The 72,089-nt window shown below is 40.5% G+C and overlaps 4 protein-coding genes across 4 annotated transcripts in view; all 4 read right to left on the bottom strand.

Annotated features, from left to right (window-relative positions):
• LOC131446196 (inactive tyrosine-protein kinase PRAG1) overlaps nt 1-12,444 on the bottom strand; it is an 18,141-nt gene extending 5,697 nt beyond the window's left edge. The window contains exons 1-4 of the mRNA XM_058617288.1: nt 12,175-12,444; nt 8,632-8,970; nt 6,787-8,528; nt 235-380 (exon numbers count right to left, since the gene is read on the bottom strand). Coding sequence (XP_058473271.1) covers nt 235-380; nt 6,787-8,528; nt 8,632-8,895 — 2,152 coding nt within the window. The 5' untranslated portion in view covers nt 8,896-8,970; nt 12,175-12,444. The remainder of the gene's footprint in view (nt 1-234; nt 381-6,786; nt 8,529-8,631; nt 8,971-12,174) is intronic.
• A 27,400-nt stretch (nt 12,445-39,844) lies between these two features.
• LOC131446332 (O-acyltransferase like protein-like) lies at nt 39,845-47,210 on the bottom strand. The gene is made up of 15 exons (XM_058617489.1): nt 47,054-47,210; nt 44,912-45,045; nt 44,728-44,806; nt 44,500-44,638; nt 44,169-44,365; nt 43,713-43,919; nt 43,522-43,621; nt 43,315-43,416; nt 42,798-42,960; nt 42,631-42,710; nt 42,402-42,512; nt 42,100-42,232; nt 41,790-41,976; nt 41,293-41,435; nt 39,845-41,194 (listed from the first exon to the last, which is right to left on the bottom strand). The coding sequence occupies exons 1-15, from the start codon at nt 47,208-47,210 to the stop codon at nt 41,093-41,095; spliced, it is 2,034 nt and encodes a 677-aa protein (XP_058473472.1). The 3' UTR covers nt 39,845-41,092.
• Nucleotides 47,211-50,973: 3,763 nt separating this feature from the next.
• LOC131446334 (O-acyltransferase like protein-like) lies at nt 50,974-56,952 on the bottom strand. Its single transcript, XM_058617491.1, has 15 exons — nt 56,796-56,952; nt 55,039-55,172; nt 54,855-54,933; nt 54,627-54,765; nt 54,296-54,492; nt 53,809-54,015; nt 53,618-53,717; nt 53,405-53,506; nt 52,989-53,151; nt 52,822-52,901; nt 52,593-52,703; nt 52,306-52,438; nt 51,996-52,182; nt 51,499-51,641; nt 50,974-51,400 (listed from the first exon to the last, which is right to left on the bottom strand). The coding sequence occupies exons 1-15, from the start codon at nt 56,950-56,952 to the stop codon at nt 51,299-51,301; spliced, it is 2,034 nt and encodes a 677-aa protein (XP_058473474.1). The 3' UTR covers nt 50,974-51,298.
• Nucleotides 56,953-63,672: 6,720 nt separating this feature from the next.
• On the bottom strand, nt 63,673-71,413 carry LOC131446658 (O-acyltransferase like protein-like). The gene is made up of 15 exons (XM_058618044.1): nt 71,257-71,413; nt 69,110-69,243; nt 68,926-69,004; nt 68,698-68,836; nt 68,232-68,563; nt 67,910-68,116; nt 67,719-67,818; nt 67,509-67,610; nt 66,154-66,316; nt 65,987-66,066; nt 65,758-65,868; nt 65,467-65,599; nt 65,157-65,343; nt 64,660-64,802; nt 63,673-64,561 (listed from the first exon to the last, which is right to left on the bottom strand). Exons 1-15 carry the CDS (start codon nt 71,411-71,413, stop codon nt 64,463-64,465), a joined length of 2,166 nt encoding a protein of 721 aa, XP_058474027.1. The 3' UTR covers nt 63,673-64,462.
• Between the last annotated feature and the right edge of the window lie 676 nt (nt 71,414-72,089).

Genomic DNA, 72,089 nt, shown 5'->3' with positions numbered 1-72,089 from the left:
CAGTTTTAAAGCAAGATAAATCAATATAAATCTTTCATATCGGGACATATACTGAAAGAAACACATAAGCTATATCACCCGACTCTACATCTGTAGGTTCCACAGTGACTCAGATAAATAGACCTGTTGCCCTGATTTCCCAACGTATACATAGGCCATTAAAAGCGTAGACGTACAGTGCGAGTGTTTTGAATGAACCTGGCCAACAAATACCACAATGTGAGCTGTACTTACCAGAGTCGGCAGTCAGGTTGTCAGTGGACGCAGTGGGGAGGCTGGAACTGCCCAGGCCCCACAGAGAAGAAGTAGTACTGTCTTCTGACTTGTGTTGGCTGCAGCGATCTAGCTCTATGTTGCTGCCACTCATCTTACCGGACACCCTGTGAGAGACAGAAGATAAATAATTAACCCTCTGTGTGCAGTATATTTCTTCAGTCTGCCCGCCCGAGTGCGTGTCTCAACTTTAGTGTCGGTTCGTTGCAGCTTCACGTCATATATAAATGTTCACATGTTTATAAATGTGGAAGCGCTTCACTTCCCCTCGATGTTGTCTTATCTGCGCCACCATGCTTCGCTAATAAGTCCACGAGACTCAGCATGTTGTTTGATTTACAATGACAAACAAGTGCAGCTGGGATTATTTTCACTTCCTTATTAGATTGCACACAACGTGATTCACTGATTCACTGACTTATAACTGCAACAAACCCTGGTAAGACACCAAGAGTCCAACAGTCTTGCTTAGTTTTCCTTTTCTGTTGACAGTTACGTGCCTCAAGTACACCACAGGTGGTTTCTAAGCCTTTGAGTAAGACGTTACAAGTTCATGTCGTATGGAATTTTCCTACATTTCCAAAGATTCCCCGGAGTTGAATGCTTTAAAGACACACAACAACCTTGAATGAGAGCAATGGGAAACATGTCTCTAGTCTAAATTAACAGCAGTAGAGGGAAAACAAAATGACTCCATTGTAGTCAGACATGCAGTAATAATCGTGTCAGGTCACTGCAGCAAAAATCCTCTGTATGATACGAATGAGGAAAAGTTGCATTTTTATTCCTAGGAAAGACAATCTTTTATTTTCTATGATGCAAATCATGTTCATTGTTTTCTCAAGAGTTATACAATCCATCTTTATCAAAAAAAATTCCTTTTCATTCACTAGACAGACGCTCTGCTCCACCGAAATGGCCACTTAAACCAATGAATGCTGTGCATGAGTAGACTATCTAATCAAGGTGACCAATTAGGCTGAGTGACAGCCGTTCACTTGTCTCATTATACCTGCTAATGGCTCGGCGAAACATGCTCCCATCCCATCCCTTCATCTCCCTTTCCCTTCTTCCAGCACAAAATGACTCCTCTGTCCATTTATCTGCTGGCCCCTGACTTCAATTCCACCATAAATCAGCAGAACAAACAGATAAGGAGGAGAAAGGAGAGAAGCAAAGGAAGGAGAAAAAAAAGGTTAGGGTATTCCCTGCGGACACTCAGGGGAAGGATCCGCTATCATTAACAGACAAAAGAGACGTGATGAAAGGCAGTGGAAATGCTGAGGCAGAGGAGAAATTGTAAAGGCTGCAGGGATTATTATGAGCCTGTGAACATGAACGCGCACCTGTGCAAGTCTCACAGTCTCTACGTGATTTGTGTCCAAAACATGAGATTATTTTCCGTGGTGAAATAATGGCGTCACTGCACATGTCCTTTGGGAGGATGTGCGCGCGGCAAAATATGCATTTCGATTACACGGCACACGAGACAATCCTCTTTTCACTGAATAGGGTTACGTCTGTGAACGTAGAAACATGAAAGAACCTCAAATAATCCTGCACACAAAGTGATTTGTTTTATAACACGACAGATGGAAGACCAAGAATGAAAAACATCAATAAATGCCTACGAAAAATGTCAGAAGTAAATTCGACTGCTCAGAATATCCAGTTTTGATGGAATAAATACCTGTTGCCCCTCCCCAACACTGCGCTGCTGCTGCTGTATACACACAGATCAGTTGGGCCTGAATAGTATTGCCCGACACGACCCCACAGAGGTCCAACAGAGGCTGAACAATAACTTCAACAACAAAATCAGCATACGTTATGGACTGCAGCTTTATAATAACCATCTCAAACAGTAAACTGATTCATCGCTTGATAGTTGCATGAATACAAGCGTAAACGTTATCTTGACAGTCACTATCAAAACTAAAGATTTCGCCTTCACACAGTAAGAAGATCATCACCTCATCATCACCCGCGCTCAGTTCTAGCCTAAACACCTCTTCATAAACATCTTGATTGCCCGTCTCCGTCGACGAAATGATTTCCTTTTCCTTTGAAACAAAGGCTACGTGAGACGCCACGTTTACCCCAGTAAACACCGTCCTGCCAGACGAGGTTGTGTCCTGCGTTCAGCCCGGCAACAAGGGCCGGACAGATTTAGAATGTAAACAATCATGCGACAGCAAGTAACACACATGGATCGCGTTTGCCATCCTAAGCGTGTGTGTGTGTGTGTGTGGTATTAATAAAGCTGTGTCAGAGGAGCTGGGCAGTTTTTAAAGCGAGGAATCGTACTGGGGTTACAGCTTACGAGCAAACCGTGTCAAATGAGACACAAACTGAACTGCAGTTGTTGTTGTTGTCGTTGTCGTTGACCAGGCTCACACAACTGGTTTCAATTATGTAAGTATATATACATACATACATATATGTGTATACATATATAGGTATATATAAGTATAAGTATAAGTATCATGAACACATCATGTACAATGTAATGCAATCCACTTCAAGAGTCAAGCAACTAATATACAGTACACAGTTGTGTTTAAAATGATTTAAATGAGACTGAGAGAAACTGATTTAATGTAGTGCACTTGCACTGGAAAAGGACAACATCCTAAGTGGCATCTTTTAAGCCTCACAAAGATTATTTATTGCATTAAACTACATTTTACCATGCATGATATCCAACATAATATTTGTTACAGTTTAGTGCAGAGAAGAAAAATAGAATAGAAAGAAAAATTTGTGCAGTCATATAAATCAAAGATCCATGAATGTTTGACGGGTTTTTTTTCATCTCTTGCCTCCTGCTCCAGCCTTGTTCTGCTATCTTCTTCTTCTGTCATCCCATAGTCATAGCAACTCATTTTCATTTTGAACCCCTTTTTGTCAAAGCCAGTAAATCACGTCTGCAAATCCCTTCTCATCCTCTCATCATGCACGGCAGCGCTTACATTTCTATTCACAGGTATACTCATCAATGTCTCCTCCTCTGCTCATATATTTCCTCTCTATAGCTTTTGTGCCAAAGACAGCATAAGAAAAGAAAGTTGCCACGCGTGCCTACCTCATGCTGGACAGGCAGAGGTCCTTGTCGGGCTGGCGGGCACACATTGCCCCTGGATCACACCGGTGGCTCTCTAAAGCCTCGCCGTGTGTAGTAACACAACCCTGGTTATATGCGAGTCATACGTGTATTTAAAGTCTGTCTCAGCAGGAAAAAGCAACAGCACCCATTAGAGATGCACGAAATGAAAGCACCCACACCTCGTACCAAGCAATCACTCATTGACCTGGCAGTTCAATTTAGAGCAGTGTGAGGTCTGTCAGATGGCAACAAGATGCTGTGTGTTCTGCTGCACAGAGGGAGTCGGGGGGGGGCTCTGTGGAGGGAGGGGCGGCACTATTGTCTTGGAACCGTCATTTGGAAAGAAAAGAGAAAGGAACGACAGTTCACACCCAAACGGTACTTGATGGACTTGGATCGACATGGCCGATCTATAAATTCTACTTCTACTGGTGGCAGCTGACTGCCAGACTGGGACAGTTTGGGAGTTGCCGGGGGCAACAATCTGTTGTAAAGCCCCTCTCTTTGGCAAACTCCACTGACCAATTGACATGCCTTTCCTGTTTAAGGGGAGATAACTCACACATGCACAAATAAACACATCCACATTAATACAATCTATTTCAACTAAGGTTTTTCACAACGTGTGTAATAATTTGTCTAATAATCTAATAGTGACAGAGCAGCATTACAACTAACAGTGGACTCCTCCACTCACCCCTCTCTTCTCCCAAGTGTGTCAGAGAGCTACGGATGCCTTTGCATACCAAAAAGGAGGCCATTGTTATGCATTGCTCAGTAAGCTTCAGCTCCAAAACACAAATTGCACACTGGCTGTTTTGTCAATTTGGGCTGCTGTAGAAACATGTCGGGAGACACTTGTCTAAAGTAAATATAAAAGGTTTATTCTTAAAAAAAAACAAAACCTAATTATTTTAATTTGAAATCTATACAAAAATACTTTTTTTCCCCGTATATTACCTTACCTCTTCGATTTGTATCACATATAATCATCCATACCAAAGGTCAAATGACCATTTCCATACACTGGCTATAAACATACACAACCGGAAGCTGCTTTAAAAAAGGAACAGGGCTGCTGGCAGTTCAAGTAGGTACTAACAAGACCACGTCAGGAAGCAAATGTTGATGTCTGGATCTGTGTTGACAAAAGTCTCCGTTTCTGCATGCCCTTTTCTAACTAAAACAGGATCATCAGCATAAAGTCTCAGTTCAAAAGGTTAGGAAACTATACAGCGGTATGGATGCCACATGTAAATAAAGCAAGCAGCATGTGTGTAGTTTAGCCTTAGGCTGATCCAGCACACAATAATGTATGTTGACCTGTTGGTATTTTTCACTGTGATCAAAGGCTTTGAACGTCACATTTTAAGCCATCTGTTGCTGTTAAATGACTAAGCACTGCTTCTAAGAGAGCACGTAACACGTTTACATGTGGTGTTTTGTCTTAGGACGTTTCGGTTCGGCTCTGCAGGCCATTTTTAGATTTGGTTTTCCTTCGGCACGATAGCGCATGCTTGGTGCCCGGAGACACTTGCTGATTTAACACTCTGAACCCACTGATAAACTTGGAACACCAGAAAGCCACAACTGTCGCCGACTGGCCTGAGGCGTGTTCCCACATGTGTCTCAACAAGGTGTATTTTTATCAGAGTAGAATGTTGGCAATGTCATAACAGGAGAGATGGTTTCCTTACTAGAATTACCACAAACATACGGGCCCGGGAAATGTGATCAGCGCAATCTGTGTTTTTGACGGTAAAACAGTCACACTTGGCCTTTGCTGACTCCACAGAGTGACGACTGCGCCGAAGAACATATGCTTGTCCTGAGGAAGCGACAGTTGTGTATTACGCCTCATCCTGCCGCCCCAGACAAAGCAAAGTTTATTCTGAGAGATCATTTGATGCTCTAATAACTGCAACACAAGGCCTCTTCTCTGTTTCTACTTTGGGTAGCTGACTCAGACGGTGTGTGTGTGTGTGTGTGTGTGTATTCTTAGCCTCCTGCAGACTCAGGTTAAGGCATGTGTGCAAATTCTGCTTATTCGACATGTAGGCTGTGTCGACTGGAAGCCGTATGTACAGTAGGTCACGATAGTGAAAGTCTTGAACAAAGGTGAATCTTTATCATCCTGCATAATCTCTAAGTGGTCGCATGATTTACTCAGCCTTGAACGTCCATGTAACGCAACTATATGTAAACATAAAGATCATACAGCACAAAGGCAACTGTCCATATGCGTCCAAACTCTAATAGCAGTTTAGTCCCAGTGTAACAATATCAATAAACAAATCTGTCCATTGTGCTGCAGCCATAACAAATTTACAGTAACACAGAGGGCAGCTATTTAATGGACCCATTTTACGTGTTAATTAGAATTGAAAAAAGTCACATTACAAGCATGAATGGAACAAGGCCCGCATTGAGAAATACGTCTGAGCAGTTTGAATGATCACAAGGCGCAAGAATGGAGGCTGATTCAAGGCTTAATAATGATGCTCTGAAAGGAGAAGGCACAGTAAGAGTCACACAAATGGCTGCAGTAAAACGCATGTGTGTGCAGCACTGGAGGCCATACACTGTTGGTTAAAGAGTATTTATTTTTTATACATAGCTATATGCATTTATATATAGGTCCCACCAGAGAAGAAAATCCATACATGCTTTTAGTCTTAGTGTGTCGTGTAAGTGGTAAATTATGTAATATACTGAAACCACAGTGTCATGACTGAATTACAGATCCCTTAGTTTTAATGCAAGTCCAAGTTAGACGTATGTGATAGTGTACTGATAGTGGATGTGGATGTGAAGATAGTGCATGTGCTATAATTGTACGCTCAAGTTTGATACGCTCATACAATTCATCCTACAGCAACAACAATGCATACTGGTGTGTAATTAAACCTGCACTAAACCTTTTTTTTTTTAACATCGCTGCCCAACTGTAAACAATATTTAAGACCAACTCTTCATCAGGGTGACTGCTGTATTCTCTGTCCTCTGCCCATTGAGCATAAACGGTTTCATGAATAATGTATAATAGGGTGGAAAATAACATATGAACAGAGGGGTTTTTTTTGTGACTGATAGTTTTTGTCTGCACTTACAGTAAAACAGTATTTATAATCTACCTGAAATTTTTGAAACACAAAGAAGCAACATTTTGACCGTTAGTTGTGAATGTGAGCTAAATACTGAATGACTTGGTGTGTATTGGTCCATTGGTGTTACAGCACAACACCTTGGGCTCTGCTTACATTCAGTTGACATTCTGTCAATTCTTCTGACAGCTCACTGACACCATAATCAAGTCAAATAATAAAGTAGTACTGGTGTTTTGGTCTGATGACGGGATAATAAATGAATGTTTAAATGCAAGACAAAAAGTACTTTGTTGTTCTTACCTGTGCAGTTTCTTTGGTGGGGGAGGCGGTGGATTGGCCTCATTATTCACAGTCCCTTTCCCTGCTGTCAGCAACTCTGATGAGCCACCATGCAATGGTTGCTTGGCTGGCATGCTCCCGTTATGCTTGTCTTCTTCCTCTGCACCGATGCCTTCAGTTTCCCCTTGGCAGGCACCATTGTTGGGGGCAGACGGGGGGGCCGTGCCTGGCTCCGTCATCGGAGGGGGGCTGCTGTGGGCCTTCCAGTCCCTGGCCTCTTTCCAGACAGTGGCACCATTGACCAGGCCTGTCACCCGAGTTGTCCTTGGATTGCCGGTTAGCTTCTTCTTCTCAACTTTTTTCTGCTCTCTCTCCTCATCTTCCTCCTCTTCCTCAATACGGCATTTCCATGCAGAACTGTGGTGGTTTGACTTGTGCCAGCGTTCAGATGCCGCACTCTGGTGTTCTGTATGAACCTTGAAGTGGCCCTCTTGAGCAGAAACAAGGAAAAGCATGGGGAGCTCCGGCAGAGGGACAGGAGATGAGAAAGATGATGAGAGGCTGGAGGTGCCCAGTTTGGGGAGTTCAGGAAGAGGGACTGGAGAAGACATGGATGGTGTGAGGCTGGAGGTGCCCAGTTTGGGGGAGCGGATGTTCCTCTTTGGTGGAATTGGTGGACTAGACTGAGGCTTGGGGTGGAGGGATGAGGTTGGGCTGGCATCTGTGTTTAGAGAGGGTGAACTGTGGCTGGGACTAGGCCAGCAGAAGGCTGGGCTACTGGTGTCCTTACGTGCTGGAGGGCTAAAATGGCACTGGGTGCTGACAGCCGAGTCTGGGCTGCTCAGGTAGAAAGTCCTGTTGTTTTTTTCTGTATGAGCAGCCATTACAGTGATAGTGGCCCGTTGACTCTCTGCTGAGAGCTCAGGCTCAGAGCAGGACGAGTTGTTATTCTGGTTTGGGGACTCGGGATGGAGTTGCACTTTATTTCCTTGCGGCCTGCGCTTTTTCTTGGTGCTCTCTGCGTAAATGGGTTCTGAGTCTGGCCGTCCATTGGGTGAACTGGGAGATGACTGTGGGCTACCTGTGGCTGGGGGGCTTTGTGGGCTCTCTGACCTGATATGTTTTCCTCCTGACCCCTCTGCCCCAGGAAGTGAATCTGTACTACTACGATAAGAACAAGAGGAGTCTGATAGGCTGGTCTGTTTTGACAGGATGGGAGCAGACTGTAGGGCTGGAGGGGGGCTGTGTCTACTGGTCTCCACACTCAAAGTTGTTTTGGGGAAAGTGGTACAAGGGCTGGAGGTCTTATTGATAAGAGTAGCAGTACTCCCACTGCTCATACCATTACAATGACGTGTGGCAGGGCCAGAAGGAACAGCGTTCACCAAAGGTATCTCCGCAGATACCTGATGGGCTTCCTGATAGTTTGTCTTGGTGGTCATACTAATTCCATTGTAAGTGCTCTTGTTTCTGATAGCAGTCATGCTACTCTGGTGTCTTTGGTTATCTCCATTGGCATTTTTCTTAAAACCTCTACCCTCCTCCTGGGTTACAAAGATATTGCCAATGATCATGGAGTCTTTGGGCAGGATATTGGGGGACAAGGGACTTAACGAAAAGGATTTGTTGTAGTCCATCTTGGTTTCAGGACTCTGAGGGAGAGCATCTCTATGGGCCTTGTTGCAGCCATTGCAGCCATTATTATCAATATACAAGGAGAGCTTCTTCAGGCCCAAACATTCAACTGGGCTCTTTGTGTTTTCCTGTGACATATAAACATGAGCAAACATTAAAAACAGATAGAGATATCAGACAAAAAGACATGCAAATGTTTGATACAGGATAGACAAAATTTCAGAAACTCACCTGCTCTATGTTCATGTTGACATCAGTCGACTCATTGGTGTCAAGACTCATCATAGTGGGTTTGACAGCGATGGTTGGCTTGCTGTAGGGTGAAGGTGTTGTTACTCCAGCATCTTCATCACCTCCCGGATTGCTCTTCAAACAAGCGACTGGCACGCTGCCACCCAGGCCGCTGCCAGTCTTGTGCGCACTAAGTGGGTGGAAGCAATTCTTACAAGAGCCGGGTTTCCACACGTGTTCTGCAAAGTCGCCACACGCTGACATCTTTAGTTTGCTAAATCTGGTTTGGTCAGAAGTGGTTGAGGAAGGATCTGGCAGATATGGGATGAACTCTCATGGCTGAGCCACAGACAGTTGCAACGTCACAAGGTGTTGGTCACATGGCAATATGCAAAACAAAGGAAAAAGAAGAATGAGGTACATTGTTAAGAGAATAGAGCTTCTGAATCTCATAATCACACTATGATTAATGCAAATGTCCCAATTATCTAGTTTTTTTTCCCTTTACAACTAACTGTTCTATTAACTATACCTATTAACTATTCCGATTAGAAAGAAACCACACTTCCTAGAGGTGAAGCAAATGTATGTACCAGATTGGTATCAAGCCTGATACTGACCATATTTGTGGATTTGATTTAAACTGGATTTTAATACAGGTTCCTTGCCAGTTTCTCATGGAAGTTCGTGTTTTCACAATTTATTCAGTCACTCCAAGCTGCTTACAGTTTATTACTTCAGCAAACTCAAGTCCAAGCTGACAAGTGTCTCTAAGCTCAAAGAAAGCCTATTTAAGTGTCATTTGTGGATGTAACTTAAGAAGAGCTGGTGTGTGCTGTGCTACTTGTTCCCATGGCCTCCTAAATTAGAGGGTATGTGGTTTCTGTTCAACCAAAGGCTCAGCCGGTGTGAGCCTGGTGACATAAAAGCCCTTAAGGGTCCACTGCAGCCCCCGACACACTGGAAGAAGAGAGAGGAGCCTCAAGCATCCTGGAGGTCGGAATGTTAGGAATGTCTTCAGTCTCACCAGGGTGAATCTCACACCAACAACAACCTCCCTTCCCCCTTCCACACACACACACACACACACACACACACACACACACAGGCACATGCATGCACACACCTCCTTTTTCTGCCTTTTCGTCTGCTGTTTAACTGGACTGATGGTGAGAAGATCAACAACATTTCAGAGGGATCATTTGTTTCCTTACATCTGGGTGTCCCTCCCTGTGTTCTTTACACAGCTTTAATTGCCTCTCAACAAGGTGCTGCATTGACACACAGCAACATTAGCTCACTATCTAGACCCATTATCTTGGAAAAGAAATGAGGACGTAGGGGAGACCAATTACTCCCCTAAGACAATGAGTGGTCTGTAAATATATGCAGCAGTAATATTAATATGACACCAGACATTCTTTTGGTCCTGGTAATTTCTCATATGTATTTATTGGCTAAAGATGCCAGTGCAACAGATAAGGAATGCTTGAGACTTCAATGGTTTGTAATTCATGGCTCCAGTGTAACAACCTTGCCATCTACTAATCCTATAGGAATGAGGAGGTTTCCTGTCGGTGGAGATAATGTATGTTTACATATTTCTTTGTTCTGTCTGACTCAGTTTGGGCAGGAAAGCACCCACAAGTTCACTGTTTGTTTAACCGTTCCTGCGACAACAGAGGAAGCTGAGCCTTGCCTAACGTCTCATGGCATTGTGCGTGAGTCACATGAAGTGATGACTGAGCAGATGCACTGATCACTCGGCTAATAGGACTACTACTTGAGACACAACTACCAGTCAAGGACATGTCTGGGTGGGGGGGGGGATATCTGGGAAGATAAAGTAATAACAAAGGACTGTTTAGTAGTTACTGAATGGCCAGTTTAGTCCCTGGTGTTCCACTTTCCCTGCAGGGAATCACTGACAGAAACAGGAGGAGGCTCATGTGAGACATCCAACATTTTTGCACTCCGTCTGTATCCTTCAGACTGTACTGTCTCACGTTTAGGTTACCCCCAGCTTCTTGTTGACATGTTCAGCCCTGCTTGTTTGAACAGAGATAGACCCTTCTGTCTACATTCCCCACACCTTCTCAAGCTCAAGGTCCAATATTTCTCACCTGCCCTGGCAAAAACACCCACAGCCACCAAAAGTTCAACCATATGAAACTATTCAATCGCTGCCCTCGATATAAAACTCGATTATGAGAAACATCTCGTGTGAAGTCTCTAGGAAAAGCGCAAAATGGAAAACAGTTGAGGGCTGTAGATGTTTTTCTGATCTCACTTCCCATATGTAGACATTATGATTTTTGAAGCAAATTCTTCCCATGACCTCTGTACACATTCATAGTTCATTGACCACTAGATGTCTCAAAAACACACACAGGAATGATAACCCACTGTCATAAATTCTAGGGTGGCTTGCTTACCTTTAAAAAAAAACAAAACCCTGAGAGACTTGCCTTGAGCTAACATGTTGTAAGGAATGCAGTCAGGATGTAATGGTAGACTGGATGGCATTAGACTGAATATCACATACGTAGATAAAGTGAATGAGAGGAGTATTGTAGTTTAAGGTTTGAGGGCTTATCAACACTCAACAGCTGCCAAAACTGCACTTTGTCTTAAGTTTTTCTGCAGGCACAAGCTACCACCACCACCACCAGAAAACACATGCGCCCACACCACCACCACCCTTTACCACCCACCCCAGCAGCTCCCACTCTACAAGTGGAACAGCTTTCATGAAGCACAGGTCATCTGATGGTTATTATTCAGCAGCTGCAGTAACACCACATTAGTTTTTTTTTGTTATGCCAAGAGAAACCCTACACAGATTTAATTGGATGACCAAGTAAGAATAAAAAAACAAAAACAACCCTATAACAGCCTAGATTACGCTCTGATAACCAGGTCATAACAGTGTGCACACACACACACACACACACACTCTGAATACAAATTCTTTCACGAGAAACATTTGTCACGCTTGCCTAACTCACACAGTCCATTCATTCAGGGGGGACAACCTGTTTTTTTCTATTCAATGCCCGGAACAATTTTCCGCCAAAATAATAAATATAATACAATAGCTACAACAAATAAACAGAAACATTTAACCTCGTGATAAAAATATGCAACACCCTCATTTCCTCCTTAACGTGTATTATTTGACTGTCTGTCTCTTACTGGTACAATAATTGAACAAACATAGGATAAAAAAAACACCCCACGTGTCACATTATTTAGATGTGACAACTGCAGTTTTGGCAAGAGAATACAATAATACACGAGTAAACGTTTCTACGACACACTGTAGTCGAAAATAATCCTTCACGTCCTCATAATCTGTTGTAATTGGTCAATTCGCTCTATGTTGTGTCGCCTCCAGCGGCACAAAACACACACATGCAAATATTTAACGGTAACAACTTAGCTCAACCGGTGTCACTGAAACAATAGAAACCGTTTGCAACATTGTTACAACGATAAAGTAGCCAAGGTTATATGGCTGACTGTGACTGACTGACTGCTTACCTGCTCGGACTTTCTCTTCCCTGGCAACACAAACGGTCCCCAACCAGAAGCCAGACTAAATAAATAGATAATGGATCAATTGTAGTGGCCGATGTTCTAATTTCCAGTTACAGGCAAAGATGTATCCGTCACGTAGCTGCTCACACAAGCGACAGGTTAATGAGCCAGGAGAGTGTGCACTGCTGAGGCGGGTTTCTGCGGGCTCCAGCCGGGTACACAGCGCCGCCTCTGCTGCTGCTGCTGCTGCTGTTGTGTGCAGAGGTGGAGTACTGAGGCGGAGCTGAGGATCCTCTGCAGCAAGCGTAGGGGAGAGCTGCACAAGGAGGTGGGAGGAGCTCCTCACCAACCATGCAGTCTGGCTAGTGCATGGTACACACTCCCAGATTTTCATTTAAATGCTTTGGTCCTAGCAGGTATTTATCATGGTGCTTTTTTAATGATTATTTTAAAGGTCCAGTGAGTAAGGAAGGTTGGCAGACATTTAATATACAACCCATACGTTTGTATAAGTGTATAATTGGCTTTAAATAATATTAGTTTGGTTCTTGAGCCATCAAGGGTCATCATTTCCGCGTTCCATGTCCATGGATGGCTGGATTGCATTCCCACGGTTCAATTGATAGTAAACAATTGTCCGTGTCAGTCTGGTCTGTCCTTCATGTGTACTCTTTTCCGCTATACAGTCGTAGCATGACACGGCTCGACTGTACACGGTTTTGGGTCATTTTCCATTACATTCAGTACCGCCTCAATGTGGGCGGAGTCGTTATACCATGGCTGTGCGAAAATGCCGTGCCGTTGGCCTCTAGGAACCATGCCAGAGCACATACTAAAAAAGTACCACGAGTAGAGTTGTGCCGTGCCGAGCCATGCTACAACTGTATAGTGGAAGGGCGCCATTTGAGTTGTACGTGTGCGGGCACCTGTGAACTTCCCTTGCAAGTTTCCATGGTTTCCATCTTCTTCATTGTCTCTTTTGAACAAAGCAAGAGTGCATGTCCAACTAGACTTGAACGTGATGTGCTACAGGGAGCATACACAGTCAGCACGTATGGTTTGTGTGGAAACTAAGTGAAGATGTGCACACATCTGTTCACGTAGACCAGAGTGGGCCAATGTAGAAATGGGTGGATAATGAAATTTACCTCACACGGTGTTTGGTGGACCTCTGGACCACTTTGGAGTCTTTGATATGAACTGTAGGCAAGGTTCTTGCTTTACAGAGGCCACCATCTTTTGGCACCATGTGTACAACAGTGCACATGGTACAACTACAGAAGCCTAATATGCAAACAAACAAGAACAGCATCATCTAAGAAATGTGAAGGCCACTGATGTGCTTGGTAGAGGAAGGTGTAGTATGTCCATTCATGGTTCTGGTGTGAACATGGCGCCGCAAGATGGCATTCCCTTGAATCAAGGCTCGTGCCTGAAGTAAATATAAAAGACTAATTGTTACAAAAAAATTTAAGGATTTTTTTTATTTTAAAGCAAATATATATTAGATACCTTATCATATGACTTTTACCAGCTTTGTACCAATACATTATACATATTGTATTGGCTCATCCCTTTTTATTTTATGCTATTGCTATCTCAATTCTCCAGTTTCTCTTTTTTTAAATAAGATTACAAAGGAGACAAAGGTCTCGCAAAAGAAAAACAGTAATCATCTGAGCTGTACAGGTTCATTCTGCAAGCAATCAGTCTTGATCAGAGGCTCTTTGATGTGGGGAAGGTGGATGTGGAACCAAATTCCCTGGGCCACTTCCCTCCTGCCACCCCCTGGTCTGCTCCTGCTCCTGTTCATCATGGGTTTGACAGCGTGATAAAAAAAACACTGCCGCTGCTTCAGAGCCAGATCGGACCCCTGCTGGTTTCCATTACAGGCAGCAAAAGAAGAGGCAATGCTCACAGAGTGACACACACAGTCACTGTGTTGGAAGAAAGCGATAAAGAGATAAACTGTTTAAAAGAGCATGTCCTCTTATGGCTTAGTTAGATATAACACTTGATTGTCTGTTGACTTCCTAACCAAAGGCACTGTTTCTGCTGTGTCCTCTACATTTTCCTTACGTTTCTGCCTGATTTTCTTCCTTGTGTCATCAACACAACAGACACACCTTTAGATCTCTTAACCCTACCAAATCAGGTAGTCATATCCTCCACGCCGAGCACTCTATTAGTCTGGTCCATTTCCCGTGAAAGACACATCCATGCATAGGAATCAGTTGGACACAGAACCTGCCAGTCTCCTGAACCTCATGTGAGGATTTATAGCAGAGCTGAGACAATCAGCATAAGTGGCACAGCAGAGACCGGATCCTGGAAAAGTGATATCTTTTACAAGACCACCTGTTGAATTTGGAGAGCATCACACACAATCCTCTCAAGAGTTTCATTGCATCTATTTTTGGCTGTACAGAGCATGTAATAATTTCGCTAATGGGTTAAATCAAATACCATGTGATGCGAGACATAATCTGCTGCTCAAAGTGGATGGAAGTGCATTATTTTATCTTGACATTAAAGCCTTGCAGCAAGCCATACATCCTGTCCAAGTGCTGATGTGAGCCGAGAAACTTCCTGTTGACTGTGTGTGGTGTCAGTGTGCAAACGCACAGGAAAAGGCTGTCATATCGCACTGTTATCCAAAACAATATAAATCATCTGCCACCAGAAGTTGAGATTTTAGAGTCTCAGATAGTGTGGGAACATTCAAAATTAGAGGAGCACAGTGGAGGGGGGTTGGAATCGCTCGTGGACTATTCTGGTGTCAGAAGAGTTTTTTCCCACATAATTCTTCTGGGTTGAAATTACATAGTGAGGAAATTCACAAGGATGAGTCAGAAACAAAAAGTAAATAGTGTGGGCCTTTTTTTGATTCCCATGGTATTTCCACCAAACCATAGTAAATAAAACATGACTTTATATTCAATCCAAATTTCTGCGTACAACCATGTGCGTCTTTTACTATATTCCCTTAAATTATGGAGGGAATCAGAGCCACTCAGTGTTAGGCTGCCTGTCCATGTGAGCCAATTTCCACACTATACACACTGATGAGTTTGCAGTTTTGCAGACATGCTGTGGACTGCTGTGCTGTGATGTTTGTGAGAAGGAGAGCGAGAGAGAGAGAGAGAGAGAGAATGGGGTAGAAGTGGCTCTCTGCAACATGGGGATGCTGTAGGAGAGGAACCAATCACAGGCTGCACAGGTCCGGTCCCAGATACAGTGTCGGGATGCTGAAATATGAGCTATATGCTGATAACTCAATGTCATATGTGTCATCTGCATCTCTCTTCACATATTTCTGCACTTCTGCTTCACTGATTATATAAACACAGATATCTGCATCAAAATAACATTTGTGGTTTGAAATTTGGATGCTTTACCTGCTCTTTAATTGTCTTAGCTTGAATTATTAAAGGGATAATATTCTCAAATCAGATTAAGTGAAGAGGGGAGGCTTTTTATTGCTAAGAAACAGACATTGTCTGATAACTTAGAGCCTTACTGAGGCTGGATAGGAACAACACTACCAGCAGAGTAATATTAGAGTGCTGTGACTGGCTCTCAGAGTTTGAAAATAAGGATTCACTTAGACAAACTTCCCCCTGAAAGCTTAATGTTATTTGGATTTCTAACTGAATTTGCCTCCGGCTTTCAGTGGGTATTTTTTTTGAATGCATATGTCCGTGGAGGTCACTCTAGACATTCTCCAAAGACTCTCCTGCTGCTGTGAGCATGTCCCACCCAGACAATGTCCTGCTGCATTCATCATGTGTGAACAGTAAACTCCAGGGACCTGGAGTTCATGTCTGAAAACCGCTTTAGTTTCCATATGAGAGATTGCACACGCTCACATGTTTGGTTGTTTTTGCCCAGTTCAGCCATTTTTGCTGTGGTATGATAATACATCTTGGTCCATATGAGCAAAGCCAAAATGTGACTAGTGCTTAAAGTGGTCAGAGACCAGTGGAAGCTGAGGCTGCAGTATGTGTAGTGTAATGGTGTATTTTAGTTTTTATTTTTACATTACAAATATTTGATGGAAATGTTACCACTTCATTCAGAGAGTTTTTTTTTTGCCCTCTCCGACTGTTTGTCTGGGCAAATTGACAAACCAGGTACAGAGCTGCTCAGGTTTCTGTCTATTTCTCTGTGTGTGTGTGTGTGTGCAACTTCCCATTACTACAGGAGGCTCCATAAAAGATATCCTGTCACAACACCAAAAGGTCTTTGTTTGCATTTGGCCTGCTTGTGAAGAATACTCTTTAGCTAGTCACTGGAGACATCTGGCTTCCCATTTGAAATCCAATGCTTCTCTCTGATTCTCCTGTGCTGAAATAAAAAAATTAAAGAAAGAAAGAAAAAGAAACCATAAGTTCAGCGTGTTTACCGCTTAGCAGAAACACTACAAAGAGCAAAGAGAGGCAACGTGTTCACCAGTTACCCCAGCACTCACTTTCTTCTCCACGGGTCATCCCTATTAAAACCTGAACACTCAAAGGTAACCCTGCCGTGTAACTGTATGCCTCTGAGAGCCAGGCACCAGGAATTAAGTGTGTGTGTGTGTGCATGTGTGTGTATTTGTGTGGATGTGAGTTAAAGGGAGAGGGGAGAGGTGGGTGTCAGATTTAATGCCTTTTCCCTTCTGGGTTGCCATGACAGTCGTGTAGAGGAGTTGGTGTGGTCAGGAATGCAAAGATAACGCAAGGCAGAGCCGCACCTCACACTCACATAACACACACACGTCAAACAATACACCCAAACCCTGTATACTTTCTATCACCGCCACACTTTCTGATGACGATATTTCTCCACTGCCTTCAATGTTACATTCCTGTGCTTGCCCTTACAGGCTTATTCGTGCTGATCATGAGGCACACAAATACACCGAGACGTGTTATTTCACCATCGTTTGTTGATAAAGACTTTTTATGTCATCTCACCTTAATTTACCCAGATTACTCATAATCCTTTAAGGCACCGTCATTACACAATTTTCCATTTGTACTTCAATCTTACATAGTCTACATCCTGTATATTTAAAAGTAAATAATCTTGTTAATCATGTTTTAATGGATGCCTGCCAGGCAAACTGATTATCTTCTGCGGCTATATATAGTAACATTGAATAAAGCTAACAACAAACCTTTAAAGTGTTTTAATGTTCATTCCAGTCAGAATCTGATTCCAAGCCACTGAGTAAAGACTGATGTACTGTATTTTTGTGTCTGTCAGGCAGTGACACAGAGACATAGCAGCTGTTCAGCTCTTCATCTGGCTCTCACAAGACTGCACTAATGCCTATTGCACACCGCTGACCTCTTTGTCCTGGGATTGGGCAGCTGCCCTGCTCGAATACTTAACACAGGAAAACACAAACACCAATGCTGGTGTAATTTTCACAGACATGAGCACACACACACACACACACACACACACACACACACACACACACACGTCACACAACACGCACGCAAAGCCATCTGCCAGATACATTTGCTGTGTTCAGGTGCCCAGGTCAGACAAGGCCTCAGCTCTCATAGCAGGACACTGGCAGTGTGCGAGTTCATGGGTTCATGGGTCCCCTCGCTCTCTCTGTGTCACTCATGCTGCAACACAAACAGATGGATAGAGAGATACCGTGGCGATACCTGCATGTTTCACTTTTCATTATTATTGTCTATTTTGCGTCTCGAAAACCCACAGATGAAGCACTTTAATGGAAAAATTCAAAGGAGTTACCTATAAGATGTGGGAGTAAGCTCTGGCTGCTTTGACGAAGTGCTGTAGTGGCACAGTGTTAATGGTTTCACGGCTGGAGTGGAGCCGATGACGGAGAAAATCACTCACCTTGTGCATTTTAGAGCAAAATATCTCTTAACCCAGTAATCTACCTGATATTTTACCCGTCGTCTGTTCTGGTGTGAGACTTCAAAATCACAGATGACAACCAGATATGATTGTAACACATGATTAATAACACAATAGCTAGTGTGAACTTTTACTGCATGCTCAGTAAATTCACTTGTATCACATATAAAATGTGTTCCAAATAAACGTGGATAGTGCCCTTAATTCACAAGCGGCTCTTTATGCAGCCTCAAACCACAGATTTCATTCTCTGCTTCGTCTTGTGACAGAGGTTTGGAACCTTTCCCAGCATATATCAGCGCACAGAGGACGAAGCCAAGCCAAACCAGCGGTAAAAATGAAGACTGTCATTTACAATAGACTAGATACAAATAAGGCATTCATTCAATATACATTGAAAATCCATCCAGATTGTTTTTAGTGCTATAATAAGCCTCTTTGTCTCCTAATCCTTTTTGACAATTTCTTGGCTTTTTACTGCTTTAATGACTTGATAGTACTTGACCGTTTCACAACTGAGTCAGATCATGGTCACACTTGTTGCCGCCGTCCCTCATAGTCATCAGACCCACGTCATTAGTCATTAGCGATGACGTCGCAAACTTTGGTCTGGGAAACTGTTGAGGTTTTAACTCCTCAGCTTCAGTGCAAAATCTGATGTCTGCACAGACACAAGCAGACAGTGTGGGACGTACAGTAAAGGCCACAAGAAACAGGACACAAGAAAAACAAAACAGGAGGAAACACGATGTATTTAGGAATCCTTCTTTTAAAGGGAAGTGAAAGAACAAATAACTAAAATGAGCATCAAAATGCAACATCCCCACGCCACTGTGTCCAGTGTCAAAAGATCACACGTCTGCTGAGTTGAGCTTTTTCAGCCCTCGCAGTCTCCTCTTGTCCGTCTCAAAGGCGCCCGTGAAGATTGATTATGTGAGGTGTTGTTTACAGGAAGACAGTGACAGTCCTTACAGTCAGTCTGACTGACTGACATCAACAGACAGTCAGTCTGCGCTCTCTCTCTTTGTCAAGCTCAACTTCGCCCTTGCTTGCACTCAATTTATTAAATTACATATCAACCTAAAGTCATTTTAACCCTTAGAAAATAGAGTATAGGCTGCTTTTTTTCCATCACTATGTTGAAACATATAAACAGAGGCTATAAGAATGTGCACTATAGAGTCTCTTATGTCCTTCTTTCCAGCACAACCTATAGGCCAGGGGTGTCAAACGTACAGCCCGAGGGCCAGAATCGGCCCAGCAGAGAGTCCAATCCGGCCCACATGACAAATTTGTGAAAATTCTGGAACTGAAATTCTCTATTTTCAAGGTTTCTTTGGGCCGTTACAGATCCACCATGATCTGTCAGTTGTAATGCACATGTGTAAATGGTAAAACTTGCATAATATTGTTGAAATTGCGCAATAAATCTTTTGAGTTCTCCTTGTTTATAGGTTATTATGCTATTATTTTACTGGTCTGGCCCACTTGAGATCAAATTGCGTTGAACATGGCCCCTGAACTATAATTAGTTAGACACCCCCTGCTATAGGCAATCTTTTTTCATTTTCACCAACTATATAAACACACCTGAGCAAAAAGTACTCAACATTTTATTAATTGGATTAAATTTGTGAAATTTGGAAATATGTCAAAGTTCAGAGTTTGCTTGGCTTGTTTTAATAAACAGAAATAAACGGTCTATTTTGTGACTTCTACACAATCATTGCTACTCCCATTTTTTTATGTGCATAGCCTGAAGATGTGACCTATAAACAGACACCGCAGGATGTCCATATAAGGAGTTACGAATTATTCTTGCGGCAATTTACCAAGGGTGCACTTGTGGCACTGGCCTGTGCCACGTGAGCACTAGGGGTTAATCTGATTATGTGGACACTTATTATTTTCTGGATTTAGGCTTGCCTTAAAAGATCATTCCTGGAGTGTAGTTGTGAACTTTGTCAATATTTTGTGTTATTTTCAGGTCATTAACGAGAGGATTAAGGGCCAGTTCCTTAATTGGCTCTTCTGGGAACAATATCAACCCCCTCTTCAACTTTTTGTTCACTTATTATCATGAAACACTTTGTAATCTTGCGCTGCCTCTGAAAGTGAACATATTAGAATAAATTATGCTCCATAGCAAAAGCTGAGATCTGATCCGTTCTTTCAAACAGGTGATTTCTCCCCCCGGTATGCTTTGATTCTGAAAAAATGAGCAAATGAACGAATAATGAATCCTTTGTTGTGTTCAAGCAGACTAATGAAAGTATACATTTGTTGATTCACAGGAGGTCTTTTTCACTCACAAACACTCAGAGGGCTTCAAACAAAGCCCCGCTCTCAATGAAGCGCCCGAGGCTCAGTGTAGAACAGAGCTCTGTGGGGATGAGTAGCGTGTGAATCACACTTGGTTCCCAGACGCACGTTCGCTCCAGACTTCACCTCCCCCCTCCCCCGTTAGCCTCGTCTCTCTACCCGCTGGTGACCTAGCGGAGGTCAGCATGTCTTTATATCAAGTCAAACACCAAAGACACACGAGTGCTGTTCATGAAAAGAGCTGTGGTTATACGAGCTCTCATGTGTGCAGTGGATTCCTATAGTGCTGACAATGCATCTGTGCTGTGTAATTATGTGTTTACATGTGTGCATAAGCGTTTTTTTCATCTCTTTATTCAATCCTTACTCAGTCGGATTGATCTCAGATGTGTATGTGATAACTTTGATGCAGGCTTTTGGGGGAGTAGCGCGTAATGAGGTACACTGCCCACTATAGCAATTGTGTTTACATTTATTATTTAGACAAACATCATGATTCCGGTCAGGATTTGTTAAACGGGAACTTCTTTTTCCAGAGAACAAAGCGTTACATTCTTGTATGTGTGGAAGTCAGATTGTGTGGTTAGTTTAAGGCAATTAAAGCGCTCAAGTTAAGACAAAACTTGTTTATTTTAGTTTTAAATAAGCAGTTTCTGCCTTGTGTATAATGGATCTCTCCTGTAGTAAACCACAATAATAATAAAAAAAATGCTGTTACTGAATCTTTTACTGATATACCCAGTACAAACTCATAGGCTCATACAATAATGATTAAAAAGAAAAAAAAAAACAGCAGCATGACAATTCTCTCAAAGCACATTTGTCTTCCTATGAAAGATTTAATTAGAGTGTGACTGCAGTAAACAAATGAGCATGATCTTTAATCACACACCTTGCAATTTCAATACATTTGATGCAGAAGCAATTTGTTGTTCTTCAAATGTTGCGAGCAAGCGGAGGGGGGAGGGGATATGGAACTGTGAAAATTATGGAGCAGGTGATTCTTTGGAAGGTAAATGAACTTCCATCACGCCAAGATGGTTATTTGTCCCCTTTATTTTCACTTGTTAAGCATTTAGAATGATATGAACACATCTAACTCACAGAAGGACAAAAGGCCCGTGATTCATCCAGGCATTTATAAAGTATGACGCTCTGAAAATGAATTTACACATAGAAAGAACATTTTTCTTTATTGGCTCAGTCTCTTCCACAACAATCATCATAGATTGTCAGACAGAAACAAACAACAAACAAGCTGTGTAACAAACAAAAAACAGGACATATGCTATATTAGTTGATAGACTTTAGCGCACTGTGTATTGGGAGAATGCCATGGGAATGCAAAAAGAGGGAGGAGGAAGAAGACAAAGCAAAATCGGTGATTAACACGAAGGAAAATGAAAATTGAGGGCAATAAGAGAAAATAAAAAAAAGGTTTAGTGAGAAAAGAAACAGACTGCCATGTAATTATCACAGCAGATGTGGAAAACACATCTTATAAAGTCAGAAACTGGGTGTGAGCCGGCTCCGTCTTAATCGTCACTTGTTAAATATGTGGTTTGAAGCGCGCGGACTCGACTGAAGAAAGTCGCAGAACAAGAGCGGAGAGGAGAGTGCGGTGGAGTGAGATAGAATTAGTGAACAACACAGTCACATTTTTAGCGCGTAAAAATAGACCGTCATGCTTTCAGAATTAGCTTGTGTGTCTGTCTCCGCAGCAGTTTCTCATGTTATAAAGAGGATGTGGTTTAGAGCTGAGTCTGTACTTTATATCAGAGCACATCAAGTTTGGTGGTTGTTCCAAGTTAAGCTGTGTATAATATTATATTTCTTATATTTAGATAATCTCATGGTCAGCTGACATTTGCATCAGTGTGAATGTGGCCAGTTGCACTGCATGAAAGGAAACCAAGGTGTCTTGTTCTGTTTTCGGGTTCTGCACGATGAGCACACACACCTGAAATGTCAAATCAATCCCCTTTCTGCTCAAGTTCAATTTTTAGGCAGTAGCTGAGTATATTCTACTTCTGAGGGATGTGCAACCTTTATAACTTGTCTGTGTCCTCAGATGCAACTCGATCAGCAAAGCTTCAGATTCCTCACAAATGAGTCAAAGTCAGCTTGATTTTCAGAGAACCAGTTTTTCCACTGATTCCTCGCTCTTAACGGTTGACGGGCTGATCCGTCAAAGGACAAAGGACCAGGTTTTAGCTGAGCATCTACCTCATGAGGCTCTTCATTATGTTCCCTCTTAAGAACAATGACATCAGTGTGAAAACCAAGCCGCCAGGTAGAGTCCACCAAAATGTGTTGGATTCACAGTTTCTTTCAGGTATGTGTGTATAAATATAAATAAGTGTTGTTTTTTTGTATTTTTGCTCTTTGATGAACACTAACAAACTTTTCTGAATGAAGCTGCTACTGAAATACAGTAAATATCAGACTTATAATAAATAAAGCCACAACAAAATCAAATAATAAATGTAAAATTTGATTACAGAATGCTCAAAAGGAGCAGAGCAGATAAAAGGAATAATAGCAATACGCTGGCATATACTCCAATCTGATGGTCAAGGATGCATTTAATACAGAACCCATAATGATTGGCAAATGTCTGAGAGACTGTTTGGTCCATTTATATTTAACTGCCGGTCAACCAACACCATCTCAGTGTAGCATCCCGAGTAGTCTTGTGTTCTGTTTCCTGTTTAATTTTGAAATAATTACCATTGCCTCTCATTTGGTTATCCCGCTACCTGTGTATTTGGTCTTCGTGTTTCCCGTGTCTGTCGCCAGTGTGTCTTGTCTGCCGACCAGTAAGCGCCCTTGCCCTTATCTGAAGATCTGTTACTAGTACCCTTTTGACCTCTCTTGTGATGTTGTATCTTTTTGTTGCCTTGTCGTTTGTTTTGTTTTGTTCGAGACCAGTAAAAGGTGTTTTTTCTTTAAACATCCAGCGTTTGTTCGGCCTGATACTCGGGGGACTTTAACACCTGATGGATCCCAGATGGAGGTCGTCGCCATGGTTGTTGTAGCCAATGACAATTATACTTACCACAACACAGCTTCATCATACAGGCAAAGAAATTCCTTTGAAGGGAATTGTATCATGTCTGTCTACATCCGTCATCGGTCTCATTACTTGCCCTTGTTGTAAGTCATATTCCGGAAAAACAAGTAGAGCATCAGGAAACATTAATTGCATGATTCAATGCAAAGATATGACGTGTCCAGTAGCAACACACTTTGTTGAATTTAACCATATGATTCCCCCTCTCAGCTATAATGGTATTGAATAAGTATCCTTCCCCCAAAGAGGAGGTACCTTGGAAATACTTCATACTTCAGACTCAATCAAATATTACTTTTGGATTCACATTTTTAAACTTTGTTGTCTTTGACCTCAAGTGTTTTTTGTTCTGTATACTGATGTTAAAACCTTGACTTTTCATTTATCAGATCTATTCTTTTTGGTATATTCTGTTTCCGCCTTTCTGCGTGGAGTTCGTGTGATACTCACAAAATAAGTGATAATAATTTTGTTGAGATATTATTTATTTGTGTTTCCTTTCCTGTGAGAGTCACTTTTTGGTTTATTGTAATTGTATTATATTGTGTATATTGTGTATATTGTGTGTCAGCATAACTAGTAACGTAGAAGCACACAATGACATGCTGTTGCGCACAATGGACAGCAGGTGGCAGCACTGACCAGTAGAGTCACTGGGAATCCTAATTGTGCGTCGCGGATGTGCAGCTCATAATCCGGTTGAATGGAGAATGAGCAACAGTTATCCTGAGTCGCTGATTTCTTTTATACTTTCAGGTCAGCTACTCGCCTTTTATGTGACTTCAGATGTTTACAAGGTCATATGAATCCCCGGTGATAAGTGGTCTGTGAGTTAAAAGTGTTTTAAATTACTAAATATGTAAGCGTCACGGTAAGTGACTGGTGTAATTGGGAAAATGGCGTCCGACGCCGTAGTCAATTTACTGTTGTTTGTTTCTGTCGGCTCCTGGGCATTTGTGGGTTAATACTATATGTACGACAATGAGTTGTGTGTGTGTGTGTGTGTGTGTGTGTGTGTGTGTGTGTGTGTTTCATTGTCAATGTTGAACAATTTAAGATAAAGCTAATGTGCAGATTAAGATCAGCTATAGTTAAGGACGCACGTGAATCAGTGACAATGATTAGTTCGAGTTCATGGATCATAGCGGCAAGCAATGAGTCAGCCATTTTGATTGTTTCAGTCATGTTGTTATGTGTAAAAATAGTTTAACTGCAAAGGAGATTTATTCTGTGATAGTAAGTAAGAACTTAAAATAACTTAAAATGTACAGTTACATAGAAATACTCTTTTAATGAGGAGATGAAGATGACATGTGTTTAAGGGAGAAGTGACTACATGATTGAAAGTAGACAGATGACTGATTTGTTTTAGAGGAAAAATGTTTGTTCTTGATTTGATACAAATCTCGTTAAGTTTATTTTGTGGAAATATATTAAACGGACATATGTGAATATGATTCAAATGTGGTTATGACCAGTGCTTCAATACGAACAAAATAACAGAAATAATTCATGATTGCCATGAAAACGTTTAAATTAATATAAAAATAAATAGGGTTAGGGTTAGTCCGCTTGAATGGAGAATGAGCAACAGTTATCCTGCATCGCTGATTTCTTTTATACTTTCAGGATTATCTATATATCTGTCAGCGGGGACCCAGCCGGGACATGCTACATTTGCATGTTCTCCCCGTATGTGCATGGGTTTTCTTCGGGTACCTCCCACATTCCAAAAACATGCAATATGGGGATTAGGTAAACTGGACACTCTAAATTGACCGTAGTTGTGAGTGTAAGAGTTGGATGGTTGTTTGTCTCTATGTGTGGCCCTGTGATGGACTGGCGACCTATCCAGGGTGTACCCCGCCTATTGCACTATGTCAGCTGAGATTGGCACCAGCGTCCCCCGCGACCCTCATGTGGAGGATAAAGCGGTAGAAAATGGATGGGTATTCTGTTTCTGTGTATGTTTAATGATTGACTGCTCCCTCCCAACAGGTGGAGGTTAATTGTTGTAATTGTCTGCATACGTGTCAAGTGGGAGTGATCGCCATCATGTCTGGTCTTGGCGAAGGCCTGACGTCATCACTATCAGTAAACAAGTAAGTACATGGATTTTTTTTTTCTCTTTGTGTTTTTAGTTCCGTTTCTGCTGTGCATCAACAGTAAAGCAGATGTTTTGCAACAGCGGTGGCTGAGAGGAAATGGTCTGTGACATCTAAATGCTAAAAGTTGCTTCACCGCAAAACCACACTTCTGTGTTTCTACAAAATGCTGCCTGTGAGCGAGAGGAACACACAGGGCACAGTGGCATTAATATTAGCTAAATGCAGAGGAAATCAATACATGAGGCTCAGTGCAGCGCAGCAGCAGCAGGGCTTGATGAAATGTTTCGGAGTAGCCGTGAATCGAAAACAAATCTGATAGTAGTGTGGAACAAAATATTTAGCATTGCCTCTCCTGCGTTCCTGTTGTGTTTGTTTTCTCAGCGTCCCATAAGGACATGTATCTACGAAGCTTTGTCTCTTTCTCAGCAGGTTGTCTCATCTGCATTCAAATCACCTCGCACTCACTCTCATCAGCAGCTGTGGTGGTAATATCACAGTAGCTGTGATGCACGTCATTACACAGTAATCATCATGATTATTGTAATCGATGCCTTTAACTTTATATATAACGATATTTATACAAATATATAAAGATTTATCTGTTCCATATGTGAAGAATGAGTCACATATAGTAACGATTAGCCATGCTGTCGCCAAGGACTGTCAAGATCCAGATGACATCCTCCTGGCAAATATTCGTAGGTTTATGTCCTGTTTTAAATGTTGTAAGGGAAAATTGAATAGCTTTGCACAAGCAGACTGAAACCAGAGTGGTAAATAATATGAGACCTGATATTCAAACCCCTGTTGTAAAGAAACATTTTATCTTTTACTCTAATTAAATGGGTGTGATATGACATTAATGTGTGTGTGTGGGCATTAATCACATTTGCAGTTTTAATGGCATGAAACGGGCACAGAGCAGATGGAAGAATAATGCATTAACCTCCGCTGCACCCAAACACCTGCCCACCAATTTAAAGGGAGGAGTAGAACGGAAAGAGCGAGGGAGTGGTGAGAGTATAGTTTTAATTAAGTCCAAAGATGCACACTGTGACCATTTTATTACACACATATGCTACATAGTATAGACATAAATATGATATTTTCTAAGGCTGGTCAGGTAAAAGACATGACCGATGAAGACATTTAAGATATTGAAACAGCCAGTAACACAAAGCGGAGCTCTGAGACAGACAAAGCGGGGACACTGATGTGGAAACACCACGTTTGCCACTATATCATCACCATCATCTTTAATGTAACAGGGACACATATGGCACTCAATGCCATTATATTACTGGGGGTTGACCACACACAGATATTCTTTCACTTTACTTGAGTTTTTTTTCTCCATGAACAGATAAAAAAATTTCTCAACTGAGACTGAAATCAGGAGTGTGTGGTTTTATGCAGAATAATAGTCACAAGGAGAAGAAATTCTGAAGAATTTCCACATAATGACATGAGAAAGCGAGGTGATGTGTCATAAACAGGTAATCTGAGGTAACAAGGAAAGCTGGACAACGTCCAATTTTAAATCAAGATTAATAATTCAGATGAACATATTTTGTTTGGCCCTGTGGGATTAGAGGAGATGACGGGTAGGGGGGGTCTCGACCAGTCGCTTACAATCCTCATATGGAGATCGTATTACCAGCCAGTGCATTAGGATGATGAGAGCACCTGCTCCGTCCTGTCGTTATTATCTGGCACTGAATGGAGGTCAGAGTCTGCAGTGTTAAATTAAAACCCGGTGATTAATAATTATATGTGTTGATGAAGGGAGAGTGAGATTAAGCTCTAATAAGAGTAAACTTTGTTAACTGTGATTTTAAAAAAGAAAAAGAAAAAAGAAACCACCTAAAACAGCACAGTTGAATCCTAGTAATTGGGGGTGGATTGATCTTTTTTCATGTACACAGTTTTAAAATAACTAATTTTTAAAAGGGAATAACAGTGTTTACAGGTTAAATTGTCGAGCATGTGAACAACAGAACAACCTTGGCACTCTAAAACCTGAAGTGGAACCGTAATTCATGTTATTGGTAAAACATGGCGAGGAATATGTGCTATGAAGAAGTTATTTTACCTTAGGTTTATTCAAAGGCTTTTAGATAAACATTTATTCACTTTGGACTTTTGTTGTTGTCTTTACCTTGAGTTTTTAGTTCTGCTTTTAGTTTCCTGTTTTCTAGTGTATTTAGTCTTTGTGCTCACCTGTGTCAGTATTGGGTTGTTTGTAGAGATGTAACGATATGAAAATTTCATATCACGGTTATTGTGACCAAAATTATCACGGTTATCAATATTATCACGGTATTGTTAGATGTGTTCAAAATGTTTCAAAAGTACTGAACACACACACTGAAATCTTTTAACCAAGTTTTATTTAAAAAAATATATTTTATATTATATGATTATTATTATTATTATTATTATTATTATCATTATTAATAATTATCATCTGACTGACTGACACACACACACACACACACAGGTCCTCACTCTGTGTCGGATAATAATTAAGTAGCAGCGGTCATACACAGCATAAAAATAAAATAAAAAAACACAGAAACAAACACATTTTGGTCTGCTAGGGTACCTGTCGTCTGCACACTACTCGCTTTCGCGAGACAAACCATGACGTTTCCCACTATTCCGAAATCCCGTTTTTGTTGACTTACTCGCTGAAAAGTTGTGTTGGTGGTCACGGAGATGGCTCATCATATTGGAAGTGGCTTCGCGGAGATTTTCTTTTTTGCATTTTCTGCACAAGGATTGATTGTCTTCAATTATTTTACCCTCAACATCGTTTAAAAATACAAAATATGCCCAGACTTCTGATTTTACGGGGGGTAATCTCTGGAGCGCAGGTGGCTTCAGCCGTGTTGTCGCTGGACAGACAGTGCAAACTGCGCATGCGCGCCCACTTGAGCGAGTGCCGTTCAGGTGCTGCTGCTTCTCCAGGAAATGAGCAGTATCACTGAGTTTTTTGGTAATCAGTTGCGGTAATCAATCACGGTTTTAACGATAATTAAAATTTGAAACGGTATAATAACCGTCGGGAATTTTACCGCGGTTTATCGTCATACCGGTAATCGTTACATCCCTAGTTGTTTGGTTTGTCTATTTGTTTGCTCGTTTGCTCACTTTAGTTTGTTTAGTTTAATTTGTTGGTTTATTTGGTAGTTTATGTCCCATTTTAGTCCCGCCTGTTTGCTCAGCTTGCTCTGTTTTCTCCACCTCTCGTTTCTTGTCTTCCTGGTAAGCTCCTCGTGTCTCTGCCCCATGTTCTCCATGTTTTATTCTTTACATTTTGCCTTATTAAAGACTTCTTGTTCATTTTTGAAATACACCTGTTACAAGCATTACCTATGAATGATATGAGTTAAACATTCTTGACAGCTTGCTAATATATAAGATTAACTTTCAGTCACAACTTTTTAATCCAAATGAAATTAACTGAAACCCAAGTAACAATGTATGATCCACCTGTTTATCTCCTCAGTTTGTGCCAGGTAAATCCAATCCCTCCACGGCTTCTACACTTGTTTTCTGGGTCCGTACACATGTACTGGGCCATGCCAAACTAGGTCTTAATGAGTTACAGTAACCATCCAACCAAGCTTGATGAATGCCGTGGAGTGCAGCAGCCCTAAAACATACACAAGCCTTAACAGTGAAGCATGTGTTACTGAGCCGTGTGCACAGGCATGAAATTGAATATAATACACATGTAAAAACTGACGCATACAGTCGTCCTCTCCTTTTGGCAGCTGTTGTTTCTGCTTGCATGAGAAGGTAAAAAGGGAGGAAGTGCTGTTCATGTTTGAACACACACACAGTTTCACTGATCCTTGAGTCATAAAGAGTGCTTTCTCCACCTAAACGTCAGCGTGCGTTGGTTTCACATATCAAACAGCTTCCATTAACAGCAGGATGAGGAAATACCACAACAATAGCAGAAATATTAAAAGGGTAGAGTTGATTTTTTTTTAATCACTGAGAATGGGAAACAAGTAAAGTCCTGAAAAATGACAGCGAGGATAAAGATTTGAGAATTTATTTAGTAAAATGTATAATGCGAAATGCCGTGAGGAGGGATATAGTGCACAACACCACAGAGCAGATCTGTTTCGGGAATTCCAAAAACTGCTTCCAGGGGAACTTTGAGACTTGACAAACACTAAGTCTAATCTTATTATCAACAGAAAACTACATTCATGTTTATTTATCCCCGCCTGTACGTGGTTTGTAGTGCTAACAGTTGTCAAACGGCTGAGACGAGTCGATCTTCTCCATGTTTTCAATTTCTGATGTGTGTGAGAGAGAGGGTGATATCCTGCACATGGTGGTGGTGGTGGGTGGTCTAGAAAAATCTCTTATCTCTCTATCTTACCTTTTCTCTCATATCCCATGGCATGACCTTGGACATAGGTAGGTCACAAGGAGTAAGAAAAGAAATGCTTTGCTTTCTTAATATCCACCTGTCTTGTGTGTGTGTGTCTGTCTGATAAACCCCATCAAAACAGACAACACTGATCGCTTGTCGTTTGTTGACAGAAAAGCCACAGGTGCAGGTTCTTCCCATTCTATTACTCTTTTCCAGCACGTGCTCAGTATCAACAGTTAGTGGTCTTTTCAGAGGCAAATGTTTGGATACAGTTGGGCCTTTGTGTTCCTTCTTCACATCTCCTCCTCATCACCTCGCACATTCAGCTGGGAGCTTGTTTAAGAATATAATATGGAAACAAATGGTTGTTGCAAGGTTCTGTTTGACTGCAGGGAGGAGGCCAGAGTGTGTTTGCCAGTTTAGATAAACACCAAAACTGACAAATGATATGGCATTTGCATTGAAAATAAATTGTAAAATAAATTGTGAGGATTTAAAATTTATAAAGGAATTTTAGGTATCTACAGCAACAATACACCGTTAAACCTTCAGTGTGTGTAAGAGCCACAGTTGGTACAGTTAAATTTGCATTCATAATGAATAATTTATAATTTTGACGTTGATTTTTATTAACAGGAAAGATGTTTTGGGGTCAAAAATGAATGCATATTAGATTTTTACAGCGCACAGGAAACACATAGTTTTTGTACCGTGTGACAGTGTAATTTGAAACTTTGTCTTTATCCGTATACTGGATTACATCTCCTGTCATTTGCGTCAGAATGAAGTTACTGTGCCTGCAGCTCATTGTGGTTTTAGGAAACTGAAAGGAGCCACTACAGCGTGTAACATTCGAGAGGATATTCACTTTATTCCTTATTATTGATTGCAGTTATGAATACACCACTCATGTTAGCATACTATCATAGTCACTTTAACGTCACTAAATATTTTGTAGCTTTTTGTAGCCTGTTTTAGATAAGGGTCTTGCTTAACAGAGACCGCCATCTTATAGAAATGTTATAGAGATATGAAAGTGAAGACCACTGTAGTTTTGCTTAGGAAAGGGAGGGGTGGTTGGAAGAGTTCTCCCTGTTGCACTCTGCAGATATACAGTATATACTGCAAGAACAAGAAATTGCTTGTGTGAATCATAAGAGACTGAGCCACTGGTTTGGTGTAACCAGCAATAAAACAGCATAAGATGAGGATGAAATCAATATGGCACCTAATCCATCAATAGATTTACATGCAACAAAGCGGTAAGTTAAATTAATTAGTTGTGAGTTTGACTTTGGTCGACTTTGACATGAACTCCTTTGTGCAGTTGAATAATAGGGTGCTTCTGTACCTTCACATTGCTGACCTCTGAGAGAGAAGTCGCCTTTTCAGCTTCATTGCACCCACCGCTTTCATTTACCCTCCTCTGTTGGAGAATGAATAAACAGCGCCATGAAAGAGAACAGTTGACACAAACCCACACACATTGTTCAGTAGCTGAACAATGTTTTAGTTATTGAATGAAATGTAGTAGAGTTCAGATAAAGGAAAACAAGAAAAGAAGCTAAGTGTGAGTTCCAACAATCACAAACCAAATTCTCGCCACGCACACACCCTTCTCATTCTTGTTTGTATCCACCTTGAGGCTTTCAGTACGGTGAAGTGTCATTTCTGTTGTGTGCGAGTCCCCTCCACCCATGCACCATCTCAACTCCGGATATGTATCCTTCTTCCCCATACGAGCCATGGTCTTTTCAGTCTGCTGCCCTGTCATCAGGACTATAAACTCAATCAGAAATTCACAAATATAACTACAGTCTAATCTATTCACCACCAAATGTGTTGTGTTGTACAATGATAAGAATAAAGGCATTCTATTCTATTCTATATTTATGTCTTTACTTTGGGCTTTACCACATCCCCCAGTGTCACCACCATGTAGCACCACTTCTGTGTTTTTCTACTTCCTCAAAGTGCCAAAGGCTATTCTCTTTCAAATGAATGTAATTCACTCAGTTTCATTTTCTCAGTAACTCTCTCCTGAATTAAATTTACTCTGAGAAATACTGTAACCACAATAATTCAGTATCTAGAGTGATTTACTAGTATATAGACTCTCGGCCTCTGAGCTTGTTGTGGATTTGTAGACCTTGACCTTTGTCAGGTTTTAATAGAAACCTTAATAATGACCCTGTTTGCTTTGGTTCTGAGTTAAAAAGAAACAGATGAGTCAGTTCAGTCAGATTTGCAGTTTTCTTTTCCTGGAGCTCAGTTTTTGCTCCAGTGACCCAGACATAATCGATAAAGTGAGTCCAACCAGAACCAGGTATTTTCAGTGAACGTGATATTGATTTTTTCACACAACAGAGCAAATGAGTTCTCTTGTGTTTCATTGACCTACAGTGGAGGCTTGCTACGTGTTCACAAAGTGATAAATGGACTTAAAAAAAGGAGACAATAAACAGAACAGAACAGAACAGTCGGGCAGAGATAAGATAAAGGAAAAGAGGGAGGAGAGAAAAAGAAAGTCCTGAATAACGAGTCAATCGACAAAATCTTTCTGTTGTGCAAACCTCAGCAGCGAGAGTGTCTCCGTGCAGATGGCGACCTCAAAAACTCGCAGACACGACTCAATAATTCAACAAAACTTTCCTCCTGATTTGTCTGAGATAATGACTGAATGTTTCGGAGTTAATAACTGCGTTTCTCCTCACAAAGTCTGGAATAAGACGGAGGGAGGGGAGCAATAAACCCCGTCGCTGTGGGACAATCCTGATTGCTTTTCTAACACTGCACTGGAGGAAGTGCTGAATCAGAAAATGGGCTCTGTCCAAGTACACTGTCCTCAAGCATTAATAGACTATCCAAACAGACTGACTCTGCTTTTCGAAGCAGGGGGGACAAAACTCTCTTCTTAATTGTTTTAACAACTCGAGGATCAGGAGACGCTGACATTTTATTGCCTATATCTCAGCAAGTAAGTTATTTTGTTCATGAGCCTGAATATGCCTGGGTATATAGATTGCAGGTTGTACATGTTTTTCATTTATTTATTTTTTGCTGCTTCAAAATCACCATGAGCTCAGCCCTCAAGAAGTGGACAACTAATTCAATTTCCACATTTTATTGTAAGTGAATGTCCACTTTTAAAAGTAGTGTATATCTCAGTAACAAGTCCTGTGCATGCCGAGGTGTGTTTGAATGTGTGTTTATTATTTATGAAGTTAGACACTTAGACCCTTTAAGATTGACCTGTTTGGTCTGAAGTGATCATTCTCTTTCTCCAGAGCAGATATTTAAACAAAGTGCAGCCTCTTTCACTTAAGTAGGGCAACAGCCAAACACAGTAGCTAATGCACGAGCAGGTGACCGCTTTTATTGCTCATACACTCAGTCTTTGAGCTGCTTTATAGGCTGCCTGTATCATAAAGATTTTTGCTGTATTACAGAGTATAAACATGATTAACGCTCTGCTCAGAAAAGCCGGGTTGTATACGCACCAGATTAATTACGGCGAGACAATAGTTGTGAACACAGTAATGGTCGGTTAACATATATCTATGGATCTATAAATCTGAACGGTCTTGAATATGATGGGAGTTAATGAAGGAAACCTGACATTTTTTTTTTAAAGTGTTTAAATGTCATCTAATATGTAGTTTTGCAACTTTGGAATAACAACATTTCACTTGTGAGTAAATGATTAAATGGCAAAGCTTGAAATGATACAGTCATTACAGCCCCCTCCCATTTGAATATTAAGTGTTAAGCCCAATGTGGAAGATAAAAAAAGAGATTCAAAACTCTGACTCAGCATAATTGTTCAGAGGTATAAAACCAAAGTCCTCTGCCCAGGAGAGAGCAGAAGACACGCCTGCTACACACACTACACACACACTCTGTCTCTATTTCCGGCAAGAGAAAGTGCAGAGAGTTATAATTACATCTCTCCCAACAGTGATGATTATAGCTGTATTCCACACTCACACTGTTACAATCAAGGAAATGAGGAACCAGTACCCAATTCTGCTTGTCACGTCTGAACTATCTAGAAATCTCTCAAGGGCACGGTTGTAACATCGTCGTCCTGAAAATGTCTTGTACATCAAAGAGAGGACATGAAAACGTCTCCTATGTTTTCTTAAACTTTCAACAGTGATCTTCTGTGATATACTGTATGCATGTCTGGTATCTGTGTATATGTTGTTCAGGTGTCACTTTATCGTGCGTTAACCTTACTGAGAGGAACAGACTCCATGTGTCACATGTGTCAAAGTGCGATATATTGTAGTACTGTGTGTACAACATTTAGGATCGTTTATTGTCAAGAATTGTCAAGAATATACTAGCCATAAGTGTGTTTACAGAAGAGTGTATTCACTTGAAATCAAAATCTTTCCTTTTTGTAGCAACAATCATATTTATTAATTTACCCGCTAATAACCAATGAGAGCGATTTGTCTGGGAAATGGATGTTGCATACTTTTGTTTACAACTGTAACTTGTACAAGCCAAGTTGATTCTGTCTTCTCAGCCATGATTTCATTTCATTTCCGTTTTACAAGGGTTAGGTATTTCAGGTATGGGGTTGCCAACTGTACTGTAAAAATAAGGATTTGTTCTGTATTGGAAAGATAAAAGATCTGTTCCGTTTTGAACAGACAAGGAAAATGCACTTTGGTCCTTATCTTTGACAATCAAGTCAGTGCAAAACATGACTTGAAAAAAACATGAAACAGAAAAAAATTGCAGATTAATTTTAATGAAGATTGCATGATTTGTATGAGGGGGGGAAATAAAATCATCCCTCCTGCTGTTAGGCTGCTCTCCACCTGTCCGTCATTCATTACTATCTAATAGCAAATGGGCATTTTTAATTGAAGTATCGTAGCAACAGAGATGCGTGAGATGCAAAGGTAAATGGCAACAGGAGGACACTCGGGGTGGAAAAAAAGATTATTATATTGATTTTTAAATTCATATTTGGCCGATAAAAAGTTACATACATATACAGACCATTCTAAAACAGGGGATCTGCATCTCAGCTGTGAAAGTGTGAAGTGTGTGGGGGTCACATAGACAAGTATGTCAAGTGCAGTATTTTAGGTACGTGTGTAAAGTCCAATATGTAAACAGTACGTTCCATATTTTCTTATCAGGAAGTTGGCAATCCTAATTTCAGGCCACAGGTTCAGTCGGGATCTTTTTTTTTTCTTTCAGAAAGGTCCCTCTTTCTTTCTGGAGTGGTCAGCAGATGGTTGAACAATCTTACAGCTCCTATAACACTTAAGCCTTATGTCATAAGTCATTTTATATGTCCTGACGTTCTATTCATGTTTGCATGTTATTTATGCATTTTTAGAGCTTAGAGGCAACAATTAAACAGATTTGTTTATGAATGTATGTGTTCAGACTGAATGTGCAATAAATATGAAACCAAAATTGTGTTACATCAGGTAAATTGGTTATCCATAAAATGCTGATTTAATCTATTCATTGTTTAGTTCACATTTATTCCAACTTCAACCATAATAAAAATATCATTTTTGTCCAAACCCTGTATTTTTGCTCTCTGTATTTCAGAGAGCACATACACATACTGTTGAATTATTATCAGGTTAGACACTGTGTCATTAAACTATTGTCAGTCTGGATGAGTTGAGACATGCCCACTCCTCTGTCTTTTCTTTCTGTTGTCCTTTTCTTTTCCTCTTCTTTGTCTCATTTAATAACACTTCTTTTCTGCCTGAACAACGCTTTTTTTTTTTTTTGCTTTGTGAGGGGGTCAGTCTTTGTCCAACTGGTCACTGCAGGTGACATTGTCACAGCACAGAGAGCAAGCCTCTTCTTCTGAAGAAGAATTTTCAACTCCCTTAAATCAACTCCAACGAGTTTGGTTTTCTTAAGAGAAAGAAGTTGTTTATTTGTTTAATGTTTACTTACTTGATTTGTGGTTTGCAGCACAGGCAGTAAGCCTCAGTTACCTCAGTGTGAAACAGTAGCCATTTAATTTACTTTGTAAATGTAAGAGAACTTGATTGAAGAATAATTTTATGCTTGAATCATCTACACAGTGGAGTTTAGTTATGTTTGTTTTTCAACAGTATTTTGTTACTAAGAAAACAGAAGTGTTATAGCTTTGGCTATTTATGGCTATTTATATATATATATATATATATATATATATATTTTATTGTATATGGCTAATAATTTGCATAGTTAATCTTGTTCTTTGGTGTTCAGTTTATAAAGGTTTTTCAAACGTTATTTAATAAAAAATAACGCCCCCCCCCCCCCAAAAAAAAAAAAAAAAAAAATCATGATACAAATCGAATCGTGTTCTCCCCGTGTGTGCGTGGGTTCTCTCCGGGTTCTCCGGCTTCCTCCCACAGTCCAAAAACATGCAATGTGGGGATTAGGTAAATTGGACACTCTAAATTGACCGTAGGAGTGAGTGTGAGAGTGAATGGTTGTTTGTCTGTCTCTGTATGTGGCCCTGCGATGGACTGGCGAACTGTCCAGGGTGTACCCCGCCTATCGCCCGATGTAGCTGAGATTGGCACAGCACCCCCCGCGACCCTCTGGCAGAGGATAAAGCGGTAGATGATGACTGACTGACTGACTGACTGACAAATCGAATCGTGGGTCAAAAATTGTGATACAAATCGAATTGTGGGTTTGGTGTATCGTTACAGCCCTATTCATCAGTAGTGTTCTCAATATTTTTTATCTGCGAAATGTATCCGCGATGCGGTGTGAAGATGTAGAAAGTGTGTACAATGCTTGTGAGTCACACACAGTAATGTATGCATGGTTACTCTTTTCCCTTAGACTCAGCCTTTGTGTGTGTGTGTGTGTGTGTGTGTGTGTGTGTGTGTGTGTGTGTGTGTGTGTGTGTGTGTGTGTGTGTGTGTCAGTTAGGGGAAGCTTCACAAAACCCTTTGTTTGCTTCCAACGACCCTAAGCTTTGCTGCTCATCTCATTTAATTGGCTGTTTGTGGCATTGTGTGTGTGTGTGTGGGTGTGGTTGGGGTGAGGATTGACCACTGGGTTTGTCACTTATTAAGTCTTCTCAGAAATCCAGAGCACAAAGGGGTTGAAAGAACTATTTGGATCACTGTCTTGAACTTGAGATGATTTTTTAAGGGCCCGAGCACTAATGGCAGGGGCCGAAACGGTCCCTGGTACAAATTCGTGCGAGGAACCTATCCCTCAGATTACCATTATTCCGCGTCATTGCAGTCATTTATGAGGGGGTGAAAACTCTTGAAACTAGGGCTGGGTGATGTTTCGAATATACTCGATATATCGCGGCTTGTTGTCTGTGCGATGTAGAAAATGACTATATCGTGAAACTCGAGTATACGTTGTCACGCATTTGCTTTTAGCCGTGGACATTTAACACCAGGTTTCTCACACTCTTTCTCGTCACTCCCTCTCACAGAGAGACAAAACAAGTGCACCTAGTTACATAAGTCAGTCTGTTGTGCATGCAACGTCACACGCCCTCGCCCAGCAGAAAGGTAGCAGTAGCAGGTGCTAACGGTAACACATGGAGGACGAATTAATTCCGAAGAAAAACAGCACAGGATCCACAGGATTGTTTTCAAGAAGGAAGATGTTGAACAAACATCGGTGATATGCAAAATCATCATCATTTGAGAAACCACCCGCTAGAAAATGAAGAGTGCTGCTACTCACTGTTTAATAAATACAGTTTTGTTAACTTTGACTTAGTTGTGATTTCCCCTTTTTTGCATGAAAGTTTAAAATTAGCATACAGTATATTAATGCAGTATGAACAAGAATGTTTTAATGTAGACATATAGAATCATCATGCTGGTGTGATTGTATGCATCAAAGTGTTAATTCAAGGCTAAGGCAAAATATCGAGATATATATCGTGTATCGTGACATGGCCTAAAAATATTGCGGTATTCATAAAAGGCCATATCGCCCAGCCCTACTTGAAACGTTGCACAGAGGCCAGGTCTGGTGAAAATGCGATATTGGAGTTGTGCTCGGGTGCGTGTGTGACAGGTCGTCTCCCTCATTGCCATTATATGGCACTATGCCAACGCACAGAGCATACTGATAGAGGGACGGTGCAATGCGTCCTTACATATATAGAGGTTACATAAACACCGTCCTTGCTGGTGTTTCCCTTCACGATTCCCTTTTTCTTTTGATGTGTGAGTGCAGTGTCACGGGTGTTTTAAGTAACGGACCCTTCCACTTTTGATTTGTTCCTGCCGTCTGGTAAGCTCCAGCCCTTTCCCTTGGTTTTTATTCTTGCTTGGTGCTAATTTTATGTGATTGTTATTATTATTATTGTGGGTAACTGGTGTGTGGGAACCTTTGTTAATTACTGATTTTTTGTTTAATAAAGTATTTACTTAATTTGAGACCATCTCTTGCCCCTGTGGTATTGTTGAACCTGTGTGTCCTAGTAATGAAGATTAGACGTGGCGTTTTCGCAACACCTCCTCGCTCATGCCACACGTGTGTTGCATCAGTGCTCTATAGTGCCCACAAGGTGAAAGGTGGATGGAGCGAGCCAAGATTAAGTTGCACTGAATTCCACGAAACTTGGTGGGAACTTGTAATAGCCCAAGACGAACAAAAAAGTAAATTGGGACGACAGCCTCAACTCAACAGGAAGTCGGCCATTTTGAATTTGGTGTCCAACTTGGCGATTTGCACCCTACGTAAATGAGCAAACTCGCCTGAGCGCGCTTGTGGTACCGACACAAAAAACATGTCAATTTGTACTAGCTTATTTTATATTTTAGGTTTGATTGAAAAGGAATTATGTTTGTATGTACATATGCACACCTGCATGCTCAGTGACATATGGCTAAAGTCAAGCTTTCGAGCTCTAATGATGGCATATTTTCCACTCCACAAACAATAGATTTCAGAAAGAGACTGACAAAAACAGACTAATTTACAGAGGAGACCATTTGGAAAAAAAAAAAATGCCATCTATCTCTTGTCGGCTGGGTTTTCAACAGTGTAAACCTGAGAACTGGAGAGAACAGAACTGATGGCTTATCTTGGTTACATTACCTACAACAGAGATGGCATCCAGGATATGCTGCAGCTACAGTTACACACCAAATGAAGACAAGAAAGTTCTTTATATGCTGAATTCTAACCCTGGATTTCCACTGGACGCGGAACGGCCGCGGAACGGCCGCGGCGCGGTAGCCGTTGCAAATAGCTTCCATTCTAATCAATGTGAGCATTCCCACCAACCGCGCTGCGGTGCGGATCAGCAGCGGCCCAGAAGCGGCTCGCCGCGCCGCAGCGCTATCGATAGGAATCAGTTCTATTTTTTCCGTTGCCGCTGCTGAACCTCGTAAATTTCAACGAAGCAGATCGCACAAGACAGGAAGTCCGACACAGTATCAAAGTAAAACACTTCCGCCCCCCTTTCAAAATAAAACACAATACGCAGGTCACAACTTCACCTCAACGTTACGTCATAACCGGTGCTCCCAGGTCAACAGTCATTTGATCCGAGGGTCTCGGAGACAATGGACGACGAGAGACTGATTATGGAAGTGGAGAAATGAAAGAAGCTGTGTTGTTGTTGTTTCCTTTATACACACAGTCTATCGCGGGATCTCGCGTCCGTTCGAGATTATCGCGCGGTCTTCCGTGAATACCGCTGGCTCCAAAGGCTCCGCGCCGCTGCCGTAACGCGCCCGGTGGGGATTGACGTTTGGGAGAGGACGAAGCAGAACCGCGCCGCGGCCGTTCCGCGGCCGTTCCGCGTCCAGTGGAAATCCAGGGTAACCATTTCGTAAATGTAAAAATAAGTTTATAAATAGGTATTTACATTTATTCAAAGGAAAAAAGTTTATTGTCAAAAATGTGTAACATTAAATGAAAATGAAAAGAGACTCTGAAAACCTGCAACAGATAACAACTTATTTACTGCTGGAGAGAAGTTAGGGAGACAGGAAGTAAATTAAACAAGCCCTGGTTATGTCCAGGACAAAATGAGTGAATTAACCACCTAAAAGCTGATAAAGTCCTGCAGAGAAAAGGTGGAGGGTTGTAGTGACTGGTCAGTTCTCTTTGACCTCATTCTGAGTGGCACCCACAACTGTGCACAAACACACAAAAACTGACTTCCCATTTGCTCCCACCATGCTTTGACCTTTCATCTCCTTTGCTTAGGAAGAATCACTACCAGCAGGACATCCTTAACTTTGTGTATCTTCTACGTCCCCCTTGGGAGTTGGACCTACAGCTGTGGAACACACCAGACAGACACCAAGAATTGCTCATTGTTCCTGCTGCATATGATTAGAGCAGTTTTATTTTAGTTGTCAAAGACATTTTGAACTTAAACTAGGCTACAAAGTTTTATAGTGTCACATTTTCCCTTGTTCCTTTGAAACATTTGATAAACCCTAGAATTATCCACATCCTTTGTGTCCTTTAGTTACAGTTAAACAATAAGTTCATTTATCGTACTAGGTACAAAAGAAAACAGTGCAACCATTTCTTAAGTCATGAATCATGTTTCTCATACACACGCACACAGGCAGGTTTGAGAACATTATTTAAATGAAAATAAAAATGAGCAAAGGAGGCAAAAACACTGCAAAGCAGCTCAAGATTCAAGATATTGTTATGATGCAAGCATGACAAAATTTCTAGAAAATAACCAGAAGAATGCATGTTAACTCAAACAAGCAGAATGTACCAACTAAGACACTGGGGGACACAGAGACTAAATCCACTCCACACAGAGGCAGTGATAATCAAATTATTATATAAGTATATAAATTATATAAATGAAATTATTTTATTAGAGCAGGGCAGACCAAAGAACAGTCTTAGAAATGTAGTTTCTGTGATTAGCACACAGGATACATTTTTTGTTTAACTTAAATTGTGTGTTGTATTAATACAAGACAATCTAAGTCTGAGAGTTTGAGAAAACAACACACTCTACAAAGGACAGTCCAAACTGAATGAATGACACAATGTTTTTTCTCCCCTTTAACCCTCTTAAAGGTCCACGTTAATTAAGTGGGAAAGCACAAATAGACCAATATAGAAATGACAATGGTAATGTGTTGATACAGTTTCAATTGTGTTTTCTCATGTCCACTGTATCTATTTACGGTTGTATTTTAGGAAGTAGGGCTTCTCAATCAGCACAGTCAACATGTAGCCAATCAACAGTGACAGCAGTAAGCGGCCAAAGTACAGGATCATCTACCAAGAGAGGATGGAGAAATACATTAAACAAAGTTAAAATACCACAGATGGACACACTAAATCACCCAGTGACATTGACTGTTTAAAGCACTTACAAAGTTGAAGACTGTGAAGTGAAATTTGTTTTCTTGCACTCCATTATGCAGGGATATTACAATAGGATGGAACAAATAGGCAGCAAAACTAATGTTGGAAATTGGAATCCAGAAACCCAGTGACAAGACACTCTTGATTAAACCTGCAGAATAACAATAGAAAAAAATCAAATTAAACACAGACTTCTGAAAATGTTTACCATGTAACACTGTCCTATAGTCACGTATCACTTCAGAAATGTGCATTTGTCCAATGTATTTGTTCTCATTTGTATCATTTTTTCAGCTATATTGTAGTAATGTAATGTTAAACTGCAAGTTGAGCTCAAAATTAAAAATGTACTTTGGTATTCTATTCAATTGCATTTTGTGTGTACAATATTTTATTATTTTTGACCCATAGTAAGACCACATTGGGATTGAAAATGTCTTACAATAGGGCCAAGACAGGCAGCAGCAGTGTGCTGTTTCGACTCTGGAACATTTCTGTAATTTACCTCCATATCCTTCCTCACAGGCAACAATGATCCAGACGATAGCCAAAGCCCAGACTGTTCTGTGCAGTCCCTGATAGAGGGCATGTGGCACAGATGGGTAGTCTGGGGTCTCCCTGAGGGCAAAGGCCAAGCCAAACACCACTGCCATGAGGAAAATAGTGCAGAACCAACCGAGTGCTGCCTGCCACTGCCAGCAAAAGCAACAGTGAGTACTGTACACAAACATCATGTGTTCAATGTGTGGTTCAGATTTTTGCTGAACGCCTAAGATGTATGTTATGATTCTTAAAAAGTCTGAAATCATTCTTACCTTTTTCTTTATGAGCTGATCTTTTTTTGTCACAAAGTGTATTCCAAGCAGGATCCCAAGTAAATATGGGCCATATCTTGTGTAAGGCTTAGTATAGTACATTGACAAATATGATACTATATCTAGCACGTTCCTGCAAAACATTTCATTATATTTGAATATCCAGTGACAATAGATGTATCTATCTATCCATATTTGACAAATGAAATATCAGAGTCACACTACAATAATATTATATTATAGTATTTAGTTCTTAAAATGTCTGTAATTAATTGCACCAGACCACAATCCTTGAATCTTACAATGATATTGGCATGAAGACTGGAAAGTGCTTTAGTGCTGTCAAAATGGCACCAGCAGCAGTGGTTAGTAGCAACAAACCTCCTACCACAGCTGCAAACACACCTCTGTTCCTGATAAACACAAATAAGATGTGTGAGATTACATGTGTACAATTGCCAATGTGTGTAGCTCTTTTATGATGGCACATTTAAATGAATTTTGGAGCAATATGAAAGACATTGAACTTACAATTTGTGAAGATAGAGTAACACAGGAGTGGTGGCATAAAACTGGAAGTCTAGACTTAAGTACCATGTCCAAGGTAAACACTAGAGAGAGAATTGGAAATAAGAATTACAATAAGAAGAAATACATCAAAAATATAACCAGAGCCACTATATCACAGTGAAACTTACTAGGTTTTGAGTATCTATGAGATTGCTGATGAACAGCAAGTTAGCCCACCAATGTGTCCTACAAGTGTCTACTTTCATCAAATATGTTCTGTAGGGTCCCCATTTGACCAGCGAGTACACACCAGTAAGTAGACACACACAGAACATAAGTAGTGGCTGAATTCTGTTTTGAAGTAAAGACAAAGAGAAATTTTAGAATTTACATTGCTAATGTCTGTCCCTGACACACACACACACACAAAATGTTTTTGAATACAGTCTAAGTAAGCTTTTTGGAGGGATAGACCTCTTGGGGTGGATGTTAAAGGTGACATGACGCAGATACACACACACAAACGCAGCGTTAATTGGAGCTTCCGGTCTATGTTGCCTTTAATACCAGGCCTTAAAGTTAAGGGCCTCCCATGTCAAAGAAAGATGAATCACAATGTCAGGAGTAAATTCTTGGGACATTATCCAGAGTTCATGTCTGAAAATGGCTAAAATGTATCTTTGTGACGTAATGAATATACAACACCTTTTGATCCTGCTGAAGAAGTAGTTTCCCACCACAGAGACACTCAGTTTGCCCTCTGCCCTGTTGATGGAGCCTAACAGAGACTTGGCACTAAGCATACCCCTGAAACACAAAAGTGAAATCTGGTAAGTTAGAGCTAACCATTATAATAATAACAATGATAATGATAATAATAATTATTATTATAATACATGGTTTTATGCTCACCCAAGCACTAAGAAGGTGTCTACTGCCAGATAATTCGCTCCAGCCGTGATAATATGAAAAGGGCTGCTCCTTACACATTCCAACCATTCTTCAGCATTATCTGCAAAGCATATAATTACCTTAAATTAATAAAGAAATAATGGATACGACTTGCAGTCTAAATTAGCATCTACTAGTAAACCTTGACATACCAGTGTTGTTCGTATAAGTGAACGTGCTATCGTGGCCACATATGATCCATAACAGGGAGAGAGCACGGATTCCATTCAGGGAGGAGTATCCTCCTCCTGGGATTGATGAGGTTGTGCTGAAGACACCACGGCAGGTATTCTGTAGAGAAAATGCCTGCAGCCACCGCTCCAGACAGCGTCGTGGAAAACAGACTGGTTTGTGTTTATCTATAAAGACACAATTCAAAAGAGCAATCTCTTAGTGTAATGTGTTCAACTGAAAAAAAGGTGTCTCTACTGCAATAGTATTGAATTTTGGTACAATGTACATTAAGTGTACATTGCCTTCATATCTAGTTACAAAATGTAGCAACTGGTCTGTGCTTGTATTTAGAGGTATTTGTTTGTACAAAATGATGAATTCAGACCATTTTGCAGAACAATCACATGCACCAAACTAATAAATACTGTACGTACTAAACTCCTCTGAAGTACTTATGTTCATTTCACTGCTGCAGGAGTCATTGGACTTCAAACCCCCATAAAGGTTTAGTGCAGTGTTTTTACAGCATGCCTCTGGAGATGGACTGACATCCTTGTTCTTTTGCCAGCTTAACAAAGCTGTGAACATGGTAGCTGCTAGAGGAATTGCAACCATTAAGCAACACACAAACCTGCAAAAGAAGAGGTATAAGTACATCAGGAATGTATGTTTGGTGAATATCCAAGTGCTCATAGTATGAATTTGTGAGTAAAAGTGAAGTGTTTTGCAATTATATCCAATGTTCAAAAATATTTATATACTGACAGACAGGCCACATATCCATGACCAGATGCATCTGGAGCAATGGTGTTGTTGGGCAAACATCGTGTCATGGTCATCTCCTGAATGGACTGGTTGACCAGTATTGGTGAAATAAGCGCTGTCTGACCATACTGAAGTCTCCCTGTTAAGAAAATGGCCCAAGTCATAATTAAGACAAAACAAATATAGGACTGAGTGTATTGAGAACAATGCAAATATAAAATCACCAACCATGCAGCACAAGAAAATGTACGTCCTCTTCACTGCAGGAGTCAGGGACACAAACACCCACAACATGCTGGATAGTTCCCTTTTGGTAGTAAAAATATTTAGATCAAAATCCAATTTTCTTATCTTTTATTCCGATGCCAAGGCTACATTCTATGTTCTATTATTGGATTGTTATTATTTTTACCTGTGAAAGAAATGCCTGGCAGTACTGTCCAGAGAAAGTAGGACCATGGGCAGATCGACAGTGGTCCAGCGAACCAGTTTGGTTGACGTCACCTCCTGTAACATTGCCACCAATCCTTCCAGATGCATTGTGCACTGATAGATATGAATAGCAAATGGCCGCGTTAGCAAAAAGGTACATACATTGCATACAGACAATTTCATCACTGAAGGAAGTCAAAAAATGTGAATCAGATGTATTCTTTAGACTACTTGACTACAATGGACACTGAAGCTATTGCTTTATAAAGGAGCTGATTGCTGTAGGTGGAGAAACCCCCTCCCCCTTCATCAGGTACCTTGGTGTTCTCCTGAACAGTAAAGTGAACTGGTCTTATTATACAGACAGTTATGTTACGTTATATTACACTACTGTGAGTGTAATGCTACGTTATGTATGAGCTCCGTATAGCAGCCAGTCAGACAGCAGAGAGAACGAGAGCAGAAGAAAAAAGGACAAAAGTGTCATTTAACTCAGGAAAAACAACCTTTTTGGATGTTGTAAACATATTTTCCTGTTTCAGGGATGATTTTTCTTTGTTTGAAATTCAATGTTGATTTTAATTGTGTATTTGGACATTGGTGAAGCAGTTTTTGTGTTAATGTGGAATATTTGCTTTTCTGGTTAAGGTAAACAAATTGTCTACATTTGAGAGAAATAACTAGGATTAAAAGAGAACATCCTCTATGTTTACAAATATTCAAGTCAAGTCATGTTTTATTGATATAGCCCATTTCATACACAGAACGGTAGCCCAATGTGCTTCACATAATCATAACAATCACATATTAAAATATCTAAAATGTCATGTCATAAGAGATCAAATCGATTAAAATAGTTAAAATGATTTGAATAAAAATGAAAGCATGGGGTTAATGAAAGCAAATAGGTTAAATGAACGGAATTAACTCAACAAGGGAGAAGGTGTTCAACACTGAGTGTATGTGTATGTGTCATGGTACTAAATAGGTTTTTTTTTGTTGATATTACTAACTTTCACTAAACAAGCCGGCATATAAAATGTACTTCCTGGTCTGTGGTCTTTTGCTGCTTAATTAGTACATTTACTGCTCCCACACTAGCCTCTGGTCCTATAGAGCTGTTAGCCTCACAGGTGTTACATTAAGGATGGAGTGTGTTATTTGCTGTACAGACTGTAAAGCCCTTAAAGGCAATTGTGTTTGTGATGCTGGGCTGTACAAATCAAAATTGACTGGACTTGACTTGACATCTTGAGGAATGCAGGGGGTTCTTCATGACCTTTAATGAGTCTGTGGTGGGATCAGCTATCTTTTGTGGAGTGGCCTACTGGGGCAGTGGCAACAGCAAACAGTTCAAGGCTCGGATGACTAACCTTGGCGACTACGTCTTCTGTTGTCTAAATGTTTTTTTTTGCTTGTTGAGAGATTAATACTCCACCGACCAGTGTGGCGGAAATGCAGTTCAGTTGATGACGCAAATAGCGTCATGCGTGCGATGCATGTTGGGTCTTCATGCGCTGCGCCCAAAAGTATAGCAGGGCCTTCATTGATCCGCCTTAAATGTCTGAAGGAGGGGAATCACCTTCTCCCTGCTACTGTACAACACCATTGCTCTTAGTAGACCACTCCACTCAAACCCCCTCTTTAATCCTCATTAATGTGACTGTATATCAGTGCAATTCTTTTTTTAAGTGTTTATTAGTGTGTCTTATTTAAGTGTTTTGCCATTCACACACTTCAACATGGGGTTAAGTGTCTTGGTCAAGGACACATATACTAGCAGGGTCAGGAATTGAACCCACAGCCTTCCAGTTGAAAGACAACTACCATGGCTCAATCCTAACTCCTCACTTTTTTCAAACTTTCACTTATAAACTTAAGTACATTTTATATCAGAAAAAATACTTTTTCATACTTACATACAGTAAATGACAAGTACTTTAAGATTTGTAATTTACTGTACTTAAGTAATTAAATTCTGTTTAGGGCCCCAATACTTTCACTTTTATATTCTAAAAAAATGAAATATGCAAATGCTATGTATCTTTTTCCAGGTTATCTGAAGCATGTTATTCATCCTAAAAAAGGCAAATAAGCTGCCTCAAAAGGAAGCATCACTTACTGAAAACAGCATATTCCTTGGGTGTCTCCTGGTTAATTTCCCAGATAAAGGTGTTGGTGTCCTCCTCACATCTTTGAGACACATTCAAGGCCTGTGTATTCTCCAGCCCCAAACTAGTCCCTGCAATCAGAAAGAACAATACCAAACACAGCGCCATTTCAGGACTGACTGCAAAGTTGAGTTGGAAAGATTATATGTGAAATAGGAAGGAGGAGACAAAAGCGGGGAGTAGAGTGAAAGACCACCTACTTTAACTGTTGTGACCCATTATAAACAAACTGTAGGTTTGTTTGTATTTGGTTTAAAGATGCCTGAAGAGACCCATGTGAATATAATGTTTTTTATGAGGACATCACTTTTGTGTATCACTCAGTTGATATTATAACCAGATGGAAAAGCCTTTGATCAGATTGCCACATTTGAGGGCCAAGGACATCATTTCATGTGTTACCTGACAGTAATTCTGCTTAGGGCCCCAATTTATCCTGGGGCAGCCCTGTGTAAATAGGGTAAAAGCCAATTTAGTTCAATTGGAAGGCCAAATACCCTTAAGAGCTTTAAAAACCAATAAAGATTCAACAGAATAGGAAGAACAGGAAACATGAGCGTGTTACATTTTTACAACCCATGTAAGAAACTTTCAATTGAAGCAATGGATGAATGCATACATTGAGGGTCAAATTACGGAGCCCTTCTGGTGACATGGGTGGAAAAAAAAATTTCCGTGGCCACAAATTAATAACGCGTGGGAACGAGATCTTATTCCGTGGCCACGACTTGCTTAAATGCGTGCGAACGAGATGATTATTAGGTGGCCACGAATTAATAACGCGTGGCCACAAGAAATGTGTATGGTGAATAAAAACGTGTAAGTCCCATCGTTGTGTGGGCATGATATGCGCATCAGTGCTTTTATAGCCGGTTCAGTGTCACAGCACCGTGGACAGCACTGTTTGTTTGTGTGTGTACAGGTGCAGCGCAATCGATAGACAGAGACTGTGTCACTCAGTTTAATCTTGTAAATAAAACTTTAAAAAAAAAAATTCAATTTTCCCTCTATTGGCGTAAATGACGTGAAGTGAGGAAAGAGAGAGACAGGCAGCGGCTCCTTCAAGACCCAGGACCTTCTCTCTCCCTCTGACCCACCGGAATAGAACAGCACCCTCTCGGTGTTCTGAGTCCATCAAAATAGACTATAGCATGAATTAGAAAACAAAGAAATTCTTTGTAAAATCAGATGCTCAGAAGCAGTGAACACACCACCCATCAGAATCATATGATCTTTATATGATGGTATTTATATAATTTGGGCACCCACGGGCAAAAATATAAATCGGTGCCTATGACACCACCCCATCAATCTGGAACTTGAATCATCTTCTGGCCACACGTTATTAATTTGTGGCGTTATTAATATTTTTTTGTCCACCTTTGTCACCAGACGGGCTCCATATAAAATGATATGTTGATGAAAACAGGCCTCTGCTGAGCATTTTAAAAGTTCACTCATCAGTGATGGAATACAACTGAGTACCTAAACTTAGTTGTTGCACTCAAAGTACTTGAACTTTACATGAGTATTTCACAACTATTCAGGTTTTATTTTACAGTTCAGAGAAAAAATATTGCATCACACATGTAGAGACTATTTGACCCGCGTACTATGCGCGTTAAAATTACTAATTTTAACGCACATAGTACGCATAGTATTTTTTCTCTGAACTGTAAAATAAAACCTGAATAGTTGTGAAATACTCATGTAAAGTTCAAGTACTTTGAGTGCAACAACTAAGTTTAGGTACTCAGTTGTATTCCATCACTGATGAGTGAACTTTTAAAATGCTCAGCAGAGGCCTGTTTTCATCAAAATGACTCAAACATAATTGTGTCAAACATATCTTTTAATAACTTCACAAGTAAGTAAACATCCAGAATAAAATGTATTCATACAAAGATCTGCAAGTGACCTCAAGAAAGACATTGGAAATCCTAAGAAAGTGCACTTTCAAAGTAGTTCCTCGGGTGCACCGTTCATAAAACTCTCCCCAGAAGCCAGAAAGTAGATGTTTTACCTTCAACGTTTTGCTCGGTGAAATAAAAATGCGGTGTTGTGGGATGTAAATGGCCTAAACAGATCGGTCCACTCCCATTATATCCCCAGGTTGAATTTGCCAGGAATTGTCATTGAAGGGCTTCACTGCATGTCTTCTGGCTGAGCTATAGATATAGACCTACAGTATGTCTGATTATAAAGGCTGCATCTCTCGGTTTCATTAAAAATAATAATGTCGCTATTAGGGATGTAACGATTACCGGTATGACGATAAACCGCGGTAAAATTCCCGACGGTTATCATACCGTTTCAAATTTTAATTATCGTTAAAACCGTGATTGATTACCGCAACTGATTACCGAAAAACTCACAGTGATACTGCTCATTTCCTGGAGAAGCAGCAGCACCTGAACAGCACTCGCTCAAGCGGGCGCGCATGCGCAGTTTGCACTGTCTGTCCAGCGACAACACGGCTGAAGCCACCTGCGCTCCAGAGATTACCCCCCCGTAAGATCAGAAATCTGGGCATATTTGTATTTTTAAAGGATGTTGAGAGTAAAATAATTGAAGACAATCAATCCTTGTGCAGAAAATGCAAATAAAAAAACTCCGCGAACTTCGCGGCGCGAAGCCACTTCCAATATGATGAGCCATCTCCGTGACCACCACACACAACTTTTCAGCGGGTAAGTCAACAAAAACGGGATTTCGGAATAGTGGGAAACGTCATGGTTTGTCTCGCGAAAGCGAGTAGTGTGCAGACGACAGGTACCGTAGCAGACCAAAATGTGTTTGTTTCTGTGTTTTTTTATTTTATTTTTATGCTGTGTACGACCGCTGCTACTTAATTATTATCCGACACAGAGTGAGGACCTGTGTGTGTGTGTGTGTCAGTCAGTCAGATGATAATTATTATTAATAATAATAATAATAATAATAATGATGATGATAATAATAATAATAATCATATAATATAAAATATCTTTTTTTAAATAAAACTTGGTTAAAAGATTTCAGTGTGTGTGTGTTCAGTACTTTTGGAACATTTTGAACACATCTAACAATACCGTGATAATATTGATAACCGTGATAATTTTGGTCACGATAACCGTGATATGAAATTTTCATATCGTTACATCTCTAGTCGCTATCATTTTCCTTTCGGGAGATAGACGCAAACAGCAATACCCCGACTTCATAAACAACAACGTTAACCTTTAGGCGACCTAAAACCTGGGTTCAGTAAGCAGAACAGTTTAATAAATGTTAAACCTTACCTGCTAACTGGTGCACTCTCGCCTTTTCTCGTTTCGTTCTTCTTTTGATTTTCCTGTTTTGTTTATACCTACTTCCGTTATGACTTTATTCTCATTGTACGACTTTTAATCTCATAAATTTAAGACTTTATTCCCGAAGTCTCTAACTGAGTGTTAGAGGTACCCGTAGTTGAGTGACGCCATACAGAAGTTAACAATTTAATTTAGTTGTCACTGCCTGTTCTATTGATGAGGCTAGGCATCAATAGAACAGGGGGCAGTGATAATTAAATTAAATTAAATTAAATTAAATTAAATTAAATTATTATATAATTGTAAATAATTGTAAATGTAAATTATATAAATTATTATTAGAGCAGGGCAGAAAATTAGAAAACATTCTACCACACAGGATACATTTTTTATTTCAATTAAATTGTGTGTTGTATTTAATACAAAACAATCTAGGGTTTGAGAAAACAGAACACACTCTACAAAGGACAGTCCAAACCAGACCCGTCGCCAGACCTTAGTTTTAAGGGGGGCATATGAAATGCATGGGGGGGCACAATTATTAGCCTACAGTATGTATAGTTTTTTATTATCCTATACTCTATTCGTGCAGCATGTAATCATCACGTTAAACATAACCAACAGCAATATGACCAGGTATAGCCTATAACCAGTGCGTCATTTGTAAATCATGAGGTGCCGGAATGCAAAGTACACATACAGAGATGACGAGACGGGCACAGGTCCCGGAACACATACAGAAAATAGTGCTGAACACGCACATGCCCACTTACAATGCTGTGGGACTTACAAGCATCAATTTAAAATAATATGATAATATAAAATGTTATGACAATAATTTACAATTATTAAATGACAATGTGTTGATACAGTTTCAATTGTGTTTTCTGATGTCCACTGTATCTATTTACGGTTGTATTTTAGGAAGTAGGGCTTCTCAATCAGCACAGTCAACATGTAGCCAATCAGCAGTGACAGCAGTAAGCGGCCAAAGTACAGGATCATCTACCAAGAGAGGATGGAGAAATACATTAAACAAAGTTTAAATACCACAGATGGACACACTAAATCATCCAGTGACATTGACTGTTTAAAGCACTTACAAAGTTGAAGACTGTGAAGTGAAATGTGTTTTCTTGCACTCCATTATGCAGGGATATTACAATAGGATGGAACAAATAGGCAGCAAAACTAATGTTGGAAATTGGAATCCAGAAACCCAGTGACAAGACACTCTTGATTAAACCTGCAGAATAACAATAGAAAAAAATCAAATTAAACACAGACTTCTGAAAATGTTTACCACGTAACACTGTCCTATAGTCACGTAACACTTCAGAAATGTGCATTCGTCCAATGTATTTGTTCTCATTTGTATAACTTTTTCAGCTATATTGTAGTAATGTAATGTTAAACTGCAAGTTGAGCTCAAAATTAAAAATGTAGTTCGGTATTCTATTCAATTGCATTTTGTGTGTACAATATTTTATTATTTTTGACCTATAGTAAGACCACATTGGGATTGAAAATGTCTTACAATAGGGCCAAGACAGGCAGCAGCGGTGTGCTGTTTCGACTCTGGAACATTTCTGTAATTTACCTCCATATCCTTCCTCACAGGCAACAATGATCCAGACGATAGCCAAAGCCCAGACTGTTCTGTGCAGTCCCTGATAGAGGGCATGTGGCACAGATGGGTAGTCTGGGGTCTCCCTGAGGGCAAAGGCCAAGCCAAACACCACTGCCATGAGGAAAATAGTGCAGAACCAACCGAGTGCTGCCTGCCACTGCCAGCAAAAGCAACAGTGAGTACTGTACACAAACATCATGTGTTCAATGTGTGGTTCAGATTTTTGCTGAACGCCTAAGATGTATGTTATGATTCTTAAAAAGTCTGAAATCATTCTTACCTTTTTCTTTATGAGCTGATCTTTTTTTGTCACAAAGTGTATTCCAAGCAGGATCCCAAGTAAATATGGGCCATATCTTGTGTAAGGTTTAGTATAGTACATTGTCATATATGATACTATTTTGTCCAAGCGCCTGCAAAACATTTCATTATATTTTAATATCCAGTGACAATAGATGTATCTATCTATCCATATTTGACAAATGAAATATCAGAGTCACACTACAATAATGTATTTAATTCTTAAAATGTCTGTAATTGCACCAGACCACAATCCTTGAATCTTACAATGTTCCTGGTATATAGACTTGAAAGTGATTTAGTGCTGTCAAAATGGCACCAGCAGCAGTGGTTAGTAGCAACAAACCTCCTACCACAGCTGCAAACACACCTCTGTTCCTGATAAACACAAATAAGATGTGTGAGATTACATGTGTACAATTGCCAATGTGTGTAGCTCTTTTATGATGGCACATTTAAATGAATTTTGGAGCAATATGAAAGACATTGAACTTACAATTTGTGAAGATAGAGTAACACAGGAGTGGTGGCATAAAACTGGAAGTCTAGACTTAAGTACCATGTCCAAGGTAAACACTAGAGAGAGAATTGGAAATAATAATTATAATAAGAAGAAATACATCAAAAATATAACCAGAGCCACTATATCACAGTGAAACTTACTGTGTTTTGAGTATCTATGAGATTGTTGATGAACAGCACGTTAGCCCACCAATATGTCCGACAAGTGTCTACTCCTATCAAATATGTTCTGTAGGGTCCCCATTTGACCAGCGAGTACACACCAGTAAGTAGACACACACAGAACATATGTAGTGGCTGAATTCTGTTTTGAAGTAAAGACAAAGAGAAGTTTTAGAATTTACATTGCTAATGTCTGTCCCTGACACACACACACACACTATTGGAGGGATAGACCTCGGGGTGGATTTTAATACCAGGCCTTAAAGTTAAGGGCCTCCAATGTCAAAAAAGGTGAATCACAGACAATGTCAGGATAAAATTCTCGAGACATTATCCAGAGTTCATGTCTGAAAATGGCTAAAATGTATCTTTGTGACGTAATGAATATACAACACCTTTTGATCCTGCTGTAGAAGTAGTTTCCCACCACAGAGACACTCAGTTTGCCCTCTGCCCTGTTGATGGAGCCTAACAGAGACTTGGCACTAAGCATACCCCTGAAACACAAAAGTGAAATCTGGTAAGTTAGAGCTAACCATTATAATAATAACAATGCTAATGATAATAATAATAATTATTATTATTATAATACATGGTTTTACGCTCACCCAAGCACTAAGAAGGTGTCTACAGCCAGAAAACCTGGTCCAGCCGTGATAATATGAAAAGGGCTGCTCCTTATATATTCAAACCATTCTTCAGCATTATCTGCAAAGCATATAATTACCTTACATTAATAAAGAAATAATGAATATGACTTGCAGTCTAAATAAGCATCTACTAGTAAACCTTGACATACCAATGTTGTTCGTATAAGTGAACGTGCTATCGTGGCAACATATGATCCATAACAGAGAGAGTGCACGGATTCCATTCAGGGAGGAGTATCCTCCTCCTGGGATTGATGAGGTTGTGCTGAAGACACCACGGCAGGTATTCTGTAGAGAAAATGCCTGCAGCCACCGCTCCAGACAGCGTTGTGGAAAACAGACTGGTTTGTGTTTATCTATAAAGACACAATTCAAAAGAGCAATCTCTTAGTGTAATGTGTTCAACTGAAAAAAAGGTGTCTCTACTGCAATAGTATTGAATTTTGGTACAATGTACATTAAGTGTACATTGCCTTCATATCTAGTTACAAAATGTAGCAACTGGTCTGTGCTTGTATTTAGAGGTATTTGTTTGTACAAAATGATGAATTCAGACCATTTTGCAGAACAATCACATGCACCAAACAAATAATAAATAAATTATTTTAATATTTTAATTATAAATACTGTACGTACTAAACTCCTCTGAAGTACTTATGTTCATTTCACTGCTGCAGGAGTCATTGGACTTCAAACCCCCATAAAGGTTTAGTGCAGTGTTTTTACAGCATGCCTCTGGAGATGGACTGACATCCTTGTTCTTTTGCCAGCTTAACAAAGCAGTGAACATGGTAGCTGCTAGAGGAATTGCAACCATTAAGCAACACACAAACCTGCAAAAGAAGAGGTATAAGTACATCAGGAATGTATGTTTGGTGAATATCCAAGTGCTCACAGTATGAATTTGTGAGTAAAAGTGAAGTGTTTTGCAATTATATCCAATGTTCAAAAATATTTATATACTGACAGACAGGCCACATATCCATGACCAGATGCATCTGGAGCAATGGTGTTGTTGGGCAAACATCGTGTCATGGTCATCTCCTGAATGGACTGGTTGACCAGTATTGGTGAAATAAGCGCTGTCTGACCATACTGAAGTCTCCCTGTTAAGAAAATGGCCCAAGTCATAATTAAGACAAAACAAATATAGGACTGAGTGTATTGAGAACAATGCAAATATAAAATCACCAACCATGCAGCACAAGAAAATGTACGTCCTCTTCACTGCAGGAGTCAGGGACACAAACACCCACAACATGCTGGATAGTTCCCTTTTGGTAGTAAAAATATTTAGATCAAAATCCAATTTTCTTACCTTTTATTCCGATGCCAAGGCTACATTCTATGTTCTATTATTGGATTGTTATTATTTTTACCTGTGAAAGAAATGCCTGGCAGTACTGTCCAGAGAAAGTAGGACCATGGGCAGATCGACAGTGGTCCAGCGAACCAGTTTGGTTGACGTCACCTCCTGTAACATTGCCACCAATCCTTCCAGATGCATTGTGCACTGATAGATATGAATAGCAAATGGCCGCGTTAGCAAAAAGGTACATACATTGCATACAGACAATTTCATCACTGAAGGAAGTCAAAAAATGTGAATCAGATGTATTCTTTAGACTACTTGACTACAATGGACACTGAAGCTATTGCTTTATAAAGGAGCTGATTGCTGTAGGTGGAGAAACCCCCTCCCCCTTCATCAGGTACCTTGGTGTTCTCCTGAACAGTAAAGTGAACTGGTCTTATTATACAGACAGTTATGTTACGTTATATTACACTACTGTGAGTGTAATGCTACGTTATGTATGAGCTCCGTATAGCAGCCAGTCAGACAGCAGAGAGAACGAGAGCAGAAGAAAAAAGGACAAAAGTGTCATTTAACTCAGGAAAAACAACCTTTTTGGATGTTGTAAACATATTTTCCTGTTTCAGGGATGATTTTTCTTTGTTTGAAATTCAATGTTGATTTTAATTGTGTATTTGGACATTGGTGAAGCAGTTTTTGTGTTAATGTGGAATATTTGCTTTTCTGGTTAAGGTAAACAAATTGTCTACATTTGAGAGAAATAACTAGGATTAAAAGAGAACATCCTCTATGTTTACAAATATTCAAGTCAAGTCATGTTTTATTGATATAGCCCATTTCATACACAGAACGGTAGCCCAATGTGCTTCACATAATCATAACAATCACATATTAAAATATCTAAAATGTCATGTCATAAGAGATCAAATCGATTAAAATAGTTAAAATGATTTGAATAAAAATGAAAGCATGGGGTTAATGAAAGCAAATAGGTTAAATGAACGGAATTAACTCAACAAGGGAGAAGGTGTTCAACACTGAGTGTATGTGTATGTGTCATGGTACTAAATATGTTTTTTTTTGTTGATATTACTAACTTTCACTAAACAAGCCGGCATATAAAATGTACTTCCTGGTCTGTGGTCTTTTGCTGCTTAATTAGTACATTTACTGCTCCCACACTAGCCTCTGGTCCTATAGAGCTGTTAGCCCCACAGGTGTTACATTAAGGATGGCGTGTGTTATTTGCTGTACAGACTGTAAAGCCCTTAAAGGCAATTGTGTTTGTGATGCTGGGCTGTACAAATCAAAATTGACTGGACTTGACTTGACATCTTGAGGAATGCAGGGGGTTCTTCATGACCTTTAATGAGTCTGTGGTGGGATCAGCTATCTTTTTTGGAGTGGCCGACTGGGGCAGTGGCAACAGCAAACAGTTCAAGGCTCGGATGTCTAACTTTGGCAACTACGTCTTCTGTTGTCTAAATGTTTTTTTTTGCTTGTTGAGAGATTAATACTCCACCGACCAGTGTGGCGGAAATGCAGTTCAGTTGATGACGCAAATAGTGTCATGCGTGCGATGAATGTTGGGTCTTCATGCGCTGCGCCCAAAAGTATAGCAGGGCCTTCAGTGAGCCGCCTTAAATGTTGTTATAATAATAATAATATAATAAATTCTAAATTCTGGCCCCAATACTTTCACTTTTATATTCTAAGAAAATGAAATATGCAAATGCTATGTATCTTTTTCCAGGTTATCTGAAGCATGTTATTTATCCTAAAAAAGACAAATAAGCTGCCTCAAAAGGAAGCATCACTTACTGAAAACAGCATATTCCTTGGGTGTCTCCTGGTTAATTTCCCAGATAAAGGTGTTGGTGTCCTCCTCACATCTTTGAGACACATTCAAGGCCTGTGTATTCTCCAGCCCCAAACTAGTCCCTGCAAACAGAAAGAACAATACCAAACACAGCGCCATTTCAGGACTGACTTCAAAGTTGAGTAGGAAGGATTATACGTGAAATAGGAAGGAGGAGACAAAAGCGGGGAGTAGAGTGAAAGACCACCTACTTTAGCTGTTGTGACCCATTATAAACAAACAATATGTTTGTTTGTATTTGGTTTAAAGATGCCTGAAGAGACCCATGTGAATATAATGTTTTTTATGAGGACATCACTTTTGTGTATCACTCAGTTGATATTATAACCAGATGGAAAAGCCTTTGATCAGATTGCCACATTTGAATCTTGAATCTTGAATCTTGAATCCTTTTTATTGTCATTTATACCAAGGTACAAACGAAATTTAAAATGCAAACCTCCATGTGGTTTAAAAAGAAAAAAGACATACACACAATCAACAACAATAAGACAGTAAAATTCAATATTGCACAGCTTCCTAAAGTGCACAGTCAATTTTTAAAGTGCAGTCAGTGTTTTCAGTGTCAGTCAGTGTGGGCAGACAACTATGTGCAAGAGTTCAGTTGCCTGATGGCGCTGGGGTAGAAGCTGTTGGTCAGCCTGGATGTGTGGGACCGTGATGATCTGTAGCGCCTCCCGGAGGGCAGCAGCGAGAACAAGGAGTGGCCTGGGTGGAAACTGTCCTTGATTATGTTTTGTGCTCGTTGTTGGCATCTGGTGTGGTGTATGTCAAAAAGTGACGGCAGTTGTGTGTGTGTTATTTTCTGGGCTGACTTCCTGACTCTGTCCAGGGCTTTTCTGTCAGCCGCAGTACAACTGTTGAACCACACTATGATGTTGTATGTGATGATGCTTTGTATGGCACAGGTGTAAAATGTCTGGAGCAGTTTCTGAGGCAGATTGGCTTTCCTCATTGTTCTTAGAAAGTACAGGCGCTGTTGACCTTTCTTCGCCAGGGCAGAGATGTTAGTGGACCAGGTGAGGTCACAGGAGATGTGTGTTCCGAGGAACTTGAAGTCACTGACCCTCTCCACTACATCTCCTCTGATGTGGACAGGGGCAGGGTCTGTTCTTTTCCTGCGGAAGTCAATCAACATTTCCTTGGTTTTGGAGGAGTTGAGGGCCAGGTTGTTTGTGGAGCACCAGGTGATGAGTTTATGGATGTCGTCTCTGTAAGCAGACTCATCGTTGTTGTGGATGAGCCCCACTACTGTAGTGTCGTCAGCAAATTTGACAAAGATGTTGTTGTTGTGTGACGGTGTACAGTCGTAGGTGTACAGTATGTACAGTAGCGGACTCAGCACACAGCCCTGGGGGGCCCCTGTGCTGAGTGTGAGGACTGATGAGTGGTGAGGGCCCATCCGCACTGACTGAGGGCGGTCTGTCAGAAAGTCTCTGATCCAGCTGCAGATGTTCTGGTTGATGCCCAGGCTGAGTAACTTGGACACCAGCTGGCTGGGGATGATGCAGTTGAATGCAGAGCTAAAGTCCAGAAACAGCAGTCTTGCGTAGGTGCCAGGGTGTTCAAGGTGTGTCAGTATGTTGTGGAGGGCTGTGTTGATGGCATCTGCGGTGGATCTGTTAGCCCTGTACGCAAACTGGTGCCGGTCAAGGCTGGGGGGGAGAGAGGCTTTGATGTTTTTTAGCAACAGTCTTTCAAAACACTTCATCACAGTGGAAGTGAGCGCCACAGGTCTGTAGTCATTTAGGCTGCTCATAACTGTTTTCTTGGGGACCGGGACTATGGTGGCAGATTTCAGGCATTTTGGGACAGTGCAGGTGGAAAGGGAGAGGTTAAAGATGGGGGTAAGAGCGTCTGCCAGCTGGTAAGCGCAGTCTCTCAGTACTCTCCCTGGAATCCTGTCCGGGCCAGCTGCTTTCCTGGGATTTACCCTGCAGAACACCTGCCTTACCTCCTCTGTGCTAACAGAGAGTGTTGGGGTGTTTGTGCATGGGGGTGGTGTGGGGTCAGTCTCATTCCCGCTCACCTCATAGCGTGTGAAGAAGTGATTGAGCTCCTCAGCCAGGTTGCTGCTGGTGCTGATGTCATGATCCCTTGTTCCCCTGTAGTTTGTTATTTGTTGAATGCCCTGCCAGACACGCCGGGGGTCCCCCTCGTTGAAGTGTTCCTCGATCTTCCTCCTGTATGCTGCTTTTGCCTCTTTGATTCCCTTCTTTAGGTTGGATCTGGCAACATTGTATAGCTCCCTGTTGCCAGAGCGGAAGGCAGTATCTCGATCCCTCAGCAGCAGCTTGACATCTCTGTTCATCCACACTTTGTTGTTTTGATAATGCCTGGTCTGCTTCTCAACAGTAACATTATCAATACAGAATGATATATAATGCAGTACAGTGGATGTATAGCCTTCAAGATCCTGCTGTGAGAACAGTGTCCAGTCAGTGAGCTCAAAGCAGTCCTGCAGTTGTAAGATGGCATCAGTAGGCCAGGACTTTATGGTTCTCACTGTAGGCACAGATGTTTTGATGACAGGTCTGTAAGCCGGGGTAAGCAGGAGAGAGAGGTGGTCAGACTGGCCGAGGTGGGGCAGGGCAGAGACTTTATATGCTCCTTTAACATTGCTGTACACATGGTCCAGTGTTTTGCCCTCCCTAGTTGGACATGTAACGTGCTGATGGAAATTGGGGAGGACGGACCGCATGTTTACATGATTAAAGTCTCCTGCCACAATAAAAATCCCATCCGGGTGTACAGACTGAAGATCTCCAATAGTTTTTAGCAGAATGCTCAAAGCTGCGCTGGCATTTGCGCTTGGTGGAATATAGACTGCCAAAACAAAAACAACAGTAAACTCACGTGGCAAGTAAAATGGTCGGCATCTCAGGGTAACAAACTCCAGATCTGGTGAGCAGTGTCTTTCAGTCACTGTGGCGTTTGTGCACCATCTGTTGTTAGAGTAGATGCAGACTCCTCCACCCCTGCTTTTACCGGAGTTACGGTTCCTGTCAGCCCGGTGCGCTGTGCGTCCTGCCAGAATAATGGCCTCGTCTGGGATCCCCGCATGTAGCCAGGTCTCTGTGATCACCACCAGCGAACAGTCTGTAGTTGTTCTCCGAGCGTCGATGGTCAGTGCCAACTCGTCCAACTTGTTGCCGAGCGATCTGGCGTTGGTCAGGAAGAGGCTTGGGAGCCCTGGTCTGTGTGGGGCTCTCCGAAGTCGGACCTTAATGCCCCCCCTGCTGCCTCGCTTCTGGCGCCGTTCCCTGCGCCGTCTCCTGCGTCTCCGCCCCGGTAAGGTAATCCACGGGTTCCCCGCTGGTAGAGTGATCTCGTGCGGGAGATCAAAACGATGAGATTTAGCAGCGTCTAGCTCACTGTAGAATGTCCCAATCCGTATAAGGTCAAACCGGTCGTAAATCAAAGTGTTCGCTGTCACAAAAGACACGGAAGGGAAGACGAACAAGACAAACACGAACCACCACGGAGAGAGCAAAGCCGCTGCATGCGTCTGCGCCGCCATCTTGCAAAACAGAAGTCTGGATGTGACTTCGTGCATCGGGCCAAGGACATCATTTCATGTGTTACCTGACAGTAATTCTGCTTAGGGCCCCAATTTATCCTGGGGCAGCCCTGTGTAAATAGGGTAAAAGCCAATTTAGTTCAATTGGAAGGCCAAATACCCTTAAGAGCTTTAAAAACCAATAAAGATTCAACAGAATAGGAAGAACAGGAAACATGAGCGTGTTACATTTTTACAACCCATGTAAGAAACTTTCAATTGAAGCAATGGATGAATGCATACATTGAGGGTCAAATTACGGAGCCCTTCTGGTGACATGGGTGGAAAAAAAAATTTCCGTGGCCACAAATTAATAACGCGTGGGAACGAGATCTTATTCCGTGGCCACGACTTGCTTAAATGCGTGCGAACGAGATGATTATTAGGTGGCCACGAATTAATAACGCGTGGCCACAAGAAATGTGTATGGTGAATAAAAACGTGTAAGTCCCATCGTTGTGTGGGCATGATATGCGCATCAGTGCTTTTATAGCCGGTTCAGTGTCACAGCACCGTGGACAGCACTGTTTGTTTGTGTGTGTACAGGTGCAGCGCAATCGATAGACAGAGACTGTGTCACTCAGTTTAATCTTGTAAATAAAACTTTTTTTAAAAGAATTCAATTTTCCCTCTATTGACGTAAACGACGTGAAGTGAGGAAAGAGAGAGACAGGCAGCGGCTCCTTCAAGACCCAGGACCTTCTCTCTCCCTCTGACCCACCGGAATAGAACAGCACCCTCTCGGTGTTCTGAGTCCATCAAAATAGACTATAGCATGAATTAGAAAACAAAGAAATTCTTTGTAAAATCAGATGTTCAGAAGCAGTGAGCACACCACCCATCAGAATCATATGATCTTTATATGATGGTCCACCTTTGTCACCAGACGGGCTCCATATAAAATGATATGTTGATGTAATTTTAATGCGCATAGTACACGGGTCATAATAATGCGAATAGTCTCTACATGTGTGATGCAATATTTTTTCTCTGAACTGTAAAATGAAACCTGAATAGTTGTGAAATACTCATGTAAAGTTCAAGTACTTTGAGTGCAACAACTAAGTTTAGGTACTCAGTTGTATTCCATCACTGATGAGTGAACTTTTAAAATGCTCAGCAGAGGCCTGTTTTCATCAAAATGACTCAAACATAATTGTGTCAAACATATCTTTTAATAACTTCACAAGTAAGTAAACATCCAGAATAAAATGTATTCATACAAAAATCTGCAAGTGACCTCAAGAAAGACATTGGAAAACCTAAGAAAGTGCACTTTCAAAGTAGTTCCTCGGGTGCACCGTTCATAAAACTCTCCCCAGAAGCCAGAAAGTAGATGTTTTTACCTTCAACATTTTGTTCATGATCTCAGGATCAGAAAATGCTTCTATCATTTCACTGAAGCTGTTTGTGTGGTGTAAGACCAAGGTTATTTCAGGTGCAGTGTGTCACTGAGAGACTCATCATCAGCTGTTTACTGTGCACCAAATACGATTTCAGAATCATCTTCTAAAACAGGATAGTTGGCATCCAATGACACAGTGATGGGATCACTGATTATGTTTACAAATGTGCTTGCAACATGACTGCAGCTTGTTGGATTTTCTCTGGTTATTGATGACACAATGCTTTCTCCAGATAAAGAGATAAAGAACACCACTTGAAGGGAGCTGTGAGGTTCATTTACAAACCCCCACTGATTTCTGCCCCTTGTGAACACCAGTGTTGACCCTTCATCAGCTGGCACTACAGCAGGCTCAGACACATCAGTAGCATTACTGGCGAAGCTAAGCTCATCATCAGACTCCTCACTCAGCAATAGTTTTTGTTTAGTTACTAAGTAGAAGTGCAAAATTGGGAGTTTTACAGTGTTGTAAATGCTTTCAATTAAAACTTCTTTGGGAAGAGGATTTCCCAAATATCAAATTCAAAGTCAGATTCTTGACCTTTGCTAGATGTGCCCTCTGGGAAGAACAGGGCCTTTTCCTTTCCAGGATCTCATCATAACCTGCCTGAATGTTCATTGTTACCTTTCTTGTCCCTCCATGTGTTTTGCTTTGTCACTTCATTCTCAGTGGGGATCCGTCCTATTTCAATGTTTCTTTTGGACTGTTTTGCTCTACCTCATGCTTGGTGGGATGTTTCTGGCTCCTCTCCCCCTCTGTGGCTTTCCTTTTTTTTAGCCCCCCATGTGATGGCAACCTGGGGCTATAGTTTCCTAACCTTTTAGGTTTAAAAGAATGAATAAGTAAGTAAGTAAACATCCAGAATGAAAGGTATTCATATAAAGATCTGCAGGTGACCTCAAGAAATCCAATATCTTTAGCTTACTTTTGTACAATGAATAAAATCCAAATGCTTCAGCAATTGCTTGATCACAAATGATCAACACAGATATTCAGTAAACAATAATAACATTGGTTTGATTCCTTTCTAAGTTTCAGTTTCTATGTTAGTTTCTCAAAAAGACCATGTTTTCTCTTTGACAAGTTTGTGTTAAGCTTCCAAAAATTGAACAGAGCAACTCTGTCTCCATATGATAGAAGATATTGGGCCAGTTGAACATCTTCCATGAGCAGAATGATAATTAATTGCAAAAATTACCCACTCGCCTGCTATGTGTGGCATGAAAACCCTGTGTGTGTGTGCAGTGAGGCAGAGAGCCACACAGCCCTGTAATTTACCGTTCTTTTCGTGCAGCATGTAATCATCACGTTAAACATAACCAACAGCAATATGACCAGGTATAGCCTGTTAATTAACAAACATAAATTGAATCTGCTCTTGAAATTACAGATACATTTTTTTTCATTTATAACTCAATAGAAATGAATTATTTCTTTAAACTTAAAACTGTTTAATTCATTAATGCATTAACATATGCATATCAAATCATTTCACTTCTCTCTTGCCGCTTCTGTCGGTGCTCGCGCACTACGACGTGTCAGGCTTTTGCGCTGATGTGGACAGAATGCAGTTCAGTTGCGACGCGTACAAAGAAGTTTCTCCGTGTCATCAACGCATTTTTTTTTTATAAAGAACTGAGGCATTTAATGCAGCCAGGTCGAGGATATTACAAAACACTGCCGCTGTTCATCTGCATTTGTTTTGCCCTGGTAGTGATGCGTTGTCACTTTTTCGCACCTGTGTGTTGAACAGTGGCATCTGTGTTTTAAAACATTAAAAATATGTGACTGTGCCAACCAGTCACACATTTTTGATGTTTTAATGACAAATAATGCAACATTGGTATTTATCAAGTCATTTATTTAGCTAATATGATAATATGAAATAAAAATTAAAGTAATTTTTTTTCTGTGCCTCAAATTCAACCACATGACTGTGTAATAAAAAAAGACAATGCACAGGGTATTTCTATGTCAATGACACAATGTTTTTTCTCCCCTTTAACCCTCTTAATTGTCCACATTAATTAAAGGCGACATAGACCGCAAGCTCCAATTAACCCTGCTTTTGTGTGTGTGTATCTGCGTCTTGTTAATGAAACCCTAAAGTTTCAGAACAAAGAGTTCAGCCACTGCTGAGAAAATAGGGTTTTATTGTTTTCCTGGGCTCTGCAAGGTGGAAAGGCACTTCCGTTTGCTGATGATGTCATCAGGAAATCGTCACCACTAGTCCGTGCACATCCGGTTGTGTACATTCAACCACAGAAGAAGAACTACTCTCGTTGTAGCTGCTCAGATGCAGAGCATCCACCGTGCCATCCAGGGGGAGCTGTATTATCTCTCTCTGTGAAGCTCTTGTTGGCTGGCCAATCACAACACAGTCCGCGTTCTGGGGGTGTGATTTTAGTCTGAAACAGCGCGGCTGACGAGAGCGTCAGTGAGGAGATATTTAGATCAGCTTGTTTGCAGCGACTGGGAGGTTTTTGAAAACAAGTTAATATATCTAAGTAGACCTCCATAACTAACATATATGTGCGATACGAGCAGTCGATGTCACCTTTAAGTGGGAAAGCACAAATAGACCAATATAGAAATGACAATGTGTTGATACAGTTTCAATTGTGTTTTCTCATGTCCACTGTATTTATTTACTGTATTTTAGGAAGTAGGGCTTCTCAATCAGCACAGTCAACATGTAGCCAATCAACAGTGACGGCAGTAAGCGGCCAAAGTACAGGATCATCTACCAAGAGAGGATGGAGAAATACATTAAACAAAGTGAAAACACCACAGATGGACACACTAAATCACCCAGTGACATTGACTGTTTAAAGCACTTACAAAGTTGAAGACTGTGAAGTGAAATGTGTTTTCTTGCACTCCATTATGCAGGATTATTACAATAGGATGGAACAAATAGGCAGCAAAACTAATGTTGGAAATTGGAATCCAGAAACCCAGTGACAAGACACTCTTGATTAAACCTGCAGAATAACAATAGAAAAAAATCAAATTAAACACAGACTTCTGAAAATGTTTACCACGTAACACTGTCCTATAGTCACGTAACACTTCAGAAATGTGCATTCGTCCAATGTATTTGTTCTCATTTGTATAACTTTTTCAGCTATATTGTAGTAATGTAATGTTAAACTGCAAGTTGAGCTCAAAATTAAAAATGTAGTTCGGTATTCTATTCAATTGCATTTTGTGTGTACAATATTTTATTATTTTTGACCTATAGTAAGACCACATTGGGATTGAAAATGTCTTACAATAGGGCCAAGACAGGCAGCAGCAGTGTGCTGTTTCGACTCTGGAACATTTCTGTAATTTACCTCCATATCCTTCCTCACAGGCAACAATGATCCAGACGATAGCCAAAGCCCAGACTGTTCTGTGCAGTCCCTGATAGAGGGCATGTGGCACAGATGGGTAGTCTGGGGTCTCCCTGAGGGCAAAGGCCAAGCCAAACACCACTGCCATGAGGAAAATAGTGCAGAACCAACCGAGTGCTGCCTGCCACTGCCAGCAAAAGCAACAGTGAGTACTGTACACAAACATCATGTGTTCAATGTGTGGTTCAGATTTTTGCTGAACGCCTAAGATGTATGTTATGATTCTTAAAAAGTCTGAAATCATTCTTACCTTTTTCTTTATGAGCTGATATTTTTTTGTCACAAAGTGTATTCCAAGCAGGATCCCAAGTAAATATGGGCCATATCTTGTGTAAGGTTTAGTATAGTACATTGTCATATATGATACTATTTTGTCCAAGCGCCTGCAAAACATTTCATTATATTTTAATATCCAGTGACCATAGATGTATCTATCTATCCATATTTGACAAATGAAATATCAGAGTCACACTACAATAATGTATTTAGTTCTTAAAATGTCTGTAATTAATTGCACCAGACCACAATCCTTGAATCTTACCCTGTTCCTGGTGTATAGACTTGAAAGTGATTTAGTGCTGTCAAAATGGCACCAGCAGCAGTGGTTAGTAGCAACAAACCTCCTACCACAGCTGCAAACACACCTCTGTTCCTGATAAACACAAATAAGATGTGTGAGATTACATGTGTACAATTGCCAATGTGTGTAGCTCTTTTATGATGGCACATTTAAATGAATTTTGGAGCAATATGAAAGACATTGAACTTACAATTTGTGAAGATAGAGTAACACAGGAGTGGTGGCATAAAACTGGAAGTCTAGACTTAAGTACCATGTCCAAGGTAAACACTAGAGAGAGAATTGGAAATAATAATTATAATAAGAAGAAATACATCAAAAATATAACCAGAGCCACTATATCACAGTGAAACTTACTGTGTGTTTATAATTTATGAGATTGTTGATGAACAAAACGTTAGCCCACCAATATTTCTTGCAAGTTTCTACTTCTTCCAAATATTCCATGTGGGGTCCCCACTGGACCAGCGAGGACACACCGATCAATAGACACAGACAGAATATATGTAGTGGCTGAATCCTGTTTTGAAGTAAAGACAAAGAGAAATTTTAGAATTTACTTTGCTAATGTGACTTGAACATCATATTTAGTCCCATTCAGACGTGGTATTAACATCCATCCTGAGTGATCTGACCACATGTGAACAGCTGTAAGTACAGATCTGAAGAGAGATTTTATTAGTTCTTTTTGTTACCTTTTTAGGAGAGAAAAATCGAAGAAAATAAGAAGGAAACATTTTGGAGTACTTGGTAACAGGTAGTGGTATGAGCTAATTGTGGTACCCTGAAATACAGAATTAGGAGGATTTGTCCTATGATTTAAACAAAATGTTGCAAGAATGGATAATGTCAAAATGGATAATATATGAATGAATGTGTGCTCATTAATTTAGTTATGCCATTATATTTGTGATGAATTCAATATATCTAGTCTATACTGGGGTGGCTCTAAATTAAATAGGTCATTAATTGCCATGAGTTAGGCTCATCTGTCTGTGCATCTTATTGTCTGAATGTGATGCACTTTAGCTAAATGTTTGAATTTAGCTCCAGTTGAATTTAGCTCCAGTTAGCATAATGTCCTCGACAGGGAGGTCACTGGCAGACCTTTCCAGTGTTGCCAACTTTGTTATGTGGTGAAGTGGTGCAGTGGTTAAGACTGGTACTCTGTGTGCGAAAGACATCATGGTCGCAATGGTTGCAAGTTTGACTCCAGTTTGTACTCAATTCCATTGTAAGTCGCTTTTGGATAAAGGTATCTGCTAAATGACATGTAATGAAATGCAAAAAGATTGTTGTGTTACCACTTATACAAAAAGTCATTTGAGGCAATAACCATTTTTAATGTCAATTCTAGTGATAACCAGACTTTTGAACATCTAACATTTTTATTTAACTTCATTGTAACTTGGTCAGAGCAGGTCTGTGTCTCTGTGTGTGGCTGTGTGTTTGTGTCCAGGTATTACTCATGTTGTGGGGACCTTAATCTGTCTACACAGTATTCATTTGTCCAATTTGTTACCAGCACCATCCACATTATTACAGTATTTTAATATTTTACTCCAGCTCCAGCTACTTCAGCTTTGTGGAGGGATTTATCTCTTGGGGTGGATGTCAATACCAGGCCTTAAAGTTATTCTTGAAACATTATCCAGAGTTCATGTCTGAAAATGGCTAAAATGTATCTTTGTGAAGTAATGAATATACAACACCTTTTGATCCTGCTGTAGAAGTAGTTTCCCACCACAGAGACACTCAGTTTGCCCTCTGCCCTGTTGATGGAGCCTAACAGAGACTTGGCACTAAGCATACCCCTGAAACACAAAAGTGAAATCTGACAAGTTAGAGCTAACCATTATAATAATAACAATGCTAATGATAATAATAATAATTATTATTATAATACATGGTTTTACACTCACCCAAGCACTAAGAAGGTGTCTACAGCCAGATAACCTGGTCCAGCCGTGATAATATGAAAAGGGCTGCTCCTTGAATATTCGAACCATTCTTCAACATTATCTGCAAAGCATATAATTACCTTAAGTTAATAAAGAAATAGTGGATATGACTTGCAGTCTAAATAAGCATCTACTAGTAAACCTAGACATACCAATGTTGTAGAAATAAGTGAATATGCTATTATGGCCACATATGATCCATAACAGGGAGAGAGCACGGATTCCATTCAGGGAGGAGTATCCTCCTCCTGGGATTGATGAGGTTGTGCTGAAGACACCACGGCAGGTATTCTGTAGAGAAAATGCCTGCAGCCACCGCTCCAGACAGTGTCGTGGAAAACAGACTGGTTTGTGTTTATCTATAAAGACACAATTCAAAAGAGCAATTTCTTAGTGTAACGTGTTGAACTGAAAAAAAGGTGTCTACTGCAATAGTATTGAATTTTGGTACAATGTACATTAAGTGTACATTGCCTTCATATCTAGTTACAAAATGTAGCAACTGGTCTGTGCTTGTATTTAGAGGTATTTGTTTGTACAAAATGATGAATTCAGACCATTTTGCAGAACAATCACATGCACCAAACTTATAATAAATACTGTACGTACTAAACTCCTCTGAAGTACTTATGTTCATTTCACTGCTGCAGGACTCATTGGACTTCAAACCCCCATAAAGGTTTAGTGCAGTGTTTTTACAGCATGCCTCTGGAGATGGACTGACATCCTTGTTCTTTTGCCAGCTTAACAAAGCAGTGAACATGGTAGCTGCTAGAGGAATTGCAACCATTAAGCAACACACAAACCTGCAAAAGAAGAGGTATAAGTACATCAGGAATGTATGTTTGGTGAATATCCAAGTGCTCACAGTATGAATTTGTGAGTAAAAGTGAAGTGTTTTGCAATTATATCCAATGTTCAAAAATATTTATATACTGACAGACAGGCCACATATCCATGACCAGATGCATCTGGAGCAATGGTGTTGTTGGGCAAACATCGTGTCATGGTCATCTCCTGAATGGACTGGTTGACCAGTATTGGTGAAATAAGCGCTGTCTGACCATACTGAAGTCTCCCTGTTAAGAAAATGGCCCAAGTCATAATTAAGACAAAACAAATATAGGACTGAGTGTATTGAGAACAATGCAAATATAAAATCACCAACCATGCAGCACAAGAAAATGTACGTCCTCTTCACTGCAGGAGTCAGGGACACAAACACCCACAACATACTGGATAGTTCCCTTTTGGTAGTAAAAGTATTTGGATCAAAATCAAATTTTCTTACCTTTTATTCAGATGCCAAGGCTACATTCTATGTTCTATTATTGGATTGTTATTATTTTTACCTGTGAAAGAAATGCCTGGCAGTACTGTCCAGAGAAAGTAGGACCATTGGCAGATTGACACTGGTCCAGCGAACCAGTTTGGTTGACGTCACCTCCTGTAACATTGCCACCAATCCTTCCAGATGCATTGTGCACTGATAGATATGAATAGCAAATGGCCATGTTAGCAAAAAGGTACATACATTGCATACAGACAATTTCATCACTGAAGGAAGTCAAAAAATGTGAATCAGATGTATTCTTTAGACTACTTGACTACAATGGACACTGAAGCTATTGCTTTATAAAGGAGCTGATTGCTGTAGGTGGAGAAACCCCCTCCCCCTTCATCAGGTACCTTGGTGTTCTCCTGAACAGTAAAGTGAACTGGTCTTATTATACAGACAGTTATGTTACGTTACATTACGCTAATGTGAGTGTAATGCTACGTTATGTATGAGCTCCATATAGCAGCCAGTCAGACAGCAGAGAGAACAAGAGCAGAAGAAAAAAGGACAAAAGTGGCATTTAACTCAGGAAAAACAACCTTTTTGGATGTTGTAAACATATTTTCCTGTTTCAGGGATGATTTTTCTTTGTTTGAAATTCAATGTTGATTTTAATTGTGTATTTGGACATTGGTGAAGCAGTTTTTGTGTTAATGTGGAATATTTGCTTTTCTGGTTAAGGTAAACAAATTGACTACATTTGAGAGAAATAACTAGGATTAAAAGAGAAAATCCTTGATGTATACAAATAGTCAAGTCAAGTCAAGTCATGTTTTATTGATATAGCCCATTTCATACACAGAACGGTAGCCCAATGTGCTTCACATAATCATAACAATCACATATTAAAATATCTAAAATGTCATGTCATAAGAGATCAAATCGATTAAAATAGTTAAAATGATTTGAATAAAAATGAAAGCATGGGGTTAATGAAAGCAAATAGGTTAAATGAACGGAATTAACTCAACAAGGGAGAAGGTGTTCAACACTGAGTGTATGTGTATGTGTCATGGTACTAAATATGTTTTTTTTTGTTGATATTACTAACTTTCACTAAACAAGCCAGCATATAAAATGTACTTCCTGGTCTGTGGTCTTTTGCTGCTTAATTAGTACATTTACTGCTCCCACACTAGCCTCTGGTCCTATAGAGCTGTTAGCCTCACAGGTGTTACATTAAGGATGGAGTGTGTTATTTGCTGTACAGACTGTAAAGCCCTTAAAGGCAATTGTGTTTGTGATGCTGGGCTGTACAAATCAAAATTGACTGGACTTGACTTGACATCTTGAGGAATGCAGGGGGTTCTTCATGACCTTTAATGAGTCTGTGGTGGGATCAGCTATCTTTTGTGGAGTGGCCTACTGGGGCAGTGGCAACAGCAAACAGTTCAAGGTTCGGATGACTAACCTTGGCGACTACGTCTTCTGTTGTCTAAATGTTTTTTTTTGCTTGTTGAGAGATTAATACTCCACCGACCAGTGTGGCGGAAATGCAGTTCAGTTGATGACGCAAATAGCGTCATGCGTGCGATGCATGTTGGGTCTTCATGCGCTGCGCCCAAAAGTATAGCAGGGCCTTCATTGATCCGCCTTAAATGTCTGAAGGAGGGGAATCACCTTCTCCCTGCTACTGTACAACACCATTGCTCTTAGTAGACCACTCCACTCAAACCCCCTCTTTAATCCTCATTAATGTGACTGTATATCAGTGCAATTCTTTTTTTAAGTGTTTATTAGTGTGTCTTATTTAAGTGTTTTGCCATTCACACACTTCAACATGGGGTTAAGTGTCTTGGTCAAGGACACATATACTAGCAGGGTCAGGAATTGAACCCACAGCCTTCCAGTTGAAAGACAACTACCATGGCTCAATCCTAACTCCTCACTTTTTTCAAACTTTCACTTATAAACTTAAGTACATTTTATATCAGAAAAAATACTTTTTCATACTTACATACAGTAAATGACAAGTACTTTAAGATTTGTAATTTACTGTACTTAAGTAATTAAATTCTGTTTAGGGCCCCAATACTTTCACTTTTATATTCTAAAAAAATGAAATATGCAAATGCTATGTATCTTTTTCCAGGTTATCTGAAGCATGTTATTCATCCTAAAAAAGGCAAATAAGCTGCCTCAAAAGGAAGCATCACTTACTGAAAACAGCATATTCCTTGGGTGTCTCCTGGTTAATTTCCCAGATAAAGGTGTTGGTGTCCTCCTCACATCTTTGAGACACATTCAAGGCCTGTGTATTCTCCAGCCCCAAACTAGTCCCTGCAATCAGAAAGAACAATACCAAACACAGCGCCATTTCAGGACTGACTGCAAAGTTGAGTTGGAAAGATTATATGTGAAATAGGAAGGAGGAGACAAAAGCGGGGAGTAGAGTGAAAGACCACCTACTTTAACTGTTGTGACCCATTATAAACAAACTGTAGGTTTGTTTGTATTTGGTTTAAAGATGCCTGAAGAGACCCATGTGAATATAATGTTTTTTATGAGGACATCACTTTTGTGTATCACTCAGTTAATCTGGTTATATTATAACCAGATGGAAAAGCCTTTGATCAGATTGCCACATTTGGGGGCCAAGGACATCATTTCATGTGTTACCTGACAGTAATTCTGCTTAGGGCCCCAATTTATCCTGGGGCAGCCCTGTGTAAGTAGGGTAAAAGCCAAGATTCAACAGAATAGGAAGAACAGGAAACATGAGCGTGTTACATTTTTACAACCCATGTAAGAAACTTTCAATTGAAGCAATGGATGAATGCATACATTGAGGGTCAAATTACGGAGCCCTTCTGGTGACATGGGTGGAAAAAAAAATTTCCGTGGCCACAAATTAATAACGCGTGGGAACGAGATCTTATTCCGTGGCCACGACTTGCTTAAATGCGTGCGAACGAGATGATTATTAGGTGGCCACGAATTAATAACGCGTGGCCACAAGAAATGTGTATGGTGAATAAAAACGTGTAAGTCCC

The sequence above is a fragment of the Solea solea genome, chromosome 19 (genome assembly GCF_958295425.1).
Source record: "Solea solea chromosome 19, fSolSol10.1, whole genome shotgun sequence".
In the NCBI taxonomy this organism is placed as follows: Eukaryota; Metazoa; Chordata; class Actinopteri; order Pleuronectiformes; family Soleidae; genus Solea; species Solea solea.
The sequence above is the reverse complement of the archived record's forward strand: the minus strand, read 5'-3'. Positions and strand labels throughout refer to the sequence as shown.

Excerpts from the sequence above, each read along its gene's own strand:
- LOC131446332 (XM_058617489.1), bottom strand. The coding sequence starts at position 47,210 with ATGGCGCTGTGTTTGGTATTGTTCTTTCTGATTGCAGGGACTAGTTTG. Across the intron at positions 42,711-42,797 it reads TCATAGATACTCAAAACCTA|TGTTTACCTTGGACATGGTA; the intron begins GTAAGTTTCACT and ends TTCTCTCTCTAG. Across the intron at positions 41,977-42,099 it reads ATCAGCTCATAAAGAAAAAG|TGGCAGGCAGCACTCGGTTG; the intron begins GTAAGAATGATT and ends TTTTGCTGGCAG.
- LOC131446334 (XM_058617491.1), bottom strand. The coding sequence starts at position 56,952 with ATGGCGCTGTGTTTGGTATTGTTCTTTCTGTTTGCAGGGACTAGTTTG. Across the intron at positions 54,766-54,854 it reads ACATTTTCTTGTGCTGCATG|GGAGACTTCAGTATGGTCAG; the intron begins GTTGGTGATTTT and ends TTTTCTTAACAG. Across the intron at positions 51,401-51,498 it reads ACTTCACAGTCTTCAACTTT|ATGATCCTGTACTTTGGCCG; the intron begins GTAAGTGCTTTA and ends CTCTCTTGGTAG.
- LOC131446658 (XM_058618044.1), bottom strand. The coding sequence starts at position 71,413 with ATGGCGCTGTGTTTGGTATTGTTCTTTCTGATTGCAGGGACTAGTTTG. Across the intron at positions 66,067-66,153 it reads TCATAAATTATAAACACACA|TGTTTACCTTGGACATGGTA; the intron begins GTAAGTTTCACT and ends TTCTCTCTCTAG. Across the intron at positions 64,562-64,659 it reads ACTTCACAGTCTTCAACTTT|ATGATCCTGTACTTTGGCCG; the intron begins GTAAGTGCTTTA and ends CTCTCTTGGTAG.